Genomic DNA, 71,212 nt, shown 5'->3' with positions numbered 1-71,212 from the left:
TAATTTTTTGGGGGGAAAAGTATTTTTGAGAAGTTTGTCTTGCAATGTATTTATAAATAGTAAATAAAGTTTTTACCATTAAAAAAAAATCTTTCCCTTTGTTATTGACCATCTCTGGGCTTTGTATCACTAATTATTTTATTTTATTATATAATAGTTATTTTATTATAATAAAATTCCTGAAAGGGGAAAATATTTTAGCTGTAGTGGAAAACTTCATAACCACAAATGTTTCCCTGCTTTCCCTTTTAGCAAAAGAACCCAAGTCAGTTTCCATGGCTTTGTGGGAAGCCTATGGAGGCATTGGGTCATATCTGCAAGATGGTCCAATTCTAGGAGGTTGTGTTGTTGGGACAGTCTGTGGCCCAGGTTTGATCAGGTCAGCAATGTGCACCTATGTGACTGGTCCTTGCCTTTTTTGGGTTGTGTCCTGTATTGTCCCATCTAACACTAGCAGCCATCCAGAGACAAGCAGGGAAGGACCAGAACAGACACTCAGCAATTCAGTCTCGTGTCCTTTACCGCTTTGTCCCCTTCCCATCTCCAGTCAGAGAGTGGCCCTTCTCTGCTCCAAGCAGAAGGGGTTCTGGGATCTAAGCCCCCTCATCTGCAGCCTTGGAACAATTGTTACTTGTCAAAGCCACTTTAGACAAAACACTGAGCCTGTGGCTTCAGGGCATCCAAGGATAAACTGCAGTCGAAGAGTTACCTCCTGTCGAGTTACCTCCTGTCTAGCGCCATGTCTGATTTGTTGATGAAACATCTAAAATGATACCCTTATCACGTGTTGTATGTGATGAGCAGCAAGTCGGTTCTGTAAGTGTTCAGAGGACTGGTATTGTGGTGTGTGGTCTCAGGCTGATCACATGAGAAACCAGGACAAATGAGAAAGCAGGCCCCTTGGGGGTGCTGTGACTGCAAGGCTGTGAGGATGGAGGGAGACAGTGAGCAGAAGGAGCCCATTGCAGGGAGCAGGCACCAAGCGTCACGGAGAGTTGTGCGGCAGAATCCTGGAGCACCTGGGGAGCGAGGCCAAGTGTCTGGAAATCCAGGACCGGAACGTGGCAACCTCTTGGGAGCTGCTGAAGAGCTATGAGCTACAAAATAATGCTTGCCTTCTAAGCCCACTGGGTTTGTTTTCCTGGGAGCCACCAACTCATGTGCCCTTTCTTGTCCTCATTTCTTAACCTCTAACTTCTGCTGCTTCCCACACTTCATGATGATTAATTCTATGTGTCAACTTGACTGGGCCATGGGGTGCCCAGGTACAGCATCTGTGAGGGTGATACTGTGAGCGTAGTATCTGTGAAGGTGTTTCCAGGTAAGATTAGCATTTAAATCAGTGGACTCAGTAAAATAGATTGCCCTCCCCAATGTGGGCAGGCATCCACTGATCCATTAAGGTTCTGAATAGAACAAAAGGCAGAGGAAAGAAGGGTTTGTGCCTTTTTTCTGTCTGCCTGGGCAGAATTGCACCACCAGCTTTCCTGGTTCTCCAGCTTGCAGATTACAGGTGGTGAGACTTAGCCTCCATACTTAGCCAATTTTTTGTAATAAGTCTTTTTTGGTGGGTAATTAGAGATAAGTAGGTAGATAGACTAGATAGATGATAGAGTGATAGATAGATTAGATAGGTAGATTAGACAGAGATAGATACATAGATGATTGATAGATAGACAGACAGACAGACAGACAGACAGACAGACAGATAGATAGATATAACCTGTTCTGTTTCTCTGGGAAACCCTGACAATACCTATGATCAACTATTCCCTCTAAATGCTCTCCTGCCACTTCCAGTAAATACCTTAAAATTGCATACTCTCATTCTCCTCTGGACCCTCCAGTTCTTCTACCTCCCTGCCTTGGCCTCCCAGGTAGACTCCTGGGGCCTCTTCTGATCCTCTGCCATCTTCCTCAGGCAACTTCTGCTCCCTGGGGCTTTTGCTTCCACTAACCCCTAAGGTCACATGTACCCAAGCAACCTGCACGCAGACACACACAGAAATGAACAAGTAAGGGTGGTCTCCTCCATGGGAGTCAAGGTGATGCAGGTGCTACAACAACAGCTTCCTAAGATTAAGTTATCAAATCAACACACTTTAGGAAAAATAAAAATCACCATTGTTGATGAGGGTACCCTAATGGGATTCCAGGTTCTCTGCTGTGGCAGCCTGTCTAGAGGGATGTTTCTGATCTGATCAAACTCCTTGAACTAGTCATCCCACTGGAGAAACAAATCCCACAGGCATCATCAGAGATGTGCACAGACAGTTAAGTACAAGGGCATTTTACACTGAAATGCATTGGTACAAAGAAATATTATGCCACCACTAAAAATGTTTTTGAATAAGAGTTACAGCAAGAAAAATGTATGTGGTGGGCTAAAAGAAAAGCAGAATGCAATTATATTGTGTACACACACACATAAAACCAAAATAAAATACACCAAAATATTAACCCTGGCTATGTGAGTGTAGATAATGTCCTTGTTTTATTTCTATTTTGATACAATCTCAACAATTTCCACAGTGAACATGATTTGTTTCTTTTCATTCAGAAAAACTTGCTGCATGTTTTATGCCCCTGCCTCTACTTCATGAATGAGCAATGAGCCTACATTTCCATCAGCCCACTGGTCATCTCCAAGAAGTATAGAACCCTGACCTCCTGGTCCAGCCACCTTCCCAAACCTTGGAAATTGTCTTGGCTTCTCTCCTTGTCCCACATTCAGGCATAATTGTTTATCTACTTTTTATGTTCTAGAAGGGCCCATAGCAGTGAACAAGCCATATAAAATCACTGCCCTTGTAAATAAAGACAATAAACAAGATTAGTCAGTGGGATAGATAGGGTGGTCAATAGTGTTAAGTGCTATGGGGAAAAAATAAAGAGAAATGTGAAGTGTCAAGTATTGTTAATGCAGGGGTTTTTTTCATCTTCTCTCTCCCTCCTTTCCTTCCTTCCTTCCTTCCTTCCTTCCATTCTTTCCTTCCTTTCTTTCATTTTTAGAAAAGCTAGCCAAGGAAGGCCTCATTGAGAAGGTTACTCTTTTGTTTGTTTTTAATTGACAAAATGATTATTTGTACATATCTATGGGGTACAGTGTGCATGTATATAATGCATGTATACATTGTATAATAATCAAGTCAGGGTAATTAGTATATCCATCATCTCAAACATTTATCATTTCTTTGTGGTGAGAGCATTCAAAATCCTCTCTTAGAACTATTTTGATATATGCATTATTGAGGAGCTCTCATGACCTAATCACCCTTAAAGGCCTCACCTCTTACCATCACATTGGCCATTAAGTTTCAACACCCAAATTTTGGAGGGACACATTCAAGCCATAGCAGTATGAAATATCTAATAGTTGAAAAATAAAGCAGATGGAATTTTTAAAAAATGATAACAGCTAGGCCAAGCACAGTGGCACACATCTGTAATCTCAGAACTTTGGGAGGCCAAGGTTGGAAGATCACTTGAGCCTATGAGTTTGAGACAAGCTTGGGCAACATGGTGAGAACCTATCTCTACAAAAAATAAAAATAAAGAGTCAGGCATGATGGTGTGCACCTGTGGTCCCAGCTGCTTGGAAGTCTGATGTGGGAGGATTGTTTGAGCCCACCATGTTTGTGCCGCTGCACTCCTGCCTGAGTGACAAAGCAAAACCCTATCTCAAAAAAAAAAAAAAGAATGGCTACAGCTAAAGGACAATTTAGTAAAGGGGAAGAACAAGTGGAGGAACTCTCTTAGAAGGAAGCAGAAAGAATAATGACTGGGAAATACAAAAGATCAGTTGAGAGAAATGAAGGACAGAACCGTTTCTGCATCCGTTACAGATAACAGAAGTCTTAAGAAATACCTAAAGAAATCACAGAGATAATTTTCTCTAGGATTGAAAAAGGGGAAGACTTTATATTGAAAGACCTCATAGAATGTAAAAAGAGATAATTTCAAAAGCATTGCTTGGTAAATTATGGTGAAATCTTAAAATAGCAAAGTTTCAGCACAGAAAGAACATATCACAGATAAAGAAATGAGTATCCGTTGACACCACGTTTTTAAAGAGTGACTCTAGACACAGGAAGATGAGGGAAATAATTTAGAAGCTAGAGTTTTATACCCAGATAAACTGTCTTTAAAAGTGAGGGCATGGTCAACTACTTTAAACATTCTCACAAATCACCAAGTTATTTAAGTTCTACACCAAGTGCTTGAGAAACAGATCGTCCAATTCAACAAAAACTTTTTAAGAAGCTGTAAAAGGAAAGAATATACCTCAAGTTATTCTACAAAACCAGTATGTATAACCCCAAAGCCAAAATCAAGCAAAGACAAATACAGGCCTATTTTGCTCATTAATGAAAAACCCCAAGGAAATCATTAATAAAGCAAACTCCATAGTCCCTATTAAAAGCATTACACTGTTTCCAACTGCGGTTTACTCCAGGCATATAAAATAATTTAATATTAGAAAACATATAAATATATATATATCACAATATATTAAAGAGAGAAGTGATATTTAATGGAAACAGTAAAAGCAGTTTACAAAATTCAACCCAACAAAAACTGTTAATAAATTAAGAATGCAAGGGAATGCCCATTATCTGATGATGTGTATATATTGAAGAACAAAACCCAGCAAGCACCATTGTAAATGGAGAAACATTAGAAACAATCTCTTTAAAATAATAAATCAGACGAGGATATTGACTCTTACCATTTCCATTCAACACAGTATGAGAGAACAGTAACAGTTTGTACAGTAAGATAAAAAAGAGACTTGACAGTTGAAAAATACTGTCACTACTTGCAGATATTTACATGGAAATAACAGAATCTACAAATTATTATAAATAATAAAAGTATTTAGCAGTATGGCCAGGTATAAAAATATGCAAATGTGAATTTTATTTCTGTCTACCAGTGACAACCAACATAAAAAAAGACAATGTAAAATCATCTCAGAGAACATGAAATACCAGCTCCCTTTGCCCTGCCTCAGCCACTCTGAGGTGTGACCCTCCCTATCTTGATGAATTGAACTTCTGTGGAGTTCAGTGTGGCTTGGCCTGGATTGGCCTTCCCACCTTCTGGGTCCCATTTCCTCATAACCATATTGATTTTTCATGAGAACGCTGCCTAGTAAGTTGCTTCCCTGAGTCTTTCTCTTAGTATCTGCCTTCCGGGGATCTAATCTAAGAAATACATGTACACACATGTACAAGAATATTTTTGCAGCACTGTAGACAATTTTTTAAAACCTGAAGATAACCGAGTTCCCATCATCAGCAGCCTGGATCAATAAACTGTGGTGTATTTTCAAGAGAGACGACCCTGTAGAAGCCTAAATAAATAAACAGCAGGTGCATAAAACAATCAAGAGACTGGCAGCTTTACAGCATCAGTTTAAAAGCCAAGTCCCTAAAGATCATTTTCTGCATGGTACACTTTTTATGATGTTAAAAAAGTAACTGAAATCATCTAAAATAAAAATATATGTTTAAAAAATAGATATAGATAAAACATATGCAAAGAAAAGCAGTGAGTGATTAATTCCATATAGGTTGTCAGAATTCTGGTTAAGTTGGATGGGTAGTTGATGGATCTTTATTGCACTATTAAAAAATAGAACAAATAAACAAGAGAGGACCAGGCGTGGCTCAATAATGAGAGTGTGTTATAAACCAATTATAATCAGTGCTTGCAGTTGATTAGGAAGTGTTCAAAAGAGAATAGGAGAGAAGGTGGAGTCAGCAAGCACAGGTGATTCTTTCCAGAGATTGATTCTCCGTCCCTTGTGTACCCCAATCTGCTTCCTTCTACTTTGATCTTCAGCATTTGCAACATAAATAAGTTTCACCAACTTCTATCTGGCTTTCTAATCTCCTTTGATCTTCAGCATTTGCAACATAAATAAGTTTCACCAACTTCTATCTGGCTTTCTAATCTCCTTTATCTTCTCAAATCCCATGACAATCATTGCTCCCTGAGTCTTCTTTCTAAATCTCAACACTGACAGAGTTGCTCCTACTGAAAAATCTTTCTTTTTAACAAATTTATTGAGACAGAATTAACATATCATAAAATTCACCCATGTTATGGCTTTTAGTATAGCTTTAAATGTACAGCCATCACCATAGGCCAAGTGTGGAACATTTTCATCACTTCAACAAGAAACCCTGAACTCTTTAGCAGTCATCCTCCATCCTCCCTTCCCAGCCCTAAGCAACCATTAATCTACTTTCTGTCTCTATAGATTTCCCTATTCTGCACTTTCATGTAAATGGAATTATAATGTATAATTGCATGTGACTAGCTTCTTTCACTTAGCATGTTTCCAAGGTTCATCCATGTTGTAGCATTATCAGTACTTCATTCTTTTTGATGGTTGATTAATATTTCATTGTCTAGATATACCACAATTGACAAATGTGTATCCGTTTGTCCATTGATGGACATTTGATTTATTTCCACCTTTTGGCTATTGTGAATAATGCCTCTATGAACATTTATATATAAGTTTTTGAATAGACATACATTTTCATTTATCTTGGGCGTATACCTAGAAGTGGCATTCACCTAGGAGCAGAATTGTTGAGTCATATGGTAGCTCTATGTTTAAACATTTGGAAAACTTCCAGACTATTTTTCAAAGCAGTTGCACCATTTTGCAATCCCACCAGTATTCTAAGAGGGTTCTGATGTATCCAGATCCTCATAAACACTTACTGTTATCAGAATTTTTGGTTCTAGGTATCCTAGTGGATGTGAAGTGATAACTTTGATTTGTACTTCCTTCATGACTAATAATGCCAAAGACTTTTTCATGTGCTTATAGGCCATTTAATACATCTTTTTTGAAGAAAAGTCTGTTCAGTCCCTTTGCCTATTTTTAATTGGGCTATTTGTCTTGATATTGTTGAGTTGTAATTGTTTCTTATATATTTTAAATGCCAGTCCCTTATAAGATATATGATATGCAAATATTTTTGACCATTCAGTGGATGTCTTTCACTTTCCTAATGGTGTCACTTGAAGCACACAAGGCTTAAAGTTGAGGAAGTCCAATTTATCTATTATACTTTTGTTGCTCATGCTGATGGTATCATATCTAAGAATCTTTGCCGAGTTCAGAGTCTTGAAGACTTACCCCTATGTTTTCTTCTAAGAGTTTTTTAGTTTTAGGTCTTACATTTAGGTCTTTGGTAGATTTTTGAGTTAATTGTTGTTATGGTATATGGTAGGGGACCAACTTCACTCTTTTGCCTATGGATCATTTGTTGAAAAGATTATTGATTACTTTTGGTACCCTTGTTGAAAATCAGTTAATTATTAACGTATGGGCTTGTCAACGGACTCTCAACTTGTCTATTTTTGTGCCAACACCACATTATGTTCATTACCATTACTTTGTAGTAATTTTTGAAAACAGAAAGTATGAGTCCTCCTACTTTGTATTTTTCTTTTCAGGATTGCTTTGGCTTTTCTGCGTTCTTTGCATACATTATGAATTTTAAAGTCAGATTGTCAGAGAAGTCAGCTGAGATTCTGATAGAGACAACACTTAATTTGTAGATCATTTTGGGGTATGTTGCCATCTTGACAATGTTAAGTCTTCTAATCCATGAACATGAAATATTTTCCCATTTAGTTAGAGCCTCTTTAGTTTCTTTTGGCAGTGTTTTATAGCTTTCAGAATATAAATTTTACGCTTCTTTTTTCAATTTATTTTTAAATATTTTATTCTTTTTGATGTTATTATGAATAAAATTGGTTAATTTTATTTTTGAATTGTTTATTGCAAGCATATAGAAATATAATTGGTTTTTTAATCTTGATTTCATATCCTGCAATGTTGCTGTACTCATTTATTAGTTCTAATGGACTTTTAGTATATTCCTTAGGGATTTCTAAATAGCAGATGGTGTTATCTTCAAATAGAGTTTCTTTTACTTCTTCCTTTCCAATCTGAATGCCATTTATTTATTTTTCTTGAATATATTCTCCAGTACAGGTAGAAGTGGCAAGAGCAGATATCTTTGTCTTGTTCCTGATCTTAGGCAAAAAGCCTATAGTCTTTCATCAAGTATAATGTCAGCTGTGGGTTTTTCTAGATCTCTTTCATCAGCTTGAGGAAGTTCCCTTTTATTCCTAGTTTGCTGAATATTTTTATTATAAAAGGGTATTTTTGTTTGTCAATTATTTTCTGCATCTACTGAGACGATCATGTAATTTTTTTGTTTTTATCCTATGACATTGATTAATTTTATTAAATTTTAGACGCTGAAATAATTAATATTATTTTAATTAATTAATTTTCAGATGCTAAAATAACTTTGCACCCCTGGAATAAATCCCACTGATCATGGGATATATTCCCCACTGATCAAGATTCTTTTAATATGTTGCTGTATTCAATTTGATCACATTTTGTTGAGAATTTGTGTGTCCATACTCATAAGAGATATATGATCTATACTTTTGCTCTGATGTCTTTGTCTGGTTGCGGTATCTGGGTAATACTAGTCTCATAAAATGAGTTGAAAAGTTTTCACTTTTTATATGTTGACCTATCTCCAAGTTCACTAATTCTTTCTTCTGGAAGTTCAAATCTACCATGGACTCCTTTTAGAGAATTTTGTATTTCAGTTACTGTACTTTTCAACTCCAGCATTTCCATTTAGTTCTCTTTTTTTCATAATTTTTCTGCATTGATATTATCTATCTGATGCAACATCATACCCTTCTTTACTTCTTTAATCATGTTTTCCTTTAAGTCTGTGAACATATTTATAATAGATTTCATATTCTGAAATCTATTTTTGTTAAATCTGGCATCTGAAAAGTACTTTGTGCCATCCGGTGTTGTTGTTGTTGTTGTTTGTTTGTTTGTTTGGGACGGAGTTTTGCAATTATTGCCCAGGCTGGAGTGCAATGTCGCGATCTCGGCTCACTGCAACCTCCGCCTCTCGCGTTCAAGCGACTCTCCAGCCTCAGCCTCCCGAGTAGCTGGGATTACAGGCATGCGCCACCACGCCCGGCTAATTTTTTTTTATTTTTAGTAGAGATGGGGTTTCGCCATGTTGGTCAGGCTGGTCTCGAATTCCTGACCTCTTGATCCACCCGCCTCGGCCTCCCAAAGTGCTGGGATTACAGTTGTGAGCCACCACACCCGGCCTGCTTTTTTACTGGTGTGTAGGATCTACTTTACTATTTATTTGCATGCCTCATAATTTTTATTGGAAACTGAACATTTTAGATTGTATATTGTAACACTTCTGGGTCCTGGTCTCTCCCTCACCAGGGCTTGGTACTGCTACTTCTTGTTTGTTTTTTAGTGATTGGCTGAATTATTTTAGTGAAGACTATTCCTGCTCACCACCACCAGGGTTCAGCAGCTGATGTTCCTCCTAAGGCTGCTTTGCTATGGGTATGTCCACAGGCACCCTGGGATGACAGTGGTACAGGTAGGACTCTCTTCCTCTTCCCAGGCCATGCCCAGCTATTAAACTCCACTGGTTGCCAATGGCCTCCTGTATTGTTTTCAACAATTCCCTGGGCACAAATTCCAAACTGTAGTTCATTTGAAGGAATAGTTTCTGAAGCCAGAGTTTGATATTTGTTCTGATCCCAGAGTCTGATATTTGTTCTGTACCCAAGAGGACTCCTCCCAGCTGTCATCCCTCAGTTCTCTCCTGCAAACTAGCTGGGCTATAGTCCCGGCTGTATCTTCATTAGATCTATAAATCCCCTTCCAATTGCCTGTCATTACAATCTCCACTTTCTTGAGAGTGCCCATAGATTTAAACTTCTCCAGGTTCTCCTGCAAATGATGTTAGTTTTCATGAGAAGAGAAGGGAGCTACCTGTTTCATGTCCTGCATCTCCCTTCTGGCAAAAATCTCTGAGTCAGGGCTCTGGACTGGGGGTAGGGACAATGACAATCTTCTCTCTAAATGATTTCCCTGCTCTGAGAGCTAAGTACTTCCTGGAGGGAGGATCATGTCCTTTGGCTTGCCTCTTCTGGTGTGAAACCAGAGCCTGGGCAAAGGAAATAAGAGCCCTAGTGTTCTCAGCATGCCACATCCAAGGTAGGCTCCATTCCATGAACTGGGGCTGGGCAGAAGTGAGCCCCCTTCCACTTCCCCTCTTCTCTTCTCTCCCCTTCCCCTTCCTTAAACTCCCCACCTCCTTGCTCTTGACTGCACTTGTCTGGAGCTTACCTTAGCAACAGGTAGCTGGGGGCAGGATGAGACACACTGAAGTCCTGACCCTCCTGGAAAGACAGCCCACTGACTGGCAGCTGGGAGGAGAGGAAGCTCTGTGTTCTTAGCTGCACCAGTCTGGAGTGTAATCTCTACCCACAGAGCTTAGAGGGGAAGGGAACAAGGGATTTTGGTTCATATACTACACTCTTATCTTTCTTACTGAACTTTCATAGATTTTCTTGGATAGATGTTTTTTCACTTGTTGTTTGCTTTTACAGCCATTTTAGGACTCTGAATGGTTTTGTTTTTTTTTTTAATATTTTTCACCAGTTTTACTAGGGTGTAGGTTGGTGAAGCATCTCACACTGTCATGCTGCCTCCAAATCTTAAAAGTTCCCCATTGCCTTCCAACTAAATCAAAACTCTGAGCCAGACATTTACAGCCCACACTGGAAACTCCTAGCACACCTCACCTCTCATTAATGCCCATAAACATACCCTGTGTTCTCACTACACCAAACAGCTTACTAAACCCAGCATGCACAATGTACTCTCTGGTTCTTGTATTTTCCTTTGTTGAAACTAGTCCTTCCTCCATCTTGCTCAGGCGAGCCATCCTATCTGCCCATCCTTCAAAGTCATGGCCTGAAGGCCATTCCTCTGAGAAGCCCTCTTATCCACTGCATACAGAGTAGTTTCTCTCTCTCCTCTGAAAACCCCAGCACTATCTCAGTATATTTTAATGGACTTGACTTACTTTTGTTGTTATTATCTTCCCCACATCCTTCCCCTACAACTACCAAATCCTTTAGAAGAAAGATTCTTCTCTGTTTGATGTTGTCACCTCCCTAGCACCTATGTCATGAATAATGTTCATTAATTATTTTTAAATGAATGCATGCATGCATGCATAAACGAGATTGGGTAAATACAGGGCAAACCAAGAAGGAACTGCTGCAACAGCCCAGTTGTGACATGGTAAGAGTTCAAATCAGAGGATAAAAAGACAAAGTAAGAGTCATTAAAGAGCAAAATCAGCAAGATTTTGTCTCCGTTTTAGAGTAGAGGGAGACTACAAGGAAACATTAAGGCCAGGGATGCACCATGGATAATTTTTCACTCTCTCTATAGCCATGATGTGTGGATAATTCTGGATTTGAACACGTTTACCTCGCCCAAAAGCTTGCCAATGTCTGTCCATCTTACTTGCTGTCTTGCAAAACAACACCATACTTCAACATCTTCTCACACAGAAGAAGGGTTGTGCTGAAGACATGAAGTATGGAAGTTTGGAGAAGAAGCTGGTTAGGGGACCAGGAGTTCAGATTTGACAAGCTGAGTTTCAAGACAACAATGACCACGTGGAATATAATGTGGGAAAAAAGAAATTTGAGGTAAGAGTGAGGTAAGAGTGCTGAAAGCTAGGTGAAAGCTTTGAGAGTCCAGAGTAGAACACCTATGCAGGAGAGGGTTAGTATGTCCCACTGTGAAGGAGCACTTCTTTTAAGGAGAGAGTGAGTTTTTTTGTTTGTTTTTTTTTTGTTTGTTTTTTGTTTGTTTTTAGTATTTCAGCTAATGTATGTGTCCTGTAAGCATTTCCTGACGTTCATTCCATTCTAACAGGACAATTGAATAATGACACTAACAAGATCTTTCAGACTAAATATTGGTCCTCCATCATCTCTGGACTAGGGTGGCAGTGACTCACAGAAGCTCCCACATTTTCCAAGATGCCTCAGGGGCAGTCTATATTATTTCTCCTAGATCTCCCAGAGCATCCTGCTCTGTCCTCTTGTCTTACATCTCTGGTGGAAATCCTTTGTACCAACAGTACCCAGATGAAGGAGGGCCAACCATTTTGTCTAGAAAAGTGGCTCTAACTCCAAGTCACTGTTCTCAGACCAAGCCAGTATCTCTTCATTCTCTTTCCAAGGCCCCTTCCAGATGGAGGGACTGAAGCTGACAGCATCCTTCCTACTCAGCGGTGGTACTCAGCCCCTGTACTATGCTGGGGACACAACTGACATTGTAGTCCCTGTGAATGCCCTATTGTGGAGCCCTTAGAACACAACATGAAAGATGCCCCCTGGAGTTGTGCAAAATCTACTGTCTTGGCCAAAGAAGCAGTAAGAGAAAGGCAAGGTATGAGTGCACATGCTTCCTTGGGAAGCCAAAGAATTATTAAGGGAAGTAGAGCAATGGTTTTCAACGTAGCCTCAATAAAGTCTAAAGCTTTCAACCAAGGGCCTTAAGGAAAATTGTTAACGTGAGTCTCTGAGTGTCATTATGATTTTTTAAACATTTAGTCCAGTATTCTTAAGTACAATATAACAAGACTTATGAAATTAATTTTATTTTCTAAAGCTTTTCTTTCTTCTTGTCATGACATTTTTAAATATCATATATAAATACACATATTCGATATCTATGTAATGACGGTCTATGAGAAATTCTTTGTTTTCTATTTCTACTGTAAATGTATTTTTCTCATATAAGAGTACTGTAACTAAAAGATAATTTTTATAGAAGGAAGGAAGAGAGGGAGACAAGGAAGAAAAGAGAAGAAAGAGGAAATGCCACCACAGCCCTAATGCTCCTACACAACCAAAGCTAAAATCTGAATTTTTTCAGCCTGTTGTTTTTCCACTGCAGAACCAATGTAAAACTACTAGCAATCTTACTATAACCTGGATCTTAGCATTATATCTTGGTGATATAGTATTCTTTTTATACATTGTTGGATATGATTAGATAACATTTTCTCATAATTTTTGCATCTATGTTGATGAGAGATATTGATCTGTAGTTTTCATTTCTTTTAATGTCTCTATCTGGTTTTCGTATCAAGATAATACTGACCTCATACAATGAGTTAAGTGTTAATTTGTATCTATTTTGAGAAAGAGATTGTGGAGCGTTGGTGTCATTTCTCCCTTAAATGTTCGGTAGAATTCACCAGTGAAACAATCTGGGGTTAATGCTCTATTTTTGGAAGGCTAATTATTGATTTAATTTTTAATAAGTATCATTCTATTTAGTTATTTATTTCTCCTTGTGTGAGTTTTGGTAGTTTGTGTTCTCAAGGAATTAGTCCATTACATCTATGTTATCAAATTTGTGGGTGTAAGATTTTCATAGTGTTTCTTTATTATCCTTCTAATGCTCATGGTACTAGAACTGATGGCCTCTCTTTTATTTCTGATGTAGGTAAAATGTGCCTTTTATTTTTCTTGGTTAGTCTAGCTACTGGTTTATCAATTTCATTAATGTCTTCAAATAACCATATTTGGTTTCATTGATTTTCTCTATTGTTTTCCCGGTTTGGATTTTATTGATGTTTGCTTTATTTCATTCTTTATGCATGCCTTAGGCTTAAATTGCTCTTCATTCTCTAGTTTCCTAAGGTGGAGGTTTAAATGATTTATTTTAGACCTTTCTTAATTTCTATCTGTATTTAATGCTATAAATTTCCCTGTAAGCACTACTTCAGCTGCATCCCACAGGTTTTGATAAATTGTATTTTAATTTTCATTTATCTAAAAATAGTTTTTAATTTCCCTTGAGACTTCTTTTTTTAACCCATGTGTTAGTTAAAAATGTATTGTTTAATCTCCAAATATTTTGTGATTTTCTAGCTATCTTTCTGTTACTGATTTCTAGTTTAATTCCATTGTGATCTGAGAGCAGACATTGTATTATTTCTATTTTTTTAAATGTGTTGAGATGTGTTTTATGGCCCAGGATGTGCTCTATCTTGATGACTATTCCACGCAATCTCGAGAAGAATGTGTATTCTACTGTTGTTGGATTAAGTCATCCAAAGATGTTCATTATATCCTCGATTGATGATGCTGTTGAGTTCAACAATGCCCTTACTGATTTTCTGCCTGCTAGATCTGTCCATTTTTGATAGAAGGGTGTTGAAGTCTCCAACTATGGTAGCAGATTTATCTATTTCTTCTTGCAGTTCTACTTGTTTTAGCCTCACATATTTTGATGTTCTGTCATTAGACACACACACATTAAGGGCGATTGTGTCTTTTGGATAATTGACATCTGTTTCATTATGTAATGCCCCTCTTTAATGCTGATAATTGTCTTTGTTCTGAAGTTTTCTTTGTAATTAACCTAGCTAATTCTACTGTTGTAATTAGAGTTAGGGTGATATATATTTCTCCATCTCTTTGCTCTTAACCTATAGCGTCATTATATTTTAAGTAGGAATCTTATGAACAATATATATGTTGATTTTGTTTTTCATTTTCTAAAGCATACTGACAACCTCTTTATTTTCGTTGGGACATCTAGTATGTTTAAAGGGAGTGCTGATATATTTTGTTAAAGCCAGCCACATTTGTAAATGTCTTCTATTCATTGAATTATTATTTGTTTATTTTTCCTCCTCTTTTTCTACCAACTATAGTTTTAATTGAGCATTTCACATAATTTAATTTTCTGTCCTCTCTTACATCTCAATTGTATTTATTTAGTAGAAATTATAACTGGTTGTGATAGTTAATTTTATGTGTCAACTTGGTTGCACCACAATGACAAAAATGGGGTCAAACATTATTCTGGATGTTTCTGTGAGGGTGTTCTTGTATGAGGGTAACATTCAGATTGGTGGATTTTGAGTAAGACAGATAGCCCTCCATAATGGGGGTGGGCATCATCCAATCAATTGGAGTCCTAAATAGAACAAAAGACTGACCAAGCAAGAAGGAATTCTGCTGGCAAACTGCCTTTGCATTCTAACCACAGCAGTGGCTCCCTACTAGGTCTCCAGCCTGCTGATTTACCCTGTAGATTTTGGACTTCCCAGCTCCACAATTGCATGAGCCAATTCTTTAAAATAAATCTCTCTATATCCACATCTCATTGGTTCAGTTTCTCCAGAAAATCCTGACTAATACAGATTTTAGTACCTGGAGTGGTTCTAAAGGAACTCAATCTTTTTTTTAGATTTCAAAGTATTTATTTATTTATTTATTTACTTATTTATTTATTATTTCAATAGATTTTTGGGGAACAGATGGTGTTTGTTTACATGAATAAGTTATTTAATAGTGATTTCTGAGATTTTGGTGCACCCATCACCTGAGCAGTGTACCCTGTACCCAATGTGTAGTCTTTTATCCCTCGCTCCCCTCCTTCCCTTTCCCATAAGTTCCCAAAGTGCATTATATCATTCTTATGCCTTTGTGTCCTCATAGCTTAGCTCCCACTTATAAGTGAGAACATACAATATTTGGTTTTCCATTCCTGAGTTACTTCACTTATAATAATGGTCTCCAATTTCATCTAAGTTATACCAGCACAATTCACAATTGCAAAAATATGGAACCAGCCCAAATGATGAGTCTGAGTGCTGAGTTTACAGCACTTCAGTCAATGAGTAGATAAAGAAAATGTGGTATATGTATGCATGAAATACTGCTCAACGACAAAAAGGAATGAAATAATGGTATTTGCAGGGACTCAATCTTAAGGGTGAGTTTTCTGAATTGGTTCTGGGATTTCTGGAATTGGCTACCTGTTTTGATTATATTTAAAGACATTAATAACTCTATTTCCAGTAACAAAGAGAATACTGATAGTCCACGGCATAATGTTGCAGCAGAGATACGCAAAATATTACCACTGGATATTCTCAAATACTTGTAAGAGGCAAGGATCTGGGTGACTATGTATATAGTATCTTCAAACATTTTTGTCTAACTAACAAGCATAATGACATTAGCTGGTGGTTTCTAATTAAGCTGGATAAAGTGGGGAAAGGAAAGGATGAGCTCAGGGATTCAAATTCCCAGCTCAAGCCTATATAAATGACCTGAAAGCTTAGATATCTACTCTGAAGGAGTCCCTTGTCTCCTGTAGCTCCAAGACTAGAATTGGTAAAAACGAAACCCTGTGAGTGACTGACTTACAACGAAAATTGAATTCCCAGCCTCCACTTTACCAGTGCTTTCTGTTAAAGTGAGGGCATTGATAGGGAAAGAATGGGATCCTGAAAGTTGGAATAGATATGTATGGGAAGACCCTGATGAAGGTGGAGACATTGAGACACTAATTTCTGCTGAGTTTTCTTTTCCAGTAGAAGCAGGCTGTCCACCCCCATCTGAGGGGATTAACTTTGTATTGCCCGAGGATACTATAATGGCCTCCCCTGAGGCAGTTGCCATGCAAGACAATATTGCTTCTCCTCAGGACTCACCCCTACCACCCTTCTTTGGTTATAGACCAGGTCCCATAAGACCCCTAAAAGTGAGGTACAATATGTAACCCATGAGGAGGTGCACCACATTCCGAAAGAACTACTTGAGTTTTCTAATATATGTAGATAGAAATCCAGGGAACATGTGTGGGAATTGATATTAGAAGTATGGGGTAATAGTGAAAGGAACAAAAAGTTGGATCAGACTGAATTTATTGATATAGGCTTACTAAGCAGAGATTCTGTGTTTAAGGTTGCAATTCAAGAAGCTAGAAACAGCTCCAACAGTTTATTTAGTTAATTGGCTGAAACATAGACCAAAAGGTAGCATAGACCAAAAGCTCTTGAACTGCAAGATCTGCCTTGATTTACAGTAGAAATGAACTCAAAGGCTTAGGGACACTAGAATGTTAGAGGGAATTTGTCATTTAAGACTTTCTTACCCACCATGGGCAGGTCCAAAGGGCATTATCTTGCACCTTGACCATAAGGAATACATTTATGAGGGGAGCCTCAGCATACTAGAAGAGCTCTGGCATTGCTCTTCTCTGTAGGCCAGACCGTACAGTGGGAACTGCAGCTGCTGAACTGGGAAACATAAATGCAATGGAAATAATGAGAGTCCAAGGGTGGCACGGACCAAGTGGAGGCACTCAACCAACAAAGGCAAGGTAGGTGCAGCTACTCTAATGGACAGCAGAGCCAAGGCAGCACTCAGAATAGTCAGACTCCTGTGGATCTATGGCGTTGGCTACTTGATCATGACATTCCTAGAAGTGAAACTGATAGGAAGCCTACTAAATTGTTATTGACTTGTATAAGCAGGAAAGTTCAAGGGCAAGTGAACAAAAATCTAATTTGAATCACAAAAACAGAGTCTTGGCACCTCAATCAATTCTCAGACTTAAGCCAGTTTACAGACCCAGAACCCCTTGAATGAAGGAGGGGCTGGGCCCCCTTGAGAAAGGGCCCCAGTACACTGTTGAAAATATTTCTACCAGTGTTCTCCAAAGGGACCTAGAGGCTTTCACTGGGGCAATTGTGGATTGAGGGAAAGGAAGTAATCAGACCTTTCAGGAACTACAGGGCACTGGCTCTGAACTGTCATTGATCAGTTCAGAAGCCATATTGCAATCCCAGAGAGATGGCAGAAATTAGTGCCACCATCAAGGACTTGAAAGATGCAGGAGTGGTGATTCTCACCACATCCCCACTGAACTCTGCTATTTGGCCTGTGCAGAAGACAGTTGGATCTTAGACAATAACAGTGAATTATTATAAGCTTAATGGAGTGGTGACTCCAATTGCAGCTGCTGTGCCAGATGTGGCTTCATTGCTTGAGCAAATGAACACACCTCCTGGCCCTGGGCTGCAGCTATCAGTCTGTCCCTGTCCCACATCGGTCTGGCTGCTCCTCTTGATGAGTCTGAGTGCTGAGTTTACACACCAGCCCTAGGGTCATGGCAGAGAGGATGGCAGCCTGGCAGCTATGGGGTTGGAGGGTTAAAGGGGGGACCCAAGATAGGGAGCTAGAGTCTCCAGGAAAAACCAGAATGTCAGGGAGGCCACCAGCCCCACAGATGAGAGAAGCAGCCATGGATGCCAAGCCTCCAAGAGGTGGCCTGAGGCAAGCAGAAGTGTGGGCTTTCACCCCGACATAGAGCAGGGGGAGTCCAAGAGACAGGGCTGGAGGCAGCCAGCAGACCGAGATGGAATCCCCTGGGATGGGCAAGGTGCCAGGAAAGATGTGGAGGGGAGGAAAGAAGCAGTCAACAGGGTGAGCAAGAGTTAGGAGGGGCAGCGTTGGGCACACCAAGCAGGGCACAGTGTTAAGGAAGAAGAACTCTGAGGAGCAGAGAAGAGAGATGCAATCAGGGCTCAGTCATGGAAACAGAAGTGACAAAAGGATGCTGGGAGCCCTGTGGAAGAAGGAGGCTAGCAGGAAGGGAGGGCAAGCAAGGGAAAGGCTAGGGAGCAAAACCAAGGAAGCACTTCTGTCTTGTGTTTAAGAGGAAAGAAACCCTGTTCCTATTTATAAGTTGAATGGAAGGGACAAACCAAACCAAGAGGAAGAGGCTGAGGACCCTGGGGAGGATGGGGACTAATGGAGAGGTGGGACATAGGAATGCCCAGCCTGGCCAGGCAGAGGAGGAAGGTCCCAATGCCACTGGGAAGTGGAAACCCTGGGGCAGCCGGGGCAAGATCTAGGGTAGTTAGGACAAGGGGCTCTGCAGACCCAAAACACCATCTTGGTATCACAAAAGCACAAAATGCATAAGGAAGGTGAGAGTGAAGGACAAAGGGATTTCAGAAACAAAGATAATATCACTAAATAAACATCCACAGAGATAACAGTATTTCCATGCAGAATATTTATTGTAAATGTTTCCATTATAGACATGTGTTTAACAACATATCCAGTGTACATTTTAACAGGTGGCAACATCACCACAGGTAGCTTTGATTACGTAATCAACACTTTTAACTTTCCCTACACATGTACATCAAATGTGAATGGTGGAATATACAAGTTAACCGTCCTCCTTCAAACTAGCTGAAAAACTACTCTCTCTGATTTCATTTTGCATTGTCTAGGCAGTATTTTTCCATGCTCTTTAAAAACAGACGCAGGAGCTTTGGAAGAGCAGAAATGCAATTACTTACATACAATATGATGAGAAGTGTTTCATGATATACAAATTGACATAGTACAAGTTATTAACATAGTACAAGTTTTTACTGTGTAGAAAAAATAAACTTACAGTGAATAAATAAACAGCTTTCTATATCAAGTTATGTATGGAGTATAAAAAGTAGTTACTATATATATACATATACATATATATATAAATGTGCATGTTCTAGAGTATAAATATACTATATACTTAAATATTTCACGTGACAGAACATTATTTCATCTGGTTTCAGTTTTGTACATTAAAATACATCTGGCAGTTGGGGTCTCCCCTGATCTCTGGAGACCCTGGGATCCTCTTCCCATTCCAAGGGTAGACGCACCAGCAGAGTCCCGCCTCTCCATCCATGGATGTCTCACACTGCAAAGACAAGACCAAGGTCAAGAGCAGCAGATGACAAGCTGACAGGGAAAGTAGAGCCATAGCTGGCCCTTTTTCCAGTGCAGCCGAGCACTGCAGAGCCAAGCCAAGAGTCCCGGCTGTGAAACCAGCTGCCCATGATGCAGCAAATCTCACACCCTCCTGGTTCTCATCATAAAATAGAGACAGTGACCGAGTGGCATGTGCAATAATGACTTCCCATGTGTGTTAAACAGTACAGTGTGTGCACAGCTGTCTGCTTCATAGCCTGATGTCAGGGGAGCCCAACCCAGAGGGAACATGTCTCGTGTGTGCCCCACTGTTCATTGCCTGTGAAGCAGGGCCTAGTCCTCAGTTTCTCCCAATAAAATCTACAGAACCTGTACTTCACTGAGACCTAAAGCACTCCTCAATATGAAATCTTGGTCTGTTTGATCTCATTTATTATCTGGCAAGCCACAAAAATGTTGTTGTGTTTTATTAGACAGTTCAAGGAGAAAAAAGTGTTAAGAGCTGTCCAAATAGATACTTGCTTTTCTAAGTTAAGTTTGTTCCCTTCCTCTCTTGTATAGGTGAGGAACCCAAGATCCAAGCGTTAGGGGGCCTAGGAAAGTCTTCCATAGCTATTGGCTTGCTGAGTGATGGAGCTCAGGCTTAGCCCCAGGGCCCCTGGTCCAGCGCAGGTTTTCCACCTCTGGCGGTGACATATTGACCTGTTCAATAGGCTTTCTTCACCTAGCTGTTCCAGGTTCCCAGAGGGGTGGATCTGGCTCAATACAACCACTTCTGGTGTCTACTTTGGAGTGGACCTTCTTTGACATGAATGACCTGGCTTGGCAGGAATGTAGGGCAGTAGTCCCTTTCACCCTGATGACGCACACTGGCAAGGCCACCTACCTGTCTGCTGTGATAAAATCCATTCTTGTTGCAGTTTGGCAGGTAAAATTTGGAAATTTCTTCTCCTGATGTCTCCTGTGCCTTGCCTAAACTCTCTACGACTCTGTAGAGTTCTATTCGGCAGGGCTCCTAAGAGAATAACTTGACGTTAGCATATCTAACAAGACACAGTGAATTATCAGCCTAGACAATGACTGATGGAAGAGGTTTTGTAGAAGCAGGAGTGGCCCTACGATCTGGCCACGGGGACCTGGGACTAGGTGTCATGTGATGTGCTCCCTCTGGGCCTCTTTTTCCCACCTGCAGTTAGTCTGTCTTAAGTTGTTCAGATAAAGAACAAGAACACCATTCTCTCCCTCACCAGTCACTCTCTCAACACCTGCACAGAGACATCCCCTGGCAAGAGCCTCACCAACACCACAAAACTCTTCCCAACTCTTCCTGCCACCTACTGAATACTTTTGGCACCCGCCATCTGGTTAGAAGAGTGGGCATAACTCTTAATTAAGAATTTAGCAGAAGACATTTCTAGATTTTGAATAACTTTCCTCTGCAATCTACAAGGTTCTTTTACATAAACTAAATCAAGTGAGGATTAAGGCATTCATTTGGATAATTTAAGAATTAACTTTCCTCCATTTATCGTTATTCTCAGATGAAATTCCAAAATGTTGAGAAAATGGTTTAATCCTCCCTTTTTCTGGGTAGGCATGTTTGTGGAAGTAATTTATTTTCTCAAATCAAATCACTCCGACTTTGATTCTCTGTCGCCCTCAAGTGGTAGAATTCAAAACAGACATAATTAAGATAATGGGGAGTTGATGTTTAATGAGTTCCGAGCTTCAGTTTGGGAAGATGAAAATTCTGAAGGTAGATATTGGTAGTGGTTGCAGAATAACGTGCATTACTTATTGTTACTTAATGCCACAGAAACCTATGCTTCAAAATAGTTAAAACAGTACATTTTATGTCTATTTTATGATAACTTTTTTAAAGGGAGGCAAATCATACAATGGGGGTGAAAGCAGTTAGGCCCTTGTACTAAGTTTTGGAACAATGTAACTCAATGTTCTGACACCCTTTAGAGAGGAACTCAGAGACATGAAGTAACCTATCATCCGGAACTACATTTTCTTTGCATCCAGTGGGCTCCTCTCCTGAAAGTCCATGTGTTCACAGTTTGACAAAGTTTAACTGAGAAATGGCCACTAGGTTTTGGGGGAAAAGCATTTCTTTCCAGGGCATCAGGACCAGGAAGGAGTGGGCCAGGTCTGCTTGTCACAGCGGACTCAAGCTACATCCTCTGACAGGAGAGTTCCCACCACCCACCTGCTGGGCCTCACCTTCCATTTTTTGATGTTGGTGACATGGAGAGCCTTCGAGCCATCATAGGTACTGATGGCGTCCCAAAGGATGGAATGATCCTCTTCAGAAGGGGCCATCAGATGGAAATTATCCAGGAGCTCCTCCTCAGTTATCTCCGTGCTCTCTGGGCTTTCAGGGCTCCCTGCCTCTGGAAAGGAAACATTGCAGACCCCATGAGCCCTCCCAAAGCATCTGCCCCTCTCGGGCCCCCAGGAGATCACTTCCTTCCCTCAAAACCAGGCTGGGCCATGAGGATGGCCACATTCCCTAACCTGATTTTCACTGACTCTCACTGTAAAGGACCTTGTAATGGTTTCCAGGAAGAGTGATGTCCCAACAGCAATGCCAGCTCTGTTCCTGACAATAGTAAGTTTCAGGGCCTGGCAAGGGTGCCCCACGTTTCTGCTTTTAAAGCAGCAGGGGAGCAGAGCAACAAATGCATTTGCTGAGGTTGAGAACAACCCTAAAGAAGCCAGGATTAGAGTTCAGTTCCTAACCGCATTAGTAGGGAGCCTCGAAACCTCAGCTTCTCCATCCTTAAAATGGGGATTTTACTAATATCCCTGAATGGATGGTACAGTTCATCTAGAAGTGGAGTCTAGAATGCAGCTCTCCTGACCCAAACTACTACCCTTTTCTATTTTGGGGCCCCTGCCTTCCCACGTCCTAAGGGACTTCTCTGCAACACCCCCTCCACCCCCATGGCAAGAGGATCTTGCAGATAGAGCCCAAAGGTACATGAACAGAATCAGCACACTGGCCTATAAGGGACCCCCTGTGGAAATCCATCTCCTTGAGGATCAGTGAGACGACTCCCTTTCATTTCCTCTGAAGGGCAGAGAATCCGCAGGAAATCCCTGTTCCCTCCTTGGAAGGGTCACTGACTCTCACACACTCACTCTAACACCCTATCAGGGTATGGAAGTCCTAATTCCTCCAAGAATGGCACAGGACAGGACGTGCAAGCAGCCCAGATGAGGAGATAGGGGCTGGAGTAGAGAAAGAGGCATTTCCTCCACTTCCCGCTACAAACAAATGCCTGCTTAAATCCAGGAAAGAACCTGATTGTCATGTTCTTAGGGGGCAACATACACATCAAACATTGTTTTTCTATGGCAATGAATGGAAGTGAAGCTTTTAGCCTCAACTCTCACATTATGTTCTGTAAACATCTGGGAAGCACATACTGTATCCAGGACGTATATTACAAAGGACATTCCAAACACCTCCTGGGGAGGCCAGCAGGAGGGATTCCCTTCTTAGGCCTTCCCGGATGCTCCAGCCACTGGGGCTGCCCACGTGCTGGCGAGGAGACTGGTGGGGGACCCAGGGTGGCATCCCAACTGCGGAGGCAGCCCCACCGCCTCCCTCTACTCTTGCTGTCTGGGTCTCTAAAGATCCATGGGCTACGAGGGCCAAGTGCGAGCTTCCTCCTTGAGTCTCCACTAAGCTATGTGTGCCCTGGAACATCTTCCTTCTTCTCCCAGGGCACGTCCTGCCAAGACCATGCAATGATCGGGCTCCACTGGGTGACCCAAGCTCCTTCCCCAACTACGTGCTCTGGTTTCAAGCTCTAGTTGTGGACAAGCCCCTGCCCGGCTGCAGCCCCACCCAGTAGTTAGGGGAGTGGGGGCGGGAGGTGCCGGGCGGGGGCAGGCGGCAGGAGGTGCTGGAGCAGGGGCCGGACTGTGGTACCTGCAGCACGGGGAGCGGAGGCGTCAGACTCCTGCACGCAGGCGCCTTGGCCGCGGGTGAGGGCGTGCAGAGGTTGCTGCTCCCCCGGCAGCGCGCGGCAACTGAGTCCCCGGGCGCAGCGTGCAGTCGCCACGCCGCACGCGGCGCCCAGAGGCAGGGCGCACATCGGGCAACAGCCGCAGCCGGCGGACCGGGTGACCTCCGAGCACGAGGCGGACACCGGCGGGCAGAGCGCGAGCTTCTCGGCGGAGCAGGGCGCGCACTGCCACGGAGCGCCGGCTGTCACGCCGACCTGGACAGTCAGCAGGAGCAGTACCAGCCAGACGCGAGCAACGGGGACCTCTGACATCTCCAGGCGCGAGCAGCAGACAGGGGCCGATGCTCTCTGGGCTGGTGGCGGCGGGCGGTGGCCCATACTCTGGGCAAGTGATGGTGGAGCGGTGGCCAGTGCTCTCTGGGAGGGTGGCGGCGGCGCGGCGGCAGATGCTCGCTGGATGGGATGGCGGTGGCCGATGCTCGCTGGACACAGCGCGCACCTTATAAAGGGCACAGGCCGCGCCACTTGCACCAGGAGGTTAATGATTGGCAGCGCGGCACGCTAGGAGCTGAATGTTCAAAATAAGTTTGTTTTGCTAGTGCACCCAAGGCCCTACGCAAACCGCTGGTGGGAGGAGGGTAAACGGTTTTGATTTCATACTGTTTGTCCCGTTGTTAGGGGGTTCAGGCCCTGAGTTAAAGTTCAGTTCTAACAAGTGCTCAGCTGGGAGGGGGATGACGTTTGTTTTTGTCAAAAAGACAGCCCAGGTCCAGCTGGCCAGGCTCTTTAATTGACACAGAAAAAAGCCCTAGAGATCTCCTGCAAAGCGTCTCCTGCAAAAATTAAAAAATCCTGGGTAACACCAGCCCACCCAGCAGTTCTCAAATGCAGAAAACAATGCCCCAGGTGAGGAAAGGCGAGATGGGGTTAGAATCCAGGTCTCTGCAAGCCCTAGCAGGTTATCTGTGGAAAAGCCCGGAATTGCTTCTCTTTCTGCAGGAAAAAGCCTCCAACCTGCAACAAAACAAAACAAAAACACAGTTCATCCTAGGGCTCTGCCAAGCTCCCCAATCTCACTCTACCTCCAAGAGCCTTTCTCCTCTCTGGAGGGGCAGTTAAGAAGGTCTAACAAGGTCTTGTTAGCAGTGGAGCCAGAATCCCAGGGCACCCATGACTTTCCCGCATAGGCCAGATATTTATCAGTAGCAAATGCAAAGGTTTTCTCTTTAGTTAAAATTCTCATTTCTCGGATATTCTCTTTCACAGGAAAGAAGTCGAAAGAAAAAAATCCTTCAAAGAAAGTCAGAATCAGGCTTATCTCCAGGAGTTGCAGGCTCTCCCCATCACTCCCTCCATGGCCTTCCAGTGGAGAGCTGTGATCAGGGAGCGTGCCATGCTCCAGGCCTGCCCCTTGGCCTCTCCTGTGACCCCCAAACCCCACATTTTCCCACCCACCTGCCACCATCTTTGCCTCCCATTCTAGGCGCAGGCTCAGGGCTACCCTACCTCCAGGCCTGGGCCTCCTGTTGTCCCTTCAGATCCTTTAGGAGTGGTGTTGCCAAACTGGGAAACTGGAGATGGCTTGTCCAGCCCCTTGCTTTATAGAGGAGAACACTGAGGCCAGAGAAGGAAGGCTATTGCCAGGTCAAAGTCACAGAGGCTATAACGGTGGATCCTGAACAAGAATTCACATTTCTGATGCCCATACAGTCCTGTTTACTGTAAGCAAGCCCTAAGTAAATGCCTTTCTCTGTAATCTGGCTAAAACACTCTAAAACAGTAGAGCATTGCTGAATCACCTCAAGTGACAGTCATTCTTACATTCAAGGAAATGATCCCTGCTGCTCCCTTCAGGGAAGGTGTAAGGGCAGGTGAAAATAATAACTACCCTGAAATTCTGAAGCTGGAGGTAGAATGGTCTGTGCTAACAATGCCACCCTCAGCTGTTTATCCTACAGATGATGAGACAGACGTGAGAGATCGTTTTAAACTTATGTGAAAAAATACGCGAACCAATCCCTATCTGGAAGCCATACTGCAAATAACCTAAATGCCCATCTCTAGGTGCTGGATACATAAATCCTGGGACATCCTTCCACTGGAAGATAGACAGCTATCAACAAGAAAGAGCAACTCTGATTTTCTTATAGAGAAAAATCTCTAAAAGTAAAGTGATTCAACTGAAGTAAAATCTCCTAGCTAAGTACAAATGAGAAAGTACAGAGTGTGGTACTGTTTGTGTACAATAAAAGCAAGATGAATGTATGCAACTGATTCTACATTTATTGAATGTTTTGGGAGGAATACATAAATTGATAGCAATGCCTTCTTGTGGGTGGTGGTGAAAAATGTGACTGAGGGACAGACCGGTTTTCCTTGCATACCCTTTCTTAACCTTCTGAATTTGTAGATGTATTTACACTGTCTATTACATTATCAATCTAAAGAATAACCAAGGGGCCAGGCTCAGTGGCTCATGCCTGTAATCCCAACACTTTGGGAGGCCAAGGTGGGCGGATCACCAGAGATCAGGAATTCGAGACCAGACTGACCAACATGGCAAAACCCCATCTCTACTAAAAATACAAAAATTATCCAGGCATGGTGTCAGTCACCTGTAATCCCAGCTACTCAGGAGGCTGAGGCAGGAGAATCGCTTGAACCCAGGAGGCAGAGGTTACAGTGAGCCAAGATCATGCCATTGCACTCCAGCCTGGGAGACAAGAGCAAGACTCTGACTCAAAAAATAAAAATAAAAAAATAACCAAGTTGAAATTAACTGACGACCTCCTTTTCTCACCACTTTCCTGTTTCTGTGGCCTTCGGGAAGTGACTTGGATTTGCCAAGCTGGCTTTTGTTCTACCTCTAAAGTCTCCAAAGAGTAATGGCCCCAGCGTCTCCTGCAAAAATCAAAATAAGGCAGTGAGGTCACTGCAGTTGGAAGTTTATGATTGTTTGTCATTATTTCTTTACAGAGCAGAGTTTGGTGTTTGGTAAAGGAACTGACCAACGGTTTTGAATTTTTTGACATTATTTTTAGGGTAGATGCCTAAGCAATTTGATTTCCAGAAGAAGAATGTGTGCTCTGTATTTTCTCTCTGACTTCCTCAGCTTGCAATCAGTGCCCACACCTGAAATGTTTTCTTAATGAAACACACGAAAGAGGCAATTCTTTGGTAAATATCTGGAGGCCACCTGCTGTGTGCCAGGCAGTGTACTCCGCCCTGGATAGTTGTGCACTTGCTCAGCATTCGACCCACCCATCCTCCCTGAGGTCTCACTTGTCCTGCATGTAGTGAAAATTCCTCCCCTCAAGGATCGATTTCCCAAATGTTTTCCTTGCTTGCTTCATAGCAACAGCAAACCAAACAGCCCCCAAATCAAGAGAGAGCTCTCCTCCTACTCCTGACCCTCTGTCAACACAGATGGAGCCAAGCCCCTCCCTACAGGCCTGTGTAGGCCGACTGTCCATCCGTCCATCCTGTGTGGGAGTGAGCGGCCCTGCCCTGGCAGGTTGGAGTCACAGCCGATGATGTGACTGCTCACACAGCCATTTCTGGGAACATTCATGAATCCCCAAGCCCCACTGCCCCCTGGCAGGGGTCACAGCCTGGCCTGCCTTTGGTGGTCCCAGTGCTCTGACTCACAGCTGGCTGGGGAGGCTGGGGAAGTGCCCAGGGGAGACATGAAAGGAGGTGCATCTCTCAGCTCTGGGAAGTGCAGGGTGGGCCCTGGGAGAGAGGTCTCCGGACCTGCTGCACCTCAGCCTCAGTTGGCCTGACCCTAACCCCATGACTCTGGTCTTGCTGTTCTCAGTGCCTGAACTTCCATCACCCTATCATGCTTATCAAGTCCATGGTCTCTTCCATCCATCCCGGAAACTCTTTCTTGCAGGAATCTATCCTGATATCCCCCACCTCCTGCGGCTGCCCCCTCAGAATGAATTGCTCTTCCTTCCAGCTTCTCCATCTCAAGCTCCCAAGCTTCTGTCTGCATTCTTTCCTTCACCCAACAGTGACCGCAGTGGAGTGGGAGGGAGGTACCCTTCCAATGTAGGGCAGGTACTGAGCTAGGTGTGGGGGAAAGGGGTGATGGGATGCCCTACACTGAGCCACAGTCTTGCCCCCATCTAGCAGGAGGATGGTCTGTCAAGGGCGGGCTACTTACAACCTCACCCTTAGGATAAGTGGGGTGGGAAGAGACAGCAGGTCTATTTGTGTCTGGGTACGTCTCCATAAGCTGCTGGCCATGGCTGGTCTTGGAGGGTAAGTGGCCTTCCCCCAAGCAGCAAAGGGATGGGGTGTGCAATGTGGGAGAATAGAGATGATGGTGGGATGACAGCAGACAGCTGGGAAGAGTGCAGTGTGTTCAGGGAAGAGCCAGTAGTTCTTCCTGCTGGGAGCTGGAATAACAGGCAGGGAGTGGCAGGGGAGCAGGCAGGGGACCAGGCACAAAGAGGCCTGGAGGCTGTGCAAAGGGGTTTAGACTCCTCGTTAGGGCAGCAGGCCACCACCACAGGAGTATAAGCAGGCTAAGAGAGTGGATATCCTTAGAAAGGAGGTTCTGAGTCAGGCAAAGTGGCTCACGCCTGTAATTCCAACACTGAGAGGCTGACGTGGGAGAATCGTTTGAGGCCAAGGATTTGAGACCAGCCTGGGTAACAAAGCATGACCCTGTCTCTGTGAAAATAAAAATAATTAGCCAGGCATGGTGGTGTATGACTGTAGTCCTAGCTACTCAGGAGGCTGAGGTGAGAGGGTCACTTAAGCCCAGGAGTTTGAGGCTACAGTGAGTTATGATCACACCACTGTACTCCAGCCTCGGTGGCAGAGTGAGACCCTGTCTCAAGAGAAAAAGAGAGAGAGGAGAGAAAGAAAGGGAGAAAGAATGGAGGAAAGAGAGGAAGGAGAGAGATGGAGAGAAGGAAGGAAGAAAGAGAGAGAAAGAAAAAGAAAGAAAGAAAGAGAAAGAAAGAAAAGAAAAGAAAAAAGAAAAGAAAGAAAACGAAAGAAAGATCGGTTCTGGAAGATCACCAGGGAGGGAGCCGGCGCCTGGGGACCCCTCATTCCTGCACCCCTTCTGAGCACCAACCAGACACCCAGAAGCTGAGGATCAGCCATGAAGGAGGCAGAGCCCCACCCTCAAAGATGTAGAGGGGGAAAAATAGTAAACAAATACTTTAACAAATGCACTACAGCTTGTGATTAATGCATGAAAGAAAGAAAAGAACATCAGGAAGGGGAGTATGGAATGATGCTTCAGATGGGATGGCCCACATAGTGACCAAAACTGGTGAGAGGAAGAGTTAGAGACAGATAAGAAAAGTCAGAGAGCCATAGACGAGGTCCATGCCTTAGCTCAAGGCCCCTCGGACTCCCTGGAGCCAACTGCACAACTGTGTGCTTCCGTGTGGTCTTTGGGAGTCGTCATCGACTCTAATGGGCCTTTGACCACCCAAAGGTTGAGGACCATTCTGGGCTCAGTTATATCTTCATGGCACTGTTCCTTCCTCCTATGACCCCTTCTCCATCCCTGGGGACCCACCATAAATGTCCTCACCTCTGCACAGCCTGACTTCAGTGCCCCCCTGTGCAATCCTGATGCTTGATCTCACATTGGGTTATACTCATGCTGAAGAGCTAAAATAAATGCCTATCTACGTACTTCTGTGTGTGTGTGTGTGTTGGGGTGTGTCTCACCTGGTTTAGTGAACAGGGGACAAGCACATAGATGTCCTTCTGTCCAGCACCACACAGGCACCAATAGGTGCCCCATGCCCATTTGATAAAGAACTATGAATCCAATTTCACAGGACACCTGGAATCAGAGCATTAGAGCAGGGAGGGGTGGGGGAGCTAGTGTTTCATAAACGTTTACTGTACTGGGCAAACCTCATGCCAAGCCACACATGCCAAAGTTGCCAGTAGGTCTCATCACCACCAGCTGGAGATGAAGCCCCTTCTTCACCCAAATCAAAGCCTTTACCCTTCCTGCCATAGCATACAGGCATTTTACGTAGACTAGGGCCAAAAATGTCCGCATGTGCAGGGGCAACTGGGAGCATATTTTGGGAGGCTGGGATGAACAGTTGTTTGGGGTAAGTGTGGAAAGCTTTCAGTGCTAGACATGGAATCTGTATTCAATCAACCGAGCAAAAAAGGGTATTAAACCAGGGACCAGGAGACCTCCTGCCACATTGCAAATTCTCTGTGCTGCAAAGAAAAGGAAACCACTATCAGTGATTCAGAAAAGGTGAGGGGCACATAATCATAGCAGTCCCATTGTGTCACTCCAGGGGGTGCCTATGAATAGGGCCACACACGGCCTCTGCCAGTAATTTGATGGCACTTCATAACGCATCTGTCTTTTTCTTGTGGGAACCGCAAGAACAAGTGTTGACCATTGCACTCAACAACTCAACTCTGACAATTGTGTTAGCCCTTGAAGGGGAGCTCATGAAAGCTGGGAAGTATCAACAGCAGAGCAGCTCTGGAGCAAGACCGTTTGTTTTTTGCCTTAGATTTCTATGTCCTAGCATGTTGCATAAAGCCCCTGGCCTCAGTTTTTTCACCTGTAAGATGGGGATGATGGATTGCCTGGTACAGGAAAGCACTGCATGAACAGGAGCTATTGTCATCCTGAGCAGCACGGTGGCTCATTCCTGCCAAGGGCAGAGGCTGGGACCTCTGGGGTGGTGCAGTCACACGGGTACTTTCATCATCTGCTCTTCCCAATCCTGCCTTCGTGCAGTGTGCTGCTTACTCACCAGCAGCTGAAAATTGGGCAATCCATGCTCTGAAAAACAATACAAGAGTCAAGGGCAAAGTCAAACTTTCAAAGGGAAGAAATGCTGCAATCCAGGGACACCTCAGAAAGGAAGTTGTTTTTAACATGGGGAAAAAAACAAAGTGATGTTTTGCTTATGTTCCATGATCAACACAGGGGATGATGTAAATCTGTGCAAAGGCCCGACGTGCTGCCCTTATCTCCCAAGCTGATGAAGGACACCGCTTGGCAAACTGATGGGAAAGTTTGAAAAAATAGCTCTCGCCCACACTCCCCACTAATCAAAGTGGAAAAGTCACCTAGCTCTTGTCACGTCAACAAAACCCAGTTTCTAAACACAGGAGGAGCACAGATGTGTCCAGGCCAAAGCCCAAGGGACCCTGTCAGAAGACCAGGGTCTGAATCTCAGTGTTGGTGGTGGAAGCGAGACCATCCTGAAGCATTTGCATTCAGGGTGCAGTGGGTTGGGTGAAAGAGGGCAGGTATCAAGTGCCAAACATAGGGCAGGTGCTCTTCGTCTTCATTCTGTTATGCTCCCCCCACATCAAGGCTGCTCAGGTGACAGACCCCTCCTAATTTCTCACCTCTGGTAAGGTGGGGTGGGTTAGACCACGGTCACTCACTAATTGGCATTTCTACCTAGATGAGTAGAAAGGCCCATCCCCAGCCCCTACACCAACCCCAGACTCCGGCCTCTGGGGGCGCATCCCACACTCTGCTACTTGGCAAGCCCCCTAGGAGAATCTGTTGCATGCTCAAGTCTGAGGCCATGGGTTCACAAAGCACTTCTGGGCCCGCACTTGCACAAAACCACTCCATAAGAAGTGAGAGATTAGGGTAATGGATACATTTGAGGGAAGAAACAAAGAGGCAGAGCTATCATTGCTGCAGCTGGGTGGTGAGAGGGCCTGGGTGGTGGAGGGAAATGAGGACGAGCCACCAGGACACCAGAGCTCCCTGTTGCTCACTCCCAGGAGACACATGCATCTCATTCCCCCAAGAATCTTCACCACCCATATACAAACTAAGATGATTTGGTAGAAGATGACACTTACCCGGACCATGCATGGGCTTCAGGAAAGTCATGACTCTACTACGTTAGACGTGGTGTTGTTTGATTAACCCTGAATTCACTAGATGGTGGGAAGTGTCCATCACTTTGGTGAGGTGAAAATTCTCATACCAGGTTGGCCCCGTGAACTCATGCCATGACCCCCATGGGGATTCTGTCAGCAAGAAACCTCAATGTGCTTGTGAGGCCATCAGTCCAACACAAACACCAGGGTTGCCACTCACCCAGCCCATAATAGGTCACCCCACAGGGGCAGCAGGACCTCTCCCACCCCAGGATGGATCTGTCAAATTACTGTCCTCAGGTCCCCAGGCCCTTGCTGCACTCGCTACACACACTGAGTTGGAGCAAAGGCTGTCAATTACAACACAGTGGCAAGCACTAAGGACAGGTGACCCCGGCTCTGCAGGACTTTGTGACATGGCCAGGCAGCAATGACCCTGAGGTAAAAAGAGTGGGAGTCTCATTCCCCAAGTCACAGTGTGCCCATCACGTGGGGTACCATCACCTTCATATAACGTGCCCATCACATGGGGTGCTGTCACCTGCATACAGTGTGCCCATCACCTGGGGTGCCATCACCAGCATACAGTGTGCCCATCACCTGGCAGGCCATCACCTGCATACAGTGTGCCCATCACCTGGGGTGCCATCACCCGCATATGGTGTGCATATCACACAGGGTGCCATCACTGGAGTTACCATATGAGGATCATGTGTTTACGAAAACCACAGCATGTTACTTTTGGGGGACTTGGACTGTGGTTTGTTTCCAGCTTTTCTTCGTTACAAATAATGCTGCAATCATTTTAATCTTTCCTTTCCTTTCCTTTCCTAATGATATTTTCTCAGGATAAAATTCCAAGTTTAAAATAATAAAAAATAACTCCTCTTCATCTCAATTTAAACAGCCAACAACAATGTATGAGAGTATAAGTTTCACTTCAATATCAGCAGTATTATATGTTGACGTTATCATGTTTGCAGATTCAGTAACTTTATTTTTGTGTGTGTGAAGACAGAGTCTCACTCTGTCACCTGGGCTGGAGTGCAGTGGTGCAATCTCAGCTCACTGCAAACTCCATCCCCCAGATTCAAGTGATTCTCCTGCCTCAGCCTCCCGAGTAGCTGGGATTACAGGCACCCACCACCATGCCTGGCTAATTTTTGTATTTTTAATAGAGATGGGGTTTCACCATGTTGGCCAGGCTGGTCTCAAACTCCTGACCTCAAGTGATCTGCCTACCTCAGCCTCCCAAAATGTTGGAATTACAGGCATGAGCCACTGTGCCCAGCCAGATACAGTAATTTTAAAGCAATACTGTGTTAGGTTATTTTGCACTTAGTTGATTATTAATGAAGTTTATAGTTGATATGGCTTGGCTCTGTGTCCCCACCCAAATCTCATGTCAAATTATAATTCCCACTGTTGGAGGAGGAGCCTGGTGCGATGTGATTGGATCCTGAGGGCAGTTCCTAATTGTTTAACACCATCCCCCTAATGCTGCTTGTTTGAAAGTGTATAGCACCTCCTCCCCACCACTCTGCCACGTGAAGATGGTGCTTGCTTCTCCTTTGCCTTCTGCCATGATTGTAAGTTTCCTGAGGTCTCGCCAGAAGCAGAAGCCTGTTCAACCCACAGAACCATGAAGAGATTAAACCTCTTTTCTTTATAAATTACCCAGTTTCAGGTATTTCTTTATAGCAGCATGAGAATGAACTAATGCAGAAAATTGGTGCCAGGAGTAAGGCATTGCTATAAATATACCTTAAAATGTGGAAGCTACTTTGGAACTGGGTAAGGGGCAGAGATGGGAACAGTTTGGAGGGCTCAGAAGAAAACGGAAGATGAGGGAAAGTTGAGAACTTCCTAAAGACTTTTCAAATAGTTGTGACCAAAATGCTAATACTGATATGGACAATTAAGTCCAGGCTCAGGAGTTCTCAGATGGAGATGAGGAATTATTTGGAATTGGAGTAAAGGTCAATCTTGCTATGCTTTAGCAGAGACTAGCAACATTTTGCCCCTGCTCGAGGGATCTGTTAAACTTTGAACTTGAGAGAGATGATTTAAGGTGTCTGCTGGAAGAAATTTCTAAGCAGCAAAGCATTCAAGACATGACCTGGCTGCTTCTAATAGCATCAGCTCATATGCATGTGCAAAGAGATTATCTGAACCTGGAAATTACTTTTAAAAGAAAAGCAGAGTGAAAAAGTTTGGAAAATTTGCAGCCTAGCCATGTAGTAGAAAATAAATACCCATTGTCTAGGGAGGAATTCAAAGCTGCAGAAATTTGCATAAGTAAAGATGAATCAAACGTTAATAGCCAAGACAATGGGGAAAATGCCTCCAGGGCATTTCAGAGACCTAAGGGGGCAGCCACTCCCAACACAGGCCCAGAGGCCTAGGAGGGGCAAATGGCTTTGTGGGCCAGGCTGAGGGCCCTGCTGCTCTATACAGCCTTGGGACACGGTGCCCTGTATTAAAGCTGCTCCAGCTCCAGCCATGGTGAAAAGTGACCAAGGTACTGCTCAGGCCATTGCTTCAGAGGGTGTAAGCCCCAAGTTTTGATGGCTTCCACGTGGTGTTGGGCCTGTGTGTGCACAGAGGCAAGAGTTGAGGCTTGGGAGCCTCTGCCTAGATTTCAGAGGATGTATGGAAATGTCTGGATGTCCAGGCAGAAGTCTGCTACAAGGGCAGAGCCTTCATGGAGAACATTTATTAGGGCAGTGTGGAAGTGAAATGTGGGGCTGAAGACCCCACACAGAGGGCCCACTGGAGCACTGCCCAGTAGAGCTGTGCGAAGAGGGTCACCATTCTCCAGACTCCAGAATGATAGATCCACTGACAGTTTGCACTGTGCACCTGGAAAAGCTGCAGGCACTCAATGCCAGCCTCTGAAAGAAGCTGATGGGGCTGAACCCTGCAGTCCCACAGGGGAAGAGATGCCCAAGGCCTTGGGAGAACACCCCTTGCATCACTGTGGCCTGGATGTGAAGTCAAAGGAGATTGTTTTGGAGCTTTAAGATTTAATGACTGCCCTGCTGGGTTTCAGACTTGCATGGGGCCTGAAGTCCCAATTTCTCCCTTTTGAAATGGGAGCATTTTCCAATGCCTGTACCCCCATTGTATCTTGGAAGTAATTAACTTATTTTGGTTTTACAGGCTCAAGGTGAAAGGGACTTTCTTTGTCTCAGATGAGATTTTGGACTTGGACTTTTGAGTTAATGCTGTAATGAGTTAAGACTCTGGGGGACTATTGAGAAGAAATGATTGTATTTTGCAATGTGAGAAGGGCATGAGATTTCACAGGGGCCAGGAGCAGAATGACATGGTTTGGCTCTGTGTCCCCACCCAAATCTCATGTTGAATTGTAATTCCCAATGCTGAAGGAGGGTCCTGATGGGAGGTGATTGGATCATGGGAGTGGTTTCTAATGGTTTAGCACCATCCCCCTAATACTGCTTGTTTGAAAGTGTATAGCACCTCCCCTTCCTCTCTCTCCCCTGCTCCACCATGTGAAGGCAGTGCTTGCTTCCCCTTTGCCTTCTGCCATGATTGTAAGTTTCCTGAGATGACCTCAGAAGCAGAATCCTGTACAGCTTTCAGAAACGTGAGCTGATGAAACCTCTTTTCTTAAAAATTACCCAGTTTCAGGTATTTCTTTATAACAGTGTAAGAACAGACTAACACAATAGTTTTCCCTGCCTTGTGGTGCTTTACAAAGAGTACTGACCACTTATTTACATCCTGGGGTCAAAAGAAACCTAGAGCACACTGGTTGTGTAGAAAACAACATGTTATCTGTTGTGGTGGAGTTTCCACAAAAACATATTCAATGGAAATGGAAATGGGGACAGAGAAGGGAAATGCAGGTGGAAAATCATGACTGTAACAATGTGGGTAGAAGATGTAGAGAGAGAAAGTGCTAAAAGTTGTTGAGTTTACCACATGCCACACACTGTCTTGAGGATTTTCTACACCTTATCACAAGACCCAGTGAGGGGCTCTCATCGTCCAGGGCTATGTGTCCCCTCCAAGGCCCATGTCAGCAAGATGACAAGAGCTGGGCTCTGAACCTCATCCTGCCACCACTTCCACAAGCACTGTATGTAACCCTAATGGGGTTTCAACATGGCTGACTAGCAGCCATACCCAAACTGGCAGCTTGGACTTGGATCGCATCTGAATTCAGAGCCTGTGTGTCCTGCACAGTGAGAGGTTTGGGATTCTGTGCTGCAGAGCTCTCCTGGGACCCAATGAAAAGAATGTGTCGGGCTCTAGGCTTGGACCCAGGAGCTTGCAGGCACATGCATGGCTTCTCCCCTGGCTGCTGCCCAGTGATGGCCATGACAGCACCTGACGGCTGCCACCCAGTGCCAGGCTAACACCACTGTGTGGAAACACACTTTGATTTCCCAATTATATTATTCACAGACACAAACAAAATATCCTTACACTGCCCAAACCAGTGTACCTATGTGCCAGGAGGTCACAGAGACCTGAGATTCAGGAGGTTGGGGCAACCCTTAAGTCAAGAGGTCAGGGCAACCCTAGAGTGAGGAGGCAACTCTAGGGACCTGGAGGTCAGAAAGCCCTGGGGGTGGCCTGGCCAGCTTTGTGCTGCATTTTGGGACATGAGATGGGGTCCAGGCTAGGTCCTTGGCAGCACTGTGATCTTGGGCAAGTAGCCTGATAGCTCTGTGCCTCAGTTTTCCCATTGGCAAATGGAATAGCACCTGCCACAACAGATTTTTCTGTATCAGTCCTTGTGATAGAAAATAATTACACTATAGGAGGTCAGGGTTCCTCACCAGGTAAGAGGGTTGTCATGGTAGTCATTTGAGTTACTGTTTTCTTCCTTGTGCTCAAGAGGGCCCTCTGGGAAAGTCATTGTGCTTTCTTCGTCCTCTACAAGATTCAACATGGCCTCACCCTGATGGCTCTCTGATGCTGTCTGCCCCTCTCTCCTGCCCTCTGACCCCTTCTAACCAGGACACACTCTGCTGTCCTCTTGACTCCCCAGCATACTCTCCCAGTTTTAAGGTCTGACCCTTAATTCCATCAGCAAAGTCTCTTTTCCCATGTGACAGAACAGATTCACAGGTTCATGGGAATAGGGCGTGGTCATCTCTGCAGGCCACTATTCTGGGGCCAAGTGGTACTTCTGACAAATACTTGTCATGTGCATCTGTTTCATCCTTGCCTGGAACTGTTAAGGTCTTATGACAGGGAACTTAGACTTTTGTGCTTTCAAAAGTAATTCAGGACTCCAGTCTAAGAACAAACCACTCTGTCCTCAGTCACGCCCAGGTGGCATAGTGCAGGGAAGAGAGACCTGAGCAGGAACTGGGAACCGGGACCAAGCAGCCCCCGCTGCTTCACTCCAGTATTCTGTACAAGCCTCTCCCTTCTGCTGCCCTCAGTTTCCCCATCTGGAAAATGAATTGACGGTGCTAAGGGAGCTTTACCTTCAAACACTCTTATTCATTAGGTGTTGTTTTTAGAAAAAATGCGAAACAATTTAGTGATGTTAAAGTTTATCCACCATCCTGCCATCTGGATGTCACAAACGCTACCATTTCTGTGTGTCTCTTTTTGGATATGTGCGTACATATGTGCCTGTGTTAATTTTGTTCTTTTTTTTTTTTTTTTGACTGAAGCCTCCTCCTCCCGGGTTCAAGCAATTCTCGTATCTCCGCCTCCCAAGTAGCTGGGACTACAAGTGCACACCACCATGCCTGGCTAATTTTTGTATTTTTAGTAGAGATGGGGTTTCACCATTTTAGACAGGCTGGTCTTGAACTCCTGACCTTAGGTGATCCACTTGTCTCAGCCTCCCAAAGTGCTGGGATTACAGGCGTGAGCCACTGTGCCCAGCCCTGTGTCATTTTTAAAATGAGATCACACTATACTGTCTATTCTATAGCTTTTTTCTCCTTTAATATATCACAAACGTCTGTAGTGTGTGTATGCACACATGTGTACATCCATGCACATACACATGTTCATACTCACATACTGGCTGCAAAGTATTCCTTCCCTCAGACTCATTCTAATTTATTTCATCAGTGTCCTTTTCCTGGCTTTGCACACTGCATCTACTTGGGCTTTTAAAGATAACACTCCATGGCTACCAGTAACAGGAAATAAGGAATGACTCAGTCTGATTATCTCCTGACATACTCATACAAGTGGAATTGCTGGTTCAAGGCCATCCATACTTTTAAGTGTATCATACATTCACACCAACTTGCACTCCAGAAAGGCTGTACCCCTAGAGCCCCACCCCCAGGGTAGAAGAATTTCGAGCCACTCTCAGCACTTGAACCTGGAGCCAGTCACCCGGCTGTGTTGCTCTGCGCCAACCAGGGCAAGTTGGGATGGCTCTCTGACAAACCCTTTCTGGTGCTCTCTGAAGCCTCAGGAAGAACCCAGGATTCAGGGATCTCAACCTCTCTTGCCACTGAGTGTTCTGAAAGCGGACAGTCAGAGGGTGAGGGTGAGCATCCACCGCAGGCCTCAGCTCTGCGTGCTGCACACAGGCCTGGGTGCTGAGAGCCCCTTAGCTCTGCAGCCGTGCCTCCTCATTTAGGTTCCTATGTGCAGATGTTTCAGAGCTGGGAAAGCCCTCACATAGCACTTCATTTTACAGAGAAAGGAGAGAGCCAGTGACAGCATTCATTCACCAAAATCACATGGCAACTTAGTGGCAAAGTTCAGAAAAACAATACAGAGTAGCAAGGGATAAAAAGCACTTATTTTGGAGTCAGACGGTCCTGGATTCTTGTCTTGGTTCTGCTGAATACCACTAGGTAAACTCCAGTAATTTGCCCCACAACTATGGGCTGTCTTTCCCTTATTAAAACAGGCTTACTGGCCGTGCATGGTGGCTCACACCTGTAATCCTGGCACTTTGGGAGGCCAGGCGGGCAGATCACACAGAGTTCGAGACCAGCCTGGGCAACATGGCAAAGCCTGTCTCTACAAAAAAGTACCAAAATTAGCCAGGCATGGTGGCATGCACTTCTAGTCCCAGCTACTTGGGAGGCAGAAGCAGAAGGATCCTTTGACCCCAGGAGGCAGAAGTTACAGTAAGCCAAGATCACATTGCACTCCAGCCTAGGTTACAGAGCAAGATTCTGTCTGGAAAAAAAAAAAAAAAAGTAAGTAAATGAATAATAAAATAAAATAGGCACACTAAAAGCTTTGCTTTGGGGTTGTTAGAAAACTGAGATTATGTCTAAGAACAAACTACCACAGATCATTCTAGTCGTTACTAGCTTCTGAATTGCTCTTTTTAGTTTCATTCCCCAAAAAAGTTAAGGCATGGTTAGAGATTACTATTAGTATAGATCAGCTTTAGTATAGATTGGTAAAGATTAATTTACCATTACTCTGTGGCACGTGTTGCCTTTCAGTCGTGCAGTGGTTCCTAAGTGGACCTGCAGCAGAGCAACACCTGGGAGTCGTTAGGTGATACCAATCACGGGTCCCTGCCCAGGCCTGCCCAATCAGGAACTGAGGCTGGCCCAGCGCTCTGGGCTCTAACAAGCCCTCCAGGAGGTTCTGAGCAGCTCAAGTTTCAGAAGCACTCAATGAAGGACTGACTGGTAGGGAGTCTTCTGCAGAGAAACATACCTTGTAGTCCAGTGGTTGTGGGTCCTCTTTTCTTGACATGGAAACGTGTTTTTTTTTTTCCAGTTGCCTTGTGGATTGAGTTGGGGTTACCACCCCAACTCCATTCCCGTAGGTGGTTGTGATGCACATCAAACAGTATTTGGCACAGGTGGCTTGTTGCTGGGGGGTGGGGGGCAGGGCACAAGTGCCCAGCCAGCCTTCACTTCCCACAGGCTCAGGTGCACACAACAGAAACCAACAAGGGGAAGGCCTAGAGGGCGAGGGAAACCTGCCCCACACCTGCGCAATGGCGTGGCCATCAGGCTAACTCGGGCTCGGGTGGGCTCCTGCATACCTACCGGGGCCTAAGTGGGGACACAGCAGGTATTTCTTGGTGCTGAGGGCCACAGGGTGGGCACTGCAACTGCCCACTTGGAAGCCAGCCCCAGAGGCAAAGCAGGATGGAGCCTGGGGTGCAGGTAGGTGGGGAGGGGTGCAGCCTGGGAATGAGATCTAGCTGAATACAGTAAGAGGTGGCGGGTGGGTAGGAAGGAAGGGCCCTCAAGGCTGCCCGAGCAAGAGGTTGGTTGAGGACTGGCCTTAGGCCTGGCCCTGTCCTGAGCTAGCACAAAGCTGTGGCCTGGTCCTGGCGGCCTGTGGGTTGGGCAGGCCGGGCACTAACACCCTGGGGTCCTCGGGAGCCTTGCCCAGAGTCTCCTCTTGATGCCCACGACATGGCCTGCAGGAGAGATCTTCTGACAGAGCCCCTGGGCTTCCACATCTCCCCAGCCTGGGCTCTGAGGCCCCAGGTGTGTCCCAGGCCCTCCAGATTCCCCAGAGCCCATGCACAATCTCACTGACATCAGGTGGGGTCAGGCATTGTCCTGAGACACTGGGCAATGGTCCTCCTCCATCTCCTCCCCTGGCCTGTCTCATGAGGCCTTTGGAACCTCAGCATTAAGAACCACCTTAGCCACAGCCCTTAGAGAAAGCCAGGCCACCAAGGGGACCAGCAGCCCCAGGGCACAGTGACAGGACACCTCATGCTCTAGATGCAAAAGTAAATGCCATCCTGCAGAAGTAGATCACAATCCCACCTGAAGTTAAAACCTGTCCTTAGCACCCTGCGTTGCATACAGCTCTGGAGCCTACAGCTCCGCCTGCTGGATGGAGAAGTAACTCCCTCTCCCAACCCAGCAGCCCGGGGCACCCCATTCCTAGTTTCCCGTGCCTGGGCTTCTTCGTCAGAGAAGTAGGGATTCTTTTTCTATTTTTTATTTATAAATAGAAAATGCATGCCTGTGGTTTCAAAAGTGATCAAAAGTATAAGAGCATAAAATTTCAAAAGCATAAGAGGCACAGTGACCACTGCTGTCCTCCAGCCCTTTCCCCACCATAAGGAAACATTGTTTTTAGCTGCTTCGAATATCCTTCTATAGAGTAACTCTCTGGAAGGGGAGTTGGTGTCCAAATAGAATACTAACTTACAAATTTGAGTGCTACCAAATTGCCTTCCATAGAAGATGTTCCAGTTTCCAAACTGCCTTCCATAGAAGATGTTCCAGTTTCCTCTCTGTGTTGTCTAAAGTTTTCATACTTCTAAATTTTTGAAGTCCGATAGATAAAACCAAATGGGAATTTGGTTTCATTTTGATCTGCATTTTTATTACTGAGAATGAGGTTCAGCATGTGTATACTGAAGGACCAGTTTCTATGAACTGCTAAGAAACTTTGTGGATTTATCCATCAGGTTGTTGGATGTTTTTCTAAATAGGAAGATTCACTGCTTGTTTATCTTCTATAGAAATTGTGGTTCATCTTTTGTCTTTGCATTGGTGTATCTTTTTTCTTTCCTTTTTATTGTAGAAGTTTTTATAAGTTTATATGTAGTCTAGTGCTTTTATGGCCTCTATGTTGTAAGTCATAGCAAAGCCTTACATAAGTTTATAGATAATGCACTGATAGTTCCTTCTAATACTCTTACGGCTTTCTTTTCTACATGTAAGTCTTTAATCCACTTGGAGTTATCTTGGTGAACAATGTGATATAAGAACCCGACTTTGTTTCAGATTTTTAATTTTTTTGTTTTTTTTTTCTGGTAATTTATGAATTTTTAAAATTTTAGATTCCTTGTCATTTATTTTAGTGTAAGCCATGAGTTATAGGGACTTGGCTTTGCTGTTGTTATTTTTTTCCCAAGTGGCCAACCAGCCAGAAGAAGATGTGATGAAAGAGAACAAAAACACATTCTTCTCTAATCATTTGAGATGTACCTTCTGCCACATGACATCCTCCTATGCATGTCTGGGTCATCTGTTCTGGGCATATATTTGTAAAACATACTAAATTGTTTTCTCTGTAAGCTTTTAATATATTACAATATTTTATCAGAAAACATCAAATTGTCAACATTTAAGTACTGATTTTTAGATCACTTTTATAAATAGATTAGTTAAAAGTAGTTTCTGTTAATAAAAATATACTTATGTTACCTTGCAGTTTCTGTTTGATAAAAGTCCCAGTCTGTCTTCTCACCCCCATTTCTTAACTTTACTCTGAGATCTCAATCTCTTTTTTGAAGTTGAAGAATTTAAAGTCTTTCCAGTGCTGATTATTCTCCAAGTAACAAGATAATCTTCTATGGGATTTTGATTTTGTTGTTGTTGGTTTTTTTGTTGTTGTTGGTTTGTTCCCCCACCCGCCCGCCCCGTGATCTAGCATGGGCTTAAAAAGGTGAATCAGTCTCAGTTACTACTTTATTTCTGATTTTCTGTATTTTTTTCCTAGGAGTTCACTCTATGAATGTTGATGCTGTATTGTCTGTTGTAATCATAACAGCTATGCATTTTGGTTTTTGGTTTTATTACACTGTACTTCCAGTTTTGGTCTTGTTTCGTGTATTTTGCCATAAATTCAACCTTTTCCAATATAAATATTGATGTCCACATTTTTTCATTTGCATTTCTGTGGCATTACTTTGCCCATAATTCTACTTTGAAGCTTTCTACAGTACTTTGTCTTAGGTATGTCTCACTATATGCAATGTGTAGTTGGATTTTGCTTTCTAATCTAATCTCAGTGTTTTAATAGGTGAGTTTATTGTTTGCCTTTATTAACATGACAAATATATTTGGCTTCTAGTTCTTTCAGCTTACCAAAGGAGTCATATCGATGGTAAATAAATACATGGAAAGATGTTCAACTTCTTTACTCATTACAGAAATGCAAATCAAAACCACTATGCAAGTAAGATGCTGCTTGTGCAAATGAGATGCACTACTAGACTGTCAGAAAACTTTTTTAAAAATTAAAAATTGGCAGTGCCAAATGTGGGTAAGAATGTGGAGCAACTGCTGGCTGCGGTGGCTCACGCCTATAATCCTAGCAATTTGGGAGGCCGAGGCGCGTGGATCACCTGAGGTCATCTGTTCGAGACCAGCCTGGCCAACATGGCAAAACCCCATTTCTAATAAAAATACAAAAATTAGCTGGACATGGTGGCACATGCTTGTAATCCCAGCTACTCTGGAAGCTGGGCAGGAGAATCGCTTGAATCCAAGAGGCAGAGGTTGCAGTGAGCTGAGATTGCACCACTGCACTCCAACCTGGGTGACAGAGCGAGACTCTGTCTCAAAAAAAAAAAATGTGGAGCAAATAAACTGGAAAGTAGCAGTTTTCCAACTTGCCTGTACTATTCTTCCAACCCACCAGCAATGTACGGGATGCTGGTTGGTGGGATAGAAACATGGTGCAGGCAGGTTGGAAAGCAGCTTGGCAGTTTCTGATGCTGACTCATGCTGTGGAGTAAATCCTATCCTTCAGGTTATTTGGAGTTCACACAAATCCAGTTTTAAGGGCTTTGCTGAAGGAAACGATGTACAAAATAAACATACTCCAAGGGCAACACAGTAGAAGCTCTGTAAGTGGTCATGATCAGCTCATCATCCCAAAAGGAGGAGGCACTCCCTCCCTCCTTTCCGGCCAAGACTGAGGGGTTTGGGATGTGAAGCCAGACCTCCACAGAACAGTTGCTCCTGGGTAAGCCTTGGTTTCACCAACTCTAGTTCACACCTCATTGTTGCGGCTTCTGTTTCAGGCCAATAAGCCATCTGGGTTTGAATATTTCCTCTGGTGACCTGACTACAATCATACTTACCTCATAAGAATCATAAGAAATCAATGAGAACAGATTTTAATGTTCCAGCACACTCTACTGAATAGATGGTTCCAAGAAGAACCTTCCTTAGACCACATCTTTTTTCAAACCTCTTCTGCCCTGGCCTCATTCTAAGGCCTTGGTGGGAAGTGAAACACAGAGCTCTTTCTATACTATCTCATTATGCCACATCCAAATATTCTATTGTGCATGTTTTGTTCAAAAGAGTCAGTGACATGAGAAATCGTCAAGGATGTGGAAAACTATGTAACAACGTGTATTATGATTCCATTTATGCAGATACCTAAGTTTTTTCCTTTATATGTGGAATGCATGTGTCATATTTGCTTACATGGAAATATGCTGGAAGGAGAGGTAACACAGTGCTAAAGGAAACTACCTAGAGGGAGAAGGACTAGAGAAAGGTTAAGACTGGACTTTCAACTGGACTTTCTAGTATAACTTGTTTGTTTCTATATTGTTTGACTTTAACAAGAGGAATTCACTTAGAAAATGAGAGCTGTGTTTAAGTGCTACAGCCCCTTCCCCTGAAAGCTGAGGGCAGAGTGGTTGAGGAAGGGTCCTCCCCAGAGTGGATGCAAAAACCATGTCAGAGTGCTGGCTTTGAAAAATACAGGGCTCATCTCCTAGGATGATATAAGACTCTTTCCATTCTTGTCCAGCCATCTGTGCTCTGAAGAGTGAGGGGAGTCCTGAGGCCTCACATTGGGGATGAGGTGGGAGAAGCCACAGACCAGGGACTGTGGCTTCTCCTTAAATGCAATTTTCACTATCTCTTCTATGTCAGCCAGTCCCTAAGATGGCCATCGGTGACCTTCACAATTTGGTAGTCATACCTTTGTGGGGTTCTCCCACACTGAAGAAAACTGACTGGTGCAAGCAATAGGTTTTGCAGAAATGAAGGAGTGTGACTTCTGAAGTTAGATTATACAAAGACATTGCAGCCTCCATGCTGTGCTCTTTTGGCCTACTCTCCTTGGAGAAGACTATTCTGTATCTGGAGGACACTCAACTAGCCCCTGGAGAGGCCAGGCAGAAATAAACTGAGGCCTCCCACCAATAGCTAGCACCAAATTGCAGGGCATGTGGGTAGTGAGCAACCTTGGCATAGAACCTCCATCCCCAGTCAAGCCTTCAGATGAATGAAGCCAATACCTCAATGACAGCCTCATGGGAGACCCCAAGCCAGAACTGCCCAGAGAGGCTGCTCCCAAATTCCTGACCCATAGACATTACAATTACAGATGTCTGTTTTAAGCCACTATGTTTTGGTGTATTTGTTACCCAGTAAATAACTAATATACTTTCCCACCACTTTGAATGAATATTCCTAATCCATCTCAGGTTTAAAGCAAGTACTCATCTATCTCTTTGTTCTAAGAGAAACTTAGCTCTCTATTACTTCACCATCATTAAAATGGTTTCTAGCTGTGCCTCCCCCAAAATTAACTACCAGATAATCCTCTCTGTGTACAAATGCATACAATAATTTAGCAAAGTGGTGACGTCCTTGAACTTATGACACAGTTATCAGCCTGGGAAGAAGCTGCAAGCCAGTCCTGAGCAGGCGGACTCCTAGGTGCAGCCCTCAGGGTTTCACCTTAGACTGGAGTGGACCTGTTTTCAGGAATGCTGATGTGCTTTTTTGAGTCTCTCCTAGGTACATTCTGCATTCTTGTGATTGCTGGCTCTGTCCAGGCAATGGACATGCACTTGCTAATTATACAGTATTGGCAGGCATGCATCAGGAAATGTTAAAATCATTCCATTTTTAACATTCTTTTCTTTTAGAAAAGTTCCAGTTTTTTCTACACCCTGAATGACAGTGGCTTCCTTAATTGATTTAGGATGTCATTGCCTGCAGCAGACATTGTAACTGGGCACTGTTACTCCTACTACCAAAAAATAAATGCAGGAAATTGTTCCATTCAAGTGGGATTAAACATAAAATGAAAAATCTGATATTGCTTTGGCAGTTACCTCCATTGGTAGTAAATCGGCCAGATGTGCGGAGATACCAGTTAGGAGCATGCATGTGTGTGTCTGAGACACCAAGAGATCATTACAAAGCAATTGGACAACTCAATCTGCTGTCAGGTCACTTTAACATGGACAGACTTCAAGGGGCACTGCCGAGGCACATACCTTATGGTGAACACAAATGTGCTTGCTGGGTATAGCTCATCAGGATCTGAGAAAAGGGTGTGAGTGCAGGAGCATGATTCACTTAAGGCATTCTTTTGGAAGAAAACATTGGCTGTGATGGAATTGTTACAGTCCATCCTGGGGCTCGGGGTTAGGATGTTACCTCCAGGGCACACAGCACCTACTGCAAGCCACCTGCCCAGTGTGCTTCACCTGTTCATAAAATACTACAATGTTTGTCAACAGTTTTGCCTTTTTATGTTGTGAGTCTACAAGTCAGGATGATTTCATTGACAATGCCTTACAGATTTTTCTTGGTGGAAAAATATGGTTACCTGAATGTTATCTATGCTTCAATCCTATTCTTGAAAAATACATCTCTGACAATGCTTACTGTTTTGACAATAATTACATCCATGAAAAGGCAAGCACAGAGGGGCGTGGTCTAGCCCTGTTCAGGGTTCCATCTCAGGGCCTGCAGTTCTGCCCCTGGGTTCTGCACACTCCCCTCTCTGGGCGACAACTTAGGTCTGCCTCATGGGGCCATCATGCTTAAATAAGAATGTGCCTGGGGTCAGAGTTTAGTGCCTGTCTCAAGGCTCCTCAAGACTTTCTAGGACTCAAAACTCTGTTTTTACTTTGCAGGATCTAGGATTGAGCTCCTCTGAGGATGAGAGCCCCTCTCTAGCAATCAGGAGCCCCACCTTGAGAAAGCCCCTGAAACACAGCACCCCTGAGGAGGCAGCCCTGGGTTGGAGCCCAAGGCCATCGGGAGGTGCCTCCTATCTCAGTGGGTCCCCAATGCCTGCACACTTCTCTCAGGACCTTGCATCCCACCCAGCAGGGGTCAGCCCTCCAGCCACTGTTAGGAAAAGGAGGCTTTCTACTCTCTGGGCCTCCAAGGAGTCCAGCTTGGATCTCTCAGCTCCTGGGGAGGAGCCGCCCACATCAGCCTCCTTAACCCAGCGGCAGCGGCAGCAGCAGCAGCAGCAAGAGTCCCTCCGGGCAAAGAGCTGGCCACAAAACCCTGGATTGCCTGGGATCCTGAACACAACAGGGAGGAAGAGACGAGACCCGAAGAAGCGGGCAGCTGCGGTATGCATTAACCCTGTCCCTGCCCCATCCCTTTCCCCCAGGAGTTCTGGGTCCCTGTGGAAGATTAGGAGAGTGAGCACTGCTTGGGACATGGAGCACTCAACACCCTCCTTCCCCCAATTAATGCTCCCATGGCGTGGCATTGGGGGCCAACACACCCTTACTCTGCACATGAGGTCACATGGGACAGGATCAAGGCTGTCCAGCCTTTCTGACACCTGCTGCTGCCCTGTCCCAAGACAGCTCTCTGCTCTGAAGGCCCCCGTGACTGATGCTGCCTATGGTGAACATGAGCTTCCTGGCCTCATGGTCTGGCATCCAGACCCAGGCTGCCGCTGGCTGGCTGCTTTGTCATTGCTCTTTAGCTCACAGGAGTCTGGGTGATGAATCTTTCAGCTTTGGGGCTTTGCAGACATGTTGGGGTGACAGGGAAGGTCTGATATGTCATTTTGTTACAGAATAGCAGAAAACAGCCTATTCTAGTAAAAATCTGCCTGGCTGTGCTGAGTCTCTTGGCATCTTCCTATGCTTTGAAGAGGGAGCTGTTACATTCCTGGAGCACTCCTGCATTTCTAAGGACCTGGCTAGGGTGGCTCTGGTGTCTTTCCACGGACCATTGTGACAGGGATGTCCCACCTTCACCATAGCCAGGTTTGCAGGCCCTTGCCACAGCTGGAGAACCAGCAGGGCACACACTGTCTCAGACCTACTTTTTACTCTCAGAGGCCATCTTCTTCCTTTGCTAATTGGAGATGCTGTGAAGCTGAAAGGACCCAGTGAGAAGAGGATTGCAAGGGCTCTGATCCCCAGGGTAGCAGCCAGTTGGGAGGTGCCCTGGCCCTCTCCTGGCAGAATTCTGCCTCCTCGCCCATTTCCTGGTTTATCCTCTGGCCTTGTTCTAGTAGCTTCCTGAGAAGGGGCACTTTTCCGGCCAGCAGTCTTGGAGCCCTTTCTCAGAACTGGAAGGCCCTGTGTGCCCCTGTCCCTGACTCCCACCTGCCCAAGCCTCTCCAGGTCCCTTTTGTGGTTCTTGGTGATGCTGAGTTTCATTTTGGGGTGAGTAGTCTTGCTCAGCTGCGGGACACTCCCTGGGCCCATCTGACTCTGGAAGACCTTCCCGTACTTTTCCTTCCTAAACTTGGGCTCTGTGTTCTTTCTCTGTCTGTGATCTTCTGCAGTTGGATGTTGGACATCCTGATTGATTCTCTGAGTTTCTTTTCTATTTGCTATTTAGCCCTTTCTTCTACTTTTTAGGAGAGTTGCTCAGTTCTGTCTTCCGAGGTTACTGCATGATGATATTTTCTTCCTTGCCACACTCCCTCATGTTCTTTACCCCGGCTTGCTTGCTGTCTTCTCTCACCTTCTGAGGGTGCTGATTTTGCAGTGGAGTTTTCCAGCCTCTCTTCCATGCCCTGCTGTCCTGTGGCTGTGCCTGGCTGCTGCCTCCCGATTTGGAGGGGGCCATCACCGGGCTGGGTGGGAGCTGACGGAAAGCCCCGAGTTCCGAGTGGGAACTGTCCACCAAGGGTCACCCGGGGGTTAACTGCTTCTTCACTGCACCACATCTGCCACCCCTTGCTAGTCAGCATCCCCATGGGTTAATGTTCCCACCTGCGGCCAGGAGAGGTGGGACTGGCTGGGGTATTCTGGGAGCTGAAGGTGAGAAGGGACCTGAAGCTCTCACTATGGGTAGAGCTTGTGGGGAACAACCCATGTGGAACGCATGTTGTGGATGCTCCCGATGGAGCATCCCAGCTGCCCCCAGCTGAGCCTGGATCCCCACAAGGCCCCTCTGTGGGATCAGAGGCTATTGCATCTTTCTCAGTCGCTGTGACAAACTGAGTTTCTGGGAGTCCGGACAGGCAGTGCCTGCACCACACAGCCCTCTGAGAGCTTCAGCTCTCAGCAGCCTCCCTAGAGGTCACCCTCTGTGGGCGGACATAAACACCGGGCACCAGGAAGGCAGCCCCCGCCTCGGGTAGGGAGGGGCACTGGGAATTCGCTGGTCCTCCTACCAGATGATCACAGGATCTTGCAGACCCCAGCCTGGCCCTCTCTGCTGGCCAGCAGTGGTGCTTAGAGCTTTGGCCACTCTGTCTCTGCTCCAGGACGCCTCCTGGTGGCTCCTGCTGGCTCTGGCTCAGGCCTTCTGCTCTTACAGCTGGCCCTCTGGAGGCCACTCTCATTCCTTATTCTCAGTCCTGTGGGTTTGCTTCTGTCTTACACTTTCAGGGCGTTAGGAAGACACTGACCACTGACCCATGGTGGGCCTGCCATTGTTGGCCAGCGGACCCCAGCTACACTCCACGTGATCTGACTCAGTCACCCAAAATCCCCAGGTTCCAGTCTCTACTCCATCCTGGCATCGTGTTTAGCGTCAGGAGTTTACCCATCCTCGTCTTCCCTGTGCTGAACTGGGGGGGCCTCCTTCATTCCCTGCTGCAGCTGCCCTGAACACCCTCCTAGAAGAGGGGGCTCTAGAGAGCACAGTTACAAAATCCCATCTAGACTGACCTATGCACCTGTTCCCACGCAGGCTCGTCTACTCCATGCTCGCAGCCTGTCTGCCCCTTCCCTGGCACTTTTTGTCCCTGTCCCCTCCTTTGTCAGACACAGACTTCATCTGCACCTTACCCCATTCACCTATACACTCGTCTGTCTCCACACCAAGAGTGGGCCCTCTGGGTGGCACAGTACCCCATATGAAGTATGTTTGAAGCACACAGGCAGAATTGTATAGGGCTGGCTGGGCCAGCTGCAGACCTTGAGTGGGCATTTATTTTCTAAAGCACATTTTGCAGCAGAAGAGCTTGTCTCCAGTAAAGATGGATGCTGCTATGGGGTGATGCCTTTCCTTTAAACAGATGGAGCGAGTGCGACAGTGGGAGATCTACGTGCTTCAGAACATTGAGGAAGCCACCCAGCATGAGCTCACCATCGAAGATGACTGAGTGCTTGGTGCCAGGACAGGAAGGCAGGGTGCTCTAGAGCTGCCTGCCTTGGGCTGGCTTCATCGTCCACATGGTGCCCTCCTTGGGCTGGCCCCCAGTGCTGTTGCCCTTCTCCATGGGGTGGGAAGAACGGGTTTGAGAAGATCCTGTTGCTTAGACTGTAAATGTGTTTCTGGGAGGCACTGACATTGATGAGGGTCAGCAGAGGTGGCAGGTTAAAGAAGACAAGGCTCTGCATGGTGTGTAACTTGAGCCCTGGGTTTTCCACTGCCCAGCTCTGGCCTTGGGGACAGCTCTCTGCTTGTCTGAGCCTCAGGTTCCTTACCTGAAACATGAGGAAACCCCATCCCAGACTGATGAAATGACTGTGGAGCTGATGTCTAGGCGAGGGCGGCCGTAGCCACTCAGCCCTCTCAGGAAAGAGTTGGGCCAATGCCCCATGAGCATATTTGAGACAGCAGGATTGAAGGCCTGAAGCAGGAACTGGAAAGAAAGTCTCTGCACTGGATGGTGGGTTTCCAACCCTATGGTTATGGTGGTCTCAGTGGAGCACCAATGGTGAGGGATGTATGTTCCCTTCCCTTATGTGGAGAGGGACCAGGTTTTGAGAGGAGGGGAGTGCCCATAGTCCCACCCCTAGAGGGTACCTACCTCCTTCCTCAATAGGCTGTAGGAGAAACCAGACTGTGGGATCCCAGGATGTTTGCAGATAAAGGCAAGGAAGCTTAGAGGAACTCAGAGGCCAGTCCACCCACACTGCATGGCTGAGAAGTCTCCAGGAGTCACCACACCTGGTATCAGGGGCAGGGTAGGTATCCTAGTGAGCCTGAAATGCCACTCTAGGAAAGCCCCAAAACCGTGATTCTCACCTGGAAGGCATTCTGGAAATCTGAGAGTGCTGGCTGTGTTTGTTGAGTGTGAAGGGCTAGAGGAACTTAACCTTTAACAGTTGCATGGGCCAACCCCCTACACTCTCCAATGCTGTGCTCCCTGCTTAACATCAGGGTCCCACCCAGGTGATCAATAATATGAAGGTAATACATATTGTAAGGAAGAAGAAAGAGATGTCCAGGTAGCTTCAGTTTAACCCAAAGTCAGCATCAATTCTCCCAAGTACAGGCATCTCAGCAAGACCTGTTTGTGTGGACATGTTATGGTTACTAAATACAGAGCTAGAGTTTATTCATATAAATGTTTGCATCATCCACTCTAAAAAGCTTGCTTTTTACTTCCTAAAAAGAATGCACACATTTCCAGCCTAGTCCTACACTGCCTCCCTTCAAGTGTGTGGACAGGTGGGCTGGCATCTGGAGTCAAAGTGAGAAGGGCAACCCCTAGATGAAATCTGAGACTGGCTTAAAACATAGGCTCAGACTGGCTTAAAAGATAGGACATAATAGATTCTAAGGGCATGTGAGGTCTAGGATGTTCAGTTTTAAGAGACAGGTGAAAAGTTTAGATCTACAGGGTGGGTGGAAAATATTCCTGATCAATAATTGGGTTCTTCCTGGAAACACCCACATTTCTTTGGAGGTTTCCAACAGAGAATGAGATTCTTCACAGGAGGGATTAGATATAGCGGCTGCAGTTAGACAGTAACTTCATATTTCATTGGATGTTCTATATGAGTGATAAAAATTTATTTACTGTGTAGTGTGTTTAAACATTTCTAGGTTTTATGAACTAGTTCCTCCTGTATAAGCTATTTAAAAAGTTTACTTTTTTCTTTTTTTATAACTTATAGATTATTGGGTTACAAAATTATCAGATTTAAAAAATGTTTATTTTACAAATTAGAGTACAAAGAAGCAGAAAAAAACTGCCTATATTGCACACCATAGAGATAAATACATCAGAGTAATTCTTTCCAGTCTTTACTGTTAAAAATAAACTGTTTTCATGAGAACTATTCCCGTGGTCTGTGTTTGATGCAAAGTGATTCAGGCATGTAGTTATGTTTCTATCTCGTTTTTCAAAGAATGAAATTCAAATTCAAAATGAGTCCCTGGAGGAAGAAAAATAATGTGACTCTGGGGAAGTGTGTCCTTGAAAGATTGGGAATTATCAGCACTCAGAAGAATGTTTTCACATATAAGATGATTTCCTAGATATTCATATTGCATCTTCTACATATTAGCACAATGTACTTACTATGTTTTTACATATTTGGAGTATATGCAGTTATCCATAGGCACTCTAGTTAAAGTGTTCAAAATGCAATCTCTTGGATTTCACAAATGGTGCACATCACATGTTCCATCCATGGGAAGATACCTACAGGAAGCAGCTAAAGACAGAACAAGTCTTGCTGCCCCAGCGCCTAGACATGCCTATGGAACTGAGTCTCTGTTTGGCTGCTACAAAGCTTTCCAAATTCTTGGGGACAGGAGACGATGAGAAACTTAGAAAGGGAGACAGGGCATTCTCAGACTGAGGGACACGGAGAAATGAGTGCTGCCCGCTTATGTTAGACATAGTGCAAGATTTCTAAATGATCATCTTTGAGGAAAATAATAAACAGCTAAACAATAGCCCTGGTAAAAACACCAACAATGCTCACTTAGAGGTAAGCATAATGTAACTTGCAGCAATTATTTGGGATAAAATAGATCTTAACTCTCACTGTGTATGCGAACCCATGTATTTTGCAGAAAATGCAGTTTTGAAACCTGTCAGGCCCCTGAGCCCAAGCTAAGCCATCATATCCCATGACATGCACATACACATCAGATGGCCTGAAGCAACTGAAGATCCACAAAAGAAGTGAAAATAGCCTTAACTGATGACATTCTACCATTGTGATTTGTTTCTGCCCCACCCTAACTGATCAATGTATTTTGTTATCTCCCCTACCCTTAAGAAGGTTCTTTGTAATCTCCCCCACGCTTAAGAAGGTTCTTTGTAATTCTCCTCACCCTTGAGAATGTACTTTGTGAGATCCCCCCGCTGCCCACAAAACATTGCTCCTAACTCCACCGCCTATCCCAAAACCTGTAAGAACTAATGATAATCCCACCACAATTTGCTGATTCTCTTTTCAAACTCAGACTGCCTGCACCCAGGTGAAATAAACAGCCTTGTTGCTCACACAAAGCTTGTTTGGTGGACTCTTCACACGACGCGCATGACAAAACCTATGAGGAAAGGAAGTGCATTCTTGTACAGTTTCTATTCAACTTAAAATGCCCACAAACTCATCTTTATTGAAATCAAACCCTTTTTCCCTAAAATAAATATATTTACACACAATGCCTGAACCCCTCTGCCTCCTTGTAGCCAAATGTGGTTCAAAGACCTGATTTCTGGGCACTGCCAGCATTGCGTTATAAGACATACCTGTTATGTGTTTAAATCATCTAACTTGTATATCAGTTTTCTATTGTGTATTACTTTCTATTAGTGTTTCTGTTGCATTTTTTTATGGCAACATAACAAATGACCACAAATAGCACTCACAATATCCATTCATTATCTCACAGCCCTGGTGGCTCAGCTGGGTCCCTGCCTGGGCTCTCTCCAGGTGAGACGGTGGCTTCTTACCTGGAGAATCTGGGCAGGAATCCATCTCCAGCTTCCTTCAGGTTGGCAGGATCCAGTTGCTTGTGGTTGTAGGACTGAGGTCTGCTCCCTGTTCCCCTGCTGGCTGTCAGCTGGGGGCTGCTCTGCTCCCAGATCCTGAAGGCCACTGCCTTCCTCATCACCTGGCTGCCTCAACTTTCAAGTCACCAGGGGCTGAACAAAACCTTTTCAGGTTTGGAATCCCTCTGACTGGCCGTTCCTGCTGCCAGCAAAAGTTCTCTGTTTTAAGGGCTCATGAGAGGTCCGGTGTGCCAGATCACAGAGCCTATCGCACTGTTGGAAGTGGTAGTGTCTCATCCCACTCACAGCTTCTGGAGACTGGGGGCGTGGAATACAGAGGAGTGTCTTTAAAATTCTATCCAGCGCCATTCCCAATTTTTCCTCATTATAAATACCAGTGATAACCTTTGCATAAAAAAACCTTGTACTTGTGTCTACCAATTTTGTTAGATAGGATCCAGAAGTTGACTGTGTTAAAGGATGTGAATGCTTTATGGTCCTTGTTATGTTTCAATTAATGAAGTATGAACTCCCAGGAGCGGTGTCCAAGTGTGACCTCACTGTCATTTTGCCAGCATTATGGTCAGAGGCATTTAAACCAGAGCAACTCCATCTTAAATAGGAGCTGGGTAAAATGAGGCTGAGACCTACTGGGCTGCACTCCCAGACAGTTAAGACATTCTAAGTCGCAGGATAAAACAGGAGGTCAACACAGAATACAGGTCATGAAGACCTTGCTTATAAAACAGTTTGTGGTAAAGAAGCCAGCCAAATCCCACCAAAATCAAGATGACCACCAGAGTGACCTCTGGTCGTCCTCACTGCTACCCTCCCACCAGCGCCATGACAGCTTACAAATGTCAGGGTAATGTCAGGAAGTTACCCTATTTGGTCTAGAAAGGAGAGGCATGAATAATTCACCCCTTGGTTAGCATATAATCAAGAAATAACCATAAAAATAGGCAACCATCAGCCCTCAAGGCTGCTCCATCTATGGAGTAGTCATTCTTTTATTCCTTTACTTTCCTAATACACTTGCTTTCACTTTAATATATGGACTTGCCCTGAATTCTTGCATGAGATCTAAGAACCCTCTCTTGGGGTCTGGATTGGGACCCCTTTCCTGTAACATAATACACTTAAAAACATTTGGCACATTGAAAGATGTCTGTGGTCTATCATTCTTTTCAATTTGCATTTAACAGTTTCATTGAACATATATATGTTCATATGTTTTTGGCTTAGCTGTATTTCTCTGACAATTCTGAAACTGCTTCTGAAAATTCTATCAGTGAGAAAATTATGACGGTGAAAGAGATGTGAGCTAACCCACACCCCATCTTGCCTTTCCCTTAATTATTCCTGGGCTGTTGGGCCAAGCTAACTCTGAGAGACTTTTTTTTTTTTTTTTTTGAGAAAGATTCTTGCTCTGTCACCCAGACTAGAAAAAGAAAATCTTTCTTTTTCTCTTTCTTTCTTTCTCTTTCTCTCTTTCATCTTTCTTTCTTCCCCTTCCTTCCCTTCCTTCCTTCCCTTCCTTCCTTTCCTTCCTTCCTTCGTTCTTTCTTTCTTTCTTTCCTTCCTTCCTTTCTCTCACTCCAGTGTCCAAGCTGAAGTGCAGTGCACTGAACATGGCTCACTTCAGCCTTCACCTCTTCAGCTCAAGCGATCCTCCAATCTCAGCCTCCCAGTAGCTGGGACTACAGATGCATGCCACCATGCCCAGCTAATTTTTGTATTTTTTGTAGTAACAGGATTTCACCACATTGCCTAGTCCGGTCTCAAACTCCTGGCCTAAAGTGAGCCTTACACCTTGGCCTCCCAAAGTGCTGGGATTACAGGCATGAGCCACAGGCATGAGCATGCCCAGGAACAGAATATTGACCGCCATTTTAAAAGAATTCAAGAAGTTTGCTTGAATTCATGATCAAGCAGCTCACCAGCTGGGAATAATATAATGCCAATTTTTAGAGTAATGGCTAAATAAATCAGGATATAGCCATAGAACAGAATACTACGTAGAAAGCGAGAATGAAGTATTCCTTTATGTCTTCTTAAGGAAATACCTCTAAGCATAACATTGAGAAAGAATGAGGTATTCCTTTATTTCCTATTAAAGAAAGAACTCTAATCATAACTTTGAGTGATAAAAGCAGGTCGTATGCTATAATAACATTTAAATAATGCACACAAAATGTAGCATATTTTAATTATATAGGAATGTTTATATGCATTCCATATTGCGACAGTTAATTTTAAATATCGCAAGGCTAGGCCATGGCCGAATACTATCTTAGATGTTTTTGTAAAGGTATTATTTAGGTAAGATTAACATTTAGATCAGTGTACTTTGAATAAAACAGATTACTCTCCACAGTGGGATGGGCCTCACTTAATCAGTTGAAGGCCTTAAAAGAAATAAGGCTGACCTCCCCCAAGGAAGAAGGAATTACGCCTCCAGGCTTTCTTTGGACTCAGGGTGCAACATCACTTCTTCCCTGGGTCTCCACACTGATGGCTGGAGTTACCCTGCCTGCATATTTTGGACTTGCCAGCTTCCACAATTGTGTGACCCAATTCCTTACAATAAATCTCTCTCTCTTCTCTTTCTCTTTCTGTCCCCCCCCTCTATATATATACACACACATAAATATATATAGATATATACACATATGTATATATACATAAACCTATGTATATATACCTATTCCTTACCAATTCCTTACAATAAATCTCTCTCTATTCTCTCTCTTTCTCTCTCTCTATATATATGCATACACACATATAGATATATACGTGTATGTATATATACATAAATATATGTATACATAGATATGTGTACATAGATATGTATGTGTACGTAGATATGTGTATATAGATATGTATTTGCACATATGTATATGCACACTTATCTATGCATACCTACATATATTTATGTACACATATGCATGTGTATGTGCATGTATATGTATGTGTACATATATGTATATGCATATATACACAGGTGCATGTATACATGTGTATATATACATGCATATACACATGTATGTATACATGCGTATATATACATGCATATACACATGTATGTATACATGTGTACATCATATATACATATATGTGTATACATATACATATATGTGCATAGATATATATGCACACACATATATACACACACACACACACACATGCAAATGCTCACCCATGCACCTGCTCATACACACACTTCTGGAATTGGGTAGGGAAGGAAGGACAGTAGGGACCAGGGACATTTTAGACTTACCTGAATTGTTTTCATTTTTTAACAAAGAAAACGTATGCAAGCATTAATTTTGCAATTAAAAGGCATTCAAACATTTTGCTGCAGGGACTGACCAATATCCCCTGTGAAATATCGCTAATGTCATGTTACTTACCCCTGTTAATGTTACAAAATTACACTATTTCTGTTTTCTGCTTTCCTAGTTTCCTGTTGCACCGTTTTTGATCTCTGCATGGTTCCACTGTCATCTAGCTTTTTGAAAAACTCATTTTGTTTGCTCTCCTTCCAGGTCCTGGCTTCCTGTCCTGGCCATCCAATCATATCCACCGCAAACAGGCCTTGTTCCTCTTTGTCACTGCAGGCCAGCTCTGAACCGTCTATTTTCTTCCGCTGACATAGAAAGATGAGATGCGTCAGCGCCCTTGCAAACATGAAAGCCTAGCCAGTGAAGTGCTGAGTGCTAGAAGCTTTGCCTGGGCATGAACAGGTAGAGAAACTGGAGATTCTGTATCAGATGAAGTGACTCAAAGGGACAGAATGGCCATCTTTGGACAGTTTAAGAGCTTTCATAAGGAAGAGGAATCAGAACTCACTTCATGTGGTGCATGGTGCTGAATCAACAAGATAAGTGTTCCCAGGAAGCAGATTTCAGCCCATCTCAGCTCACTTCAACCTCTGCCTCCCGGGTTCAAGTGATTCTCCCACCTCAGCCTCCCGAGTAGCTGGGATTACAGGCATGTGCCACCATACCCAGCTAATTTTTGTATTTTTAGTAGAAACGGGGTTTCACCATATTGCCCAGGCTGATCTTGAACTCCTGAGCTCAAGGGATCCACCCACCTCGGCCTCCCAAAGTGCTGGGATTACAGGCTTGAGCCACAGCGCCTGACCTATATGCGTATTTTATGTCCAAAGAAAAAAGGACTATAAATAAATATGAGAGTCTTGTTATGTGTGCTGAAGTGTTTAGGGGTGAAATGTACTAATGCCACAATTCATTTTGAAATGCCTCCAAATAGGATGGTTTGAGGGATGGATAGTTGAATAGATTATATGATAAACTGAGCATAATGAAATGTTAATTGTAGACTTCAGGGGTGGGTATGGATGTTCACTGCAAAATTCTTTCAACTTTTCATTAAGTTTGAACATTTCTTAAAAGTGTTAATTCATTTATTTTTTAGAGACAGGGTCTTGCTCTGTTTCCCGGGCTGGAGTGCAGTGATGTGATCCTAGCTCACTGCAGCCTCAACTCCTGGGCTCAAGGGACGCTCCCTTCTCAGCCTCCCAAGCTGAAACTACAAGTGCGCTCCACTGCATTTGGCTAATTACCCAGGCTGGTCTCAAACTCCTGTCCTCAAGTGATCCTCCCACCTCGGCCTCCCAAAGTGTTAGGATTACAGGTGTAAGCCCCACACCCCAAACGTTTTTATAATAAAACACTGAAGGGAAATTCTGATGCTGAGACCCTGCACTTACATCTGTTAATGAGATCTTTCCTCAATTAAATATGCTGCCATTGGAAATTGGTACATTTCTTCGTCAAGGGCAACAGTTTGTCAAGGGCAACATACATATATTCCTGGGAGAAGTGACACTGTGGGAGATTGTTGAGCTTTTTTACCCCTGAAAATGAACTTATCGGGGAATACGTTCATGATCTCTCCACAGGTTCTAATAATGAGGGGAGACCTGGGTTCTGCACCTGGCCTTGTTGTCGTGGTTACTGTTGCTTTCAGGCGATGGCACCTGTCCTCCAGGTGTGAGTCTGGACTTGTACTCGCTTTAGCCATATATGGCCACCAGAGGGCGGAGTTACCCAACAGTTGCCTGGAGCATCCACACTCTTCAAACTCACAGCTTGAAATGTCACCTGCAGCCGTCCGAGGTCATCCAGTTATTTTCTTTTTCTTTTCTTTCCTTCCTTCTTTCTTTCTTCTTTCTTTCTTTCTTCTCTCTTTCTTTCTTCCTTTTCTCTCTCTCTCTCACTCCCTTCCTTCCTTCTTTCCGTCTTTCCTTCTATCCTTCCTTCCTTCTCCCCTCCTCTCCCCTCCCCTCTTCTCCCCTTCCCGACAGAGTTTCGCTCTTGTTGCCCAGGCTGGAGTGCTGTGGCGCACTCTCGGCTCACTGCAACCACTGCCTCCTGGGTTCAAATGATTCTCCTGCCTCAGCCTCCCAGGTAGCTGGGATTACAGGTGCCCGCCATCGTGCCCAGCTAATTTTTGTATTTTTAGTAGAGATGGGGCTTCCCCATGTTGGCCAGGCTAGTCTTGAACTCCTGACCTCAGGTGATCCACCCTCCTTGGCCTCCCAAAGTGCTGGGATGACAGGTGTAAGCCACTGCGGCTGGACATCCACGGCTATTTTCGTCATGCCTCACCTTCCCCTGTTGGTTCAGTGACCCTCAAAGGACAGAGCCTCTGTGCCATGGGCCCTTCCCCCAGATCTGTGCATTGCCTAATATGACTGGACCCTCCTCCTCACCCCTCATCCTGCCCCAGCTCCTCTGATGACATCATCGGCTCTGGAGCCGCCACTCAGCCTCTTGCAAGAGGGTCGCCTCCCTCCGACCCCATTGGCCCCTCAGGACCCTAATTCCGCTGGCACTGTCTGGAGCAGGGAGTCTTTTTTTTCTCCTATACCCCACGTACTGCAGAATCTAAAGTAGGGTCTATATCCTCCATGCTTCCTGAGATTGCGTCCAAGACATTTCTCTTCCAAAGGCAGCAGAGTCACCTGCTGTCCCTCTCGGTGACTGCTATCTGCTGGTCTTCCCCTTACACCTCCTCATCCACTGAGAACTTGGGCTCTCAGTTGACAGTGTTCTCCATCATTCTTGTCATCTCGTTAGAGGGGTTGCTGCCTGGCAACCCCTCTACATCCCCCAGGAGGTTTGCAACAGTGATTTCATACAAGACGTTGGCATCGTCACCCACGTGGACATGCCAGGTTACTCCCTGAGGGCGTCATCACCCACGTGGACAGGCCAGGCTACTCCCCGAGGGTGATGTCACCCACGTGGACAGGCCAGGCTACTCCCTGTCTCTCTGGTCACCAGGACTGCTGCAGCTCCAGTGACCTTTTCCAGTGTGCCTCTCAGCCACCTCTCCCTGCCCGCGGTCACACCTGGGACACTCCATCACCCAGAAAGGAGACTTCGGACAGCTCCCCACTGACCTCTCCTCTCTCGTTCCAGAACTCTCCACTTGGCCTCATAACCTCACTGTCACTCTCTCTGTGTCCACTGCCTTCCTTAATCATCGTTCATAATTAAAATCAACTCCTGCAGGGCGAGGTGGTTCACGCCTGTAATCCCAGCACTTTGGGAGGCCGAATCAGATGGATCACTTGAGGTCAGGAGTTTGAGACCAGCCTGGCCAACATGGTGAAACACCCATCTCTACTGAAAATACAAAAATTAGCCAGGTGTGGCGGTGGGCACCTGTAATCCCAGCTACTGGGGAGGCTGAGGCAGGAGAATCACTTGAATCCGGGAGGTAGAGGTTGCAGTGAGCTGAGATCACACCACTGCACTCCAGCCTGGGCGACAGAGGGAGACTCCGTCTCAAAAAAAAAATCAACTCCTTTGTCTCTCTCTCTCTCCTGACATTGTTCCCCTCAACAAGGGTGACATGAACGGGCTAGATGTCTTGCGTCTGCACCTGGACAGCCAAGCATCACTGGGAAAGCACACACCCAGCTAAACTTTTACTTTATTTATTCATCTATTTATTCATTTGTTTATTTATTTTAGAGACAGCTTCTCACTCTGTCACACAGGCTGGAGTGCAGTGGTGTGATCAGAGCTCGCTGGAGCCTCCACCTCCTGGGCTCAAGCGATCCTCCCACCTCAGCCTCCCTGGGAGCTGGGATCACAGACATGCACCACACCATGCCCAGCTGACTTTCTAATTTTCTGTAGAGATGAGGTCTCATCATGTTGCCCAGGCTGCTGTTGAGCTCCTGGCCTCAAGCAATCCTCCTCACCTCAACCCCTCAATGTGCCGGGATTACAGGTGTGAGCCACCATGTCTGGCTGTACTGCCCAGGCTGGAGTGCAGTGGAGCGATCTCGGCTCACTGCAATCTCTGCCTCCTGGGTTCAAGCGATTCTCCCACCTCAGCCTTCTGAGTAGCTGGGATCACAGGTGCCCACAAACATGCCTGGCCAGCTTTTCTATTTTAAGTAGAGATGGGGTTTCACCATGTTGGTCAGGCTGGTCTCAAATTCCCGGCCTCAGGTGATCCACCTACCTCGGCCTCTCAAAGTGCTGGGATTACAGGAGTAAGCCAGTGCGCTCGGCCTGGCCAGACTTTCACTTTAAATTCACAGACTTCAAGTAGGCTGCCTGGCAACCCCTTTACATTCCTCCAGGAGGTTTGCAACAGTGATTTCATATTTCCTCTCTCTCTCCTCAAACCTCCTGTGCTTCCTTCCCTCCCTCTTTTCTGCTCAGCTGAAGCTCACTTCTCTAATGTTATTAGAAGCCATCAGAGTGAATGTTCTTTTTTTTCTCTCTCTTTTTTGAGACAAAGTCTTTCTCTGTCGCCCAGGCTGGAGTGCAGTGGTGCAATCTCACTCCAAGCTCTGCCTCCTGGGTTCACGCCATTCTCCTGCCTCAGCCTCCCTAGTAGCTGGAACTACAGGCGCCTGCCACCACGCCCGGCTAATTTTTTGTATTTTTAGTAGAGATGGGATTTCACTGTGTTAGCCAGGATGGTCTCAATCTCCTGACCTCGTGATCTGCCCGCCTCGGCCTCCCAAAGTTCTGTCATTACAGGCGTGGACCACGCCCAGCCCAGAGTGAATATTCTTATCTTCCCACCACCCACCGACTATGTCTCTGTTCCTTCCACTGTCACTGTGTAATAATTGCCCTTCTGGGGCTGGGCATGGTGGCTCATGCCTGTAATCCCAGCACTTTGGGAGGCTGAGGTGGGAGGACTGTTTGAGGCCAAGAGCTTGAGACCAGCCTGGGCAACATAGTGAGACTCTATCTATCTCTACAAAAAGTTTAAAAATTAGCTAGGGTCTGGGTGCAGTGGCTCCCACCTGTAATCTTAGCACTTTGGGAGGCTGAGGCGGGCGGATCACCTGAGGTCAGGAGTTCAAGACCAGCCTGGCCAACATCGTGAAACCCTGTCTCTACAAAAATACAAAAATTAGCAGGGCCTGGTGGCATGAGCCTGTAATTCCAGCTACTTGGGAGGCTGAGGCAAAAGGATCACTTGAACTCGGGAGGCGGAGGTTGCAGTGGACTGAGATCGTGCCATTGCACTCCAGCGTGGGTGACAGAGCAAGACTGCATCTCAAAAAATTTAAAAAAGTAAAAATAAAAGTTAGCAAGGCATGGTGGTGTGCACCTGTGGTCCCAGCTACTCAGGAGGAGCTGGGAGGATCGCTTGAGCCCAGGAGGTCAAGGCTGCAGTGAGCTGTGATTGGGTCACTGCACACCAGCCTGGGCGATGGAGTGAGACCTTATCTCTTAAAAAAAAAAAAAAAAAAATTGTCCTTTTGATTGATGAAGCCGCAGACCACCGTGAGCTGTGCTTCCTATTCCTTCTGGCTTTCCCAAGCTTTTCTTGTCCACTGGAAGCTTTCACTAGAAGGTAGAGGACTGGCTCTGTAGTTGGGAACTACAGTTGGGAACATTCAAGAATATTCTATTAACATATTTACATTTTTTAAATATTTGGTTTTAAGAATATCAGCCCCCTTGGCCGGGCACAGTGGCTCATGCCTGTAATCCCAGCACTTTGGGAGACTGCGGTGGGCGGATCACCTGAGGTCAGGAGATCAATGCCAGCCTGACGAACATGGTGAAACCCTGAATCTACTAAAAAATACAAAAATTAGCCAGGTGTGGTGGTGGGTGCCTGTAATCCCAGCTACTTGAGAGGCTGAGGCAGGAGAATTGCTTGAACCCGGGTGGCAGAGGTTGCAGTGAGCCGAGAGCAAGCCACTGCACTCTGGCCAGAGCAACAGAGTGAGATGGGATCTCCAAAAAAAAAAAAAGAATATTACTATCAGTCACTCCTTGATATAACTGGAGATCTGAGATAACATAACAGCTGTGGCACCGCTATGAACCAGAGAGGGGACAGGAGGCTTCCCCAAGGGCAGCTGTAGTTCAGTAATCCGTTAACAAAAGTCTCCCTTCTAAAGTCTCCACCATTTTTTTTAAGACAGAGTCTCACTCTGTCACCCAGGCTGGAAATGCAGTGGCACGATCTCAGCTCACTACAGCCTCTGCCTCCCAACTTCAAGTGATTCTCCTGCCTCAGCCTCCCAAGTAGTAGCTGGGACTAAAGGCATGTGCCACCACACCCAGCTGATTTTTGTATTTTTTTTTTTTTTTTTTTTTTTAGCAGAGTTGGGGTTTCACCATGTTGGCCAGGCTGGTCTCAAACTCCTGACCTCAGGTGATCCTCCCGCCTCAGCCTCCCAAAGTCCTGGGATTACAGGTGTGAGCCACTGTGCCCGGCCTAATTTTTGTATTTTTAATAGAGACGGGGTTTCACCATGTTGGTCAGGCTGATCTTGAACTCCTGACCTCGAGATCCACCCGTCTCGGCCTCCCAAAGTGCTGGGATTGCAAGCGAGAGCCACCACACCAGGCCTTATATGTGTTTTTCTAAATGCACTTAGAAATCAATGGGTAGGGCTTGGCCGCTTTAGGAAACCGTTCCAGAACTCTACTCTGCCCATAGACCCAGAAAAACACAAATGAGGACAAATAAGGAAAGCTTAGGTTGTCCCTGGAGAAAGAGGAAAGGTAGAAACAGACAGGACCAGACAACCGGCCAGACAAGACCACGTGTAAGTGCCAAAAGAACCACACAGGCCACGCCTTTAATTCCAACACTTTGGGAGGTCAAGGTAGAAAATCACTTGAGGCCAGGAGCTTGAGGATGGTTTGAGAACAGCTTGGGCAACATAGCAAGAACCCATCTCTACAAAAAATTTTTTAAAGTCTGGGTATAGTGGCTCATACCTATAATGCCAACACTTTGGGAGGCTGAGGTGGAAAATTGATCACTTGAGCCCACAAGTTCAAAACCAGCCTGAGCAACATAGTGAGACCCTGTGTCTATAAATTTTTTTTAAAATTAGGCATGGTGGCCTACATCTGTAGTCCCAGCTACTTCGGAAGCTGAGGCAGGAGGATCCCTTGAACCCAGGTTGATGCTGCAGTGAGCTGTGTTCATGCCACTGCACTCCAGCCTGGGTGACAAAGCGAGACCCTATCTCTCAAGAAAAAAATGTTTTTTTAATTAGCTGGGCATGGTGGCATGCCGAGAGCAGAAATTTGTCAGGGTATTAAGTTGAAACAATAACAGTCCTTTAAAGCTTTTATATGCTTAAAAAAAAATGACCTTATGCCCCCACCCACTCCATTCTCTCCTGGTTTAACTGCTGCTTATGTTTTATTTTTATTTTTTTGTTGAGACAGGGTCTCGCTCTGTCGCCCAGGCAAGAGTGCAGTGGCACGATGATAGCTCAATGCAGCCTGGAACTCCTGGGCTCAAGCAAACCATCTGTTTCTGGTCAAAAAAAGAAAAAAAAATCATCTGTTTCTGGTCAGAAGTCAGGTAGCTCAGTCCTTCATGAAGAGGAATGCCTTGCATGAGCTAGATTACTCAAGGGGTCCCAGTATAAAAGATACCCCCTCCCACCTCTTAGAAACCTTCAAATGCTAGAAAGAATGTTCCAAAAGGCCGGCTGTGACTAGGAGCTGAATAGAGGCTGCTCCCTCTGAAAAATAACAACACGTCAAGCTGGGCAAATCTGAGAGCTATGAACCTTCCTAAATGTCAAAATTGCTAAGGTATTTTTAAAACTCAGAGACTTATATTAACAACTGAGAAGAGAAAGCGGTGGAAAACGTGAAGAAATCACACTTTTGTTAGGTGTTGAATTACTGGAGACGTATGTGTGTCATGAACTGAATTGCGTCTCCCAAATTTATATGTTAAAGTCCTAACCTCCAGGACCTTATAATGTGACTATATTTAGAGATAGGGTCTTTAAAGAAGTTGTTAGAATGAGGTCATTGGGGTGGGCCCCAATCCAATCTGACTGGTGTCCTTATAAGAAGGGGAGATGGGGCCATGCATGCTGGCTCATGCCTGTAATCCCAGCAATTTGAGAGGCCAAGGCAGACAGATCACCTGAGGTCGGGAGTTCGAGACCAGCCTGACCAATATGGAGAAACCCCGTCTCTACTAAAAATACAAAATTAGCCGGGTGTCATGGCGCATGCCTGTAATCCCAGCTACTCAGGAGGCTGAGGCAGGAGAATCGCTTGAACTTGAGAGGTGGAGATCATGCCATTGCACTCCAGCCTGGGCAACAAGAGTGAAACTCCATCTCAAAAAAAAAGACATCAGCTAGCTCATGTCTTTTTTTTTTTTTTTTTGACACAGGGTCTTGTTCTGTTGATCAGTTTGGAGGGCAGTTGTACAATCATAGTTTACTGCAGCCTTGACCTCCTGGATTCAAGGGATTCTCCCATCTCAGCCTCCAGAGTAGCTGGGACCACAGGCATGCACCACCATGCCTGGCTAATTTTTATATCTTTTGTAGAGATGGGGTCTCTTCATGTTTCCTAGGCTGGTCTCCAGCTCCTGGCCTCAAACAATCCTCCTGCCTCAGCCTCCCAAAGTGCTGGGATTACAGGCATGAGCCACCACGCCCAGCCTCTTTTTATAATGTACTGAAACACTCTTTCAAAGTACTGGTGAGTGCACAATACAATTTTCCTTTAGGTTCAGTTTTTCTATCCCAGAACTTGCTGAATCTGAATCCCAGCCTTGTGCATTCCTGGACTCTGTTTCTGCCATTCACTCTGAGTGTGGGATGCAGAAACAGCTTTTTAGATACTGGTGCTTAATTAACTCCCAAAGGCATGAAGAAAAAGGTCTTTGGGCCAGGCGCAGTGGCTCACACCTGTAATCCCAGCACTTTGGGAGGCTGAGGCAGGTAGATCACTTGAGGTCAAAAGTTCGAGACCAACCTGGCCAACATGGCAAAACTTCGTCTCTACTAAAAATACAAGAATTAGCCTGGCATGATGATGGGTGCCTGTAATCCCAGCTATTTGGGAGGCTGAGGCAGGAGAATCGCTGGAACCCAGGAGGCGGAGGTTGCAGTGAGCAGAGATCACACCACTGCAAAAAGGTATTTGCACATTTCTGATCACAGAGGCCCTGAAGATGGGTCTGCTGGCCTTTTACTATTCTCAGAAACCTGCTTGGTGTTTGGGAGGAGGGTTGAGAAGGGGGCAAGAGCTGACCTTCCTCGCCCTGCAACTGCACGCAGGGGTGGCTGTTCTGTGTTCAGTCAGGCGCCAGACTCCAGACCTGTGAGCCCTCACATGTTTTCCTCCCCTTCTCTGGCCAGGCGCCAGTTGGCCCACATGCCCTTAGCTTTCAGAGCATCCAGCTCTGCCAACCGTGCAGGAAGATCTGGGGGTAGGGGGTTTGGGGAAGAATCTTTATTGGGGCCATACACACTGCAGCCTTATAGGATGGGTGGGGCAGGAGCCAGGGCCCAGTTGACCCTGATGAAAAGCTTAATAGAGATATGTAGCCCAGCTCTGGCCGGGCACAGTGGCTCTCATGCCTGTAATCCCAGCACTTTGGGAGGCTGAGGCGGGTAGATCACTTGAGCCCAGAAATACTAGACTAGCTTAGGCAACATGACAAGACACCCCTCTTTATTTTATTATTTTTCATTTATTTACTTTTTTGAGACAAAGTTTTGCTCATTTCGCAGACTGGAGTGCAACCGCACGATCTCGGCTCACTGCAACCGCTTCCTGAATTCAAGCGATTCTCCTGCCGCAGCCTCCTGAGTAGCTGGGATTATAGGCATGTGGCGCCATGCCCAGCTAATTTTTGTATTTTTAGTAGAAATGGGGTTTCACCATGTTGTCCAGGCTGGTCTGGAATTCCTGACCTTAGGTGATTCACCCGCCTCGGCCTCCCAAAGTGCTGGGATTACAGGCGTAAGCCAGGGTGCCTGGCCAATGCCCCTCTTTATAAAAAATGTATAAAATTCGCAGGGTGCGGTGGCTCTTGCCTGTAATCCCAGCACTTTGGAGGCTGAGGTGGGCGGATCACGAGGTCAGGAGATCGAGAGCATCCTGGCTAACATGGTGAAACCCATCTCTACTAAAAATACAAAAAATTAGTAGTCCCGGCTACTCGGGAGGCTGAGGCAGGAGAATGGTGTGAATCCAGGAGGCGGAGCTTGCAGTGAGCCGAGATTGTGCCACTGCACTCCAACCTGTGCAACCGAGCGAGACTCTGTCTCAAAAAAACAAAACAAAACAAAAAACAGAAAAAAAATTATAAAATTAGCCGGGTGTGATGGTGCATGCCTGTAGTCCCAGCTACCGAGGAGGCTGGGGTGGAGAATTTCTTGAGCCTGGGAGGTTGAGGTTGCAGTGAATTGTGATCGTGCCACTGCACTCCAGCCTGGGGGACAGAGCAAGATGAAAGAAAGAAAGAGAGAGGGGCGGGGGGAGGGAGGGAGGAAGGAAGGAAGGAAAGAAGGAAGGAAGGAAGGGAGGGAGGGAGGGGAGAAAAAAGAGAGACAGAGGGAAAGAAAGAGAGAAAGCAATTATTATAATATGATGGTCAAAGTGTTCTTATTCAGTTAGCCTCTCACCAGAGCTTAGCGGAGGGGTCTTCAACTCTAGACTACAAGTTAAGGCAAAGTTTTCAGAATTGAGTTTTTTCCTGTTTTTGTTTTTTTGTTTGTTTTTGAGACAGGATCTCGCTGTGTTCCCGAGGCTGGAGTACAGTGTTGCAATCATAGATCACTGCAGCCTGGAACTCCTGGGCTCATGTGATCCTCCCATCTCAGCCTCCCAAGTACCTGGGATTACAGTAGAGATGCACCACCATGCCCAGCTAATTTTTAAATTTTTTTGTAGAGACAGGGTCTTGCTATTTGCCCAGGCTGGTCTCAAACTCTTGGGCTCAAGCAATCCTTTCTCATTGGCCTCCCACAATGTTGAGATTACAGGTGTGAGCCACCATGCCCACCCAGAGTGATTTTTTTCTTTTTGAGACGGAGTTTCACTCTTGTCATCCAGGCTGGAGTGCAGCGGTGCAGTGGTGCAGTGGTGCAGTGGCGTGATCTCGGCTCACTGCAACCTCCGCCTCCTGGGTTCAAGTGATTCTCGGGATTACAGGTGTGAGCCACCGTGCCTAGAGTCCATATTTTGGAATATTTTCGATCTGTGGTTGGCTGAATCCATGGATGGGGAACCTGCAGTTATAAGGGTCAACTGTACTGGCCTCGTCAGTCTGGAAATGCCCCTTCTTCTGTTTTCTGGAGATTACGTGTAATTGGTGTTGCTATTTCTTTAACTATGAGCAGACTTCTCCAGTGAAACTATCTGGGTCTGGAGATACCTTTTTCAAGAGTGGGAGGAAAGAGTTAACACAACAGGTCTGATTCATTCATTTCTCACTTATTTCTATAGCCAAAGCATGGCCATTGGTCAAAGTCTGAAAACCAAACTCCTGGAATATTCACATAGCTACCGGGTCAGATGTTATTCTCCACGCCCAAAACAGTGAGCCCAGATGAACCAGGCTGTCAGCAGGTTTAAAGTAAACATACAGATTCATGATGCTTGGCCAGGCACAGTGGCTCAGGCCTCTAATCCCAGAATTTGGAGAGGCTGAGGCAGGCGGAATCGCTTGAGGTCAGGAGTTCAAGATCAGCCTGGCCAGCATGGCAAAAACCTGTCTCTACTGAAAATACAAAAAATTAGCTGGACATGGTGGTGAGTGCCTGTAATCTCAGCTACTTGGGAGACTGAGACAGGAGGATCATGTGAACCCAGGAGACAGAGGTCGCAGTGAGCCAAGATCACACCACTGCACTCCAGCCTGGGTGACAGAACGAGACTCTGTCTCAAAAAAAAAAAAAAAAAAAAAAGCCACAGTGAGCTATGATCATGCCACTGCACTCCAGCCTAGGCGACATAGTGAGACCCCATTTTTGAAAAAAAAAAAAGAATAAAAGATTCATGATGCCCAACCTGGTGGTTTAGGGCTGTTTGGTCACATGGCAGGAATGTCACCCAGGCTGGAGTGCAATGGTGTGATCTCAGCTCACTGCAACCTCTGCCTCCTGGGTTCAAGTGATCCTCCCGCCTCAGCCTCCCAAGTAGCTGGGATTGCAGGTATGTGCCACCATAGCCGGCTAATTTTTTTACATTTTTAGTAGAAATGGGGTTTTACCATGTTGGCCAGGCTGCTCTCGACCTCCTGACCTCAGGTGATCCGCCCCCGTCAGACTCCCAAAGTGCTAGGATTACAGCCATGAGCCAGATGGAGTCTTGCTCTTGTCGCCTAGGCTGGAGTGCAGTGGCACGACCTAGGCTCACTGCAACCTCCGCCTCCCGGGTTCATGCGATTCTCCTGCCTCAAACTCCAGAGTAGCTGGGATTACAGGTGCCTGCCAACATGCCCAGCTAATATTTTTGTATTTTTGTATTTTTAGTAGAGATGGGGTTACACCATGTTACCTAGGCTGGTCTCGAACTCCTGACCTCAGGTGATCCACCCGCCTTGGTCTCCCAAAGTTCTGGGATGACAGGCATGAGCCACCACGCCCAGCCTTTTTTTTTTTTTTTTAAATAAAGACGAGATCTTACCATGTTGCCCAGGCTGGTCTCAAACTCCTGGACTCAAGCAGTTCTCCCATCTCGGCCTCCCAAAGTGCTGGGATTATAGGGATGAGCCACTGTGCCTGGCCTAACCACACAAATTTTGACTCCAGAACTCAAGTGGGATTTCCTGGGCAAGGACATCTCACACAAGTCCTTGCAGTTTGCTCCTGGAAAAGATAAGTCTGTGCTGTCCCTGCAGAGGATAAGTATGCATTTGACCTTCCAGCCTTCATCTATTAATATCCTTTTTCCTGCTGTCTTTGTATTGTATCCTCCACTGTAATAAACCTTCACCTAGAGTATAACTTGATCTAGAGTCACATGGGTCCTTCCAGGGAATCACCAAACTAGTTGTATGCGACCATGAAGACAAGAAATTCTTTTATTAAAACTATGAATTCAAGGACAGGCGTGGTGGCTCACGCCTGTAATCCTAACACTTTGGGAGGTTGAGGTGGGTGGATCGTATGAGGTCGGGAGTTCGAGACCAGCCTGGCCAACATAGTAAAATTCTGTCTCTTCTGAAAATACAAAAAATTAGCCGGGTGTAGTGGTGGGCACCTGTAGTCCCAGCTACTTGGGAGGCCAAGGCAAAAGAATCGCTTGAACCCAGGAGGCAAAGGTTGCAGGGAGCCAAGATTGTGCCACTGCACTCCAGCCTGGGTGACAGACTGAAACACCATCTCAAAAAAAAAAAAAAAAAAAAAAAAAAAAGGATTCAGCTGGGTCTAGTGGCTCATGCCTGTAATCTTAACACTTTAGGAGGCTGAGGCAGGTGGATTGCTTGAGCCCCAGGAGTTGAAGACCAGCCTGGGCAACTTGGCAAAACCCCGTCTCTACAAAAAATAAAAATCTAGCTGGGTGTGGTGGCGGGCGCCTGTAGTCCTAACTACTTAGGAGGCTGAGGTGGGAGGATCACCTGAGCCCAGGAAGTCAAGGCTGCAGTGAGCCGTGATTGTGCCACTGCACTCCAGTATGGGTGACAGAGTGAGATACAGTCTCACAATAAAATAAAATAAAAATAAAAAACCATGAATTCAATTTTTAAAATTGTTACAAGATTTTAAAAATTATGTTTCATATGGAGTGTTTTTTGGTAGTTTGTAGTTTTCAAGGAATTGGTCCATTTCATCCAACTTGTTGGATTTATATGGGTAGAATTGCCTAGTATACCCTTATTATCCTTTTGTTAGTTTTTTTGTTTTGTTTTGTTTTGTTTTTTGAGACGGAGTCTCACTCTGTCACCCAGGCTAGAGTGCAATGGCACAATCTTAGCTCACTGCAACCTCTGCCTCCCTGGTTCAAGCGAGTCTAGTGCCTTGGCCTCCCGAGCACCTGGGATTAACAGGCGCCCACCACCACGCCTGGCTAATTTTTTTTTTTCTTTTGAGACAGAGTCTTGCTCTGTCGCCCAGGCTGGAGTGCAGTGACCTGATCTCAGCTCACTGCAACCTCCACCTCCTGGGTTCAAGCGATTCTCCTGCCTCAGCCTCCTGAGTAGCTGGGACTACAGGCACCCACAACCATGCCCAGCTAATTTTTTGTATTTTTAGTAAAGACAGGGTTTCACCGTGTTAGCCAGGATGGTCTCGATCTCCTGACCTTGTGATCTGCCCACCTCGGCCTCCCAAAGTGCTGGGAATACAGGCATGAGCCACCATGCCTGGCCTAATTTTTGTATTTTTAGTAGAGACGGGGGTTTCACCATGTTGCCCAGGCTGGTCTTGAATCCCTTACCTCAGGTGATCCACCTGCCTCCGCCTCCCAAAGTGCTGGGATTACAGGCATGAGCCACTACACCGGCCTTGTTTTGTTGTTTTGTTTTGTTTTGTTTTGAGGTTTTGAGACAGAGTTTCGCTCTTGTTGCCCAGGCTGGAGTGCCCTGGCACGATCTAGACTCACTGCAACCTCCTTGTCCCAGGTTCAAGCGAATATGGAACGCAACACAAATTTGCATGTCATCTTTGTGCAGGGGCCATGCTAATCTTCTCTGTATCTTTCCGATTTTAGTATATGTGCTACCGAAGCATGCACAATTTTTGTATTTTTTGTAGAGATAGGGTCTTGCCATGTCACCCAGGCTGGTCGCAAACTCCTGAATTGAAGTGATTCGACCACCTCGGCCTCCCAGAGTGCTGGGATTACAGGCATGAGCCACAACACCTAGCCTCAAATGGAAATTTTAAAACAAAAATACAATAACAAAAATTTAAAACTCACTAGATGGACTCAATTAACAATATGAAGGTGAGGAAGAGTCAGTAGACAAACGTGGATTGATAGAAAGCACTCAAACTGGCCGGTCAAGGTGGCTCACGCCTGCAATCCCAGCACTTTGGGAGGCTGAGG

The 71,212-nt window shown here is 45.1% G+C and overlaps 3 protein-coding genes and 1 non-coding gene across 4 annotated transcripts in view; 2 read left to right on the top strand and 2 right to left on the bottom strand.

Annotated features, from left to right (window-relative positions):
• Positions 1-89, top strand: part of IGFBP3 (insulin like growth factor binding protein 3) — a 9,082-nt gene extending 8,993 nt beyond the window's left edge. Inside the window, exon 5 of the mRNA XM_519084.9 lies at positions 1-89. This exon is cut by the window's left edge and continues 1,396 nt beyond it. The gene's annotated coding sequence lies outside the window, so the exon portion shown is untranslated.
• Positions 90-18,790: 18,701 nt separating this feature from the next.
• On the bottom strand, positions 18,791-25,158 carry IGFBP1 (insulin like growth factor binding protein 1). Its single transcript, XM_519083.8, has 5 exons — positions 24,990-25,158; positions 23,447-24,497; positions 21,730-21,899; positions 20,387-20,515; positions 18,791-19,489 (listed from the first exon to the last, which is right to left on the bottom strand). The coding sequence occupies exons 2-5, from the start codon at positions 23,859-23,861 to the stop codon at positions 19,358-19,360; spliced, it is 846 nt and encodes a 281-aa protein (XP_519083.3). The 5' UTR covers positions 23,862-24,497; positions 24,990-25,158; the 3' UTR covers positions 18,791-19,357.
• A 14,266-nt stretch (positions 25,159-39,424) lies between these two features.
• CCDC201 (coiled-coil domain containing 201) lies at positions 39,425-49,506 on the top strand. The gene is made up of 3 exons (XM_054687510.1): positions 39,425-39,442; positions 45,931-46,380; positions 49,245-49,506. Exons 1-3 carry the CDS (start codon positions 39,425-39,427, stop codon positions 49,329-49,331), a joined length of 555 nt encoding a protein of 184 aa, XP_054543485.1. The 3' UTR covers positions 49,332-49,506.
• A 21,284-nt stretch (positions 49,507-70,790) lies between these two features.
• Positions 70,791-70,897, bottom strand: LOC112209833 (U6 spliceosomal RNA). Its single transcript, XR_002944835.1, has one exon. It is a non-coding gene; the product is annotated as a U6 spliceosomal RNA (small nuclear RNA).
• Positions 70,898-71,212: the final 315 nt, after the last annotated feature.

This window comes from Pan troglodytes, chromosome 6, assembly GCF_028858775.2.
Source record: "Pan troglodytes isolate AG18354 chromosome 6, NHGRI_mPanTro3-v2.0_pri, whole genome shotgun sequence".
Lineage (NCBI taxonomy): Eukaryota > Metazoa > Chordata > Mammalia > Primates > Hominidae > Pan > Pan troglodytes.
This window is presented reverse-complemented; position numbering and strand designations above follow the sequence as displayed.

Excerpts from the sequence above, each read along its gene's own strand:
- CCDC201 (XM_054687510.1), top strand. Across the intron at positions 46,381-49,244 it reads CGAAGAAGCGGGCAGCTGCG|ATGGAGCGAGTGCGACAGTG; the intron begins GTATGCATTAAC and ends TCCTTTAAACAG.
- IGFBP1 (XM_519083.8), bottom strand. The coding sequence starts at position 23,861 with ATGGGCCACCGCCCGCCGCCACCAGCCCAGAGAGCATCGGCCCCTGTC. Across the intron at positions 21,900-23,446 it reads CTCCGCTCCCCGTGCTGCAG|AGGCAGGGAGCCCTGAAAGC; the intron begins GTACCACAGTCC and ends TTTCCTTTCCAG. Across the intron at positions 20,516-21,729 it reads CCAACATCAAAAAATGGAAG|GAGCCCTGCCGAATAGAACT; the intron begins GTGAGGCCCAGC and ends TTATTCTCTTAG.